This window comes from Struthio camelus, chromosome 1 (genome assembly GCF_040807025.1).
Source record: "Struthio camelus isolate bStrCam1 chromosome 1, bStrCam1.hap1, whole genome shotgun sequence".
Classification (NCBI taxonomy): domain Eukaryota; kingdom Metazoa; phylum Chordata; class Aves; order Struthioniformes; family Struthionidae; genus Struthio; species Struthio camelus.
Window position 1 is genome coordinate 192,322,576 of NC_090942.1, and position 55,416 is coordinate 192,377,991.

Consider the following 55,416-nt stretch of genomic DNA (forward strand, 5'->3'; position numbering starts at 1 on the left):
CCTCTGAACAGTTGTCACTGAGCACCTGAGATGCTGCCAGGGTTATACTCAGATCCTTGTGTTTCTGCAGAGACTGGAGAGCTGAACTGAGGCAACCATGCATCAATGACTATCATTTCTGGGGCCGGAATGGACACTCTTTCCAGCGAGCGAAGCATCTCTGGAGAAAGATGAAAAGTTTCTTCCGGCTCCGTCCTTGGAGGGAAGGGAAAGAGTGTAAGCAGAATGACTCACTTGGGACACAGTCACTAGCCTGGAAGTGCTTGGGCTTCCTTGCATATTCAGCTAGAGCAACTTTCTCCAGTGGTCCCTCCCTGAGGAGCCTGCTCTGTCCCTGAGCAGGGATAAGAAGGCTTTTTGCACTTCAGCAACTCTGCCAAGTGTGCACAAAGGTATAGTTTCTCAAGGGCTTGACAACATTTCCCAACCCATATTCAAAAGCCATTTGCAGACCCCAGTATGCCAGGGTATCCAGTGGCTCTCAGTCCACAGATACCTGGGCTGAAGCAGAGCCCAGTTCTAGGCTTGGTGCATGCACGTGAGAGGAGGAGGTCTGCTCATGAGCAGTGTGGGGCAGCTCAAGCCGGTGAACTCTTTCCCCAGTCGAGGAGGCGGATTTCATCCACCTTTCGAGTCCATTGCTGCTTCCCTTTTGGGAAGCCCAAGCAAACCCAAAGAACCCCCTAAGTGACCATCTGGCAGCTGCACAAGACGCACACCAGTCTGCCCGTGTCCTCGTGGGTGCTATATCCAGCTGAGCTCATCCCCGCAGGGGCACTCATGTCTGAGGTTGGGTAGTAGCTTTGTGGCAAATTTCATGATAACAATTTGGACTTAGGAACCTATATTCTACCCAGGTCTGCTTGTTCTCGAAGTTAAGTGTTGTTACTCTTTCCCAGGCATCGTTAATGGAAACATTATAGTTTTATATTTGTTCCTGCTGTAGTTTAACTAGCGAAGAAAATAGAACGTTATTGCCATTATAGCTGAGTAACTTAGTGAGCAAAAAGAAATTAATAAGATGCCATTTATTCTTCTTGACAGATTTTAGGGAGCACACCAGTAATTAAAGAATAGAACTACCCTTAGCACATTTTCAAAAAATGTTTTCTGTGTGTTTTGGAAGAGTGATTTGTGGAGAGTTTATGTGGTACTGCTTATCAATAAAAGCCTCACACTTCCTCTAAAAAGAAAACCAACCTCAAATAGAAAAAAGGAACACGTTCTTAATGGAGAAATGCAATAACATTGCAAGCTGCAATTGATTTTGAGGTTCTAAGAGAAGCTTGCCCTGGAATATAACCTAAGTGTTATGCACTAGATTTTTTCACATAAAAATGCTAAGTAAAAAGTACCTTTAGGTCATGAATCCAATATATGAGATGCTGAGTACCATCGGTTGCCAGTTATCAAGTCCTGATTACCTCTGAGTTGTGGCACCACTGGCATTTTAGGGGACATAAGTAGAATATACTTCAAGTAATGAGGTTAAATTATCAGGGTTAGACTTCATGCATGTACAGTACCTAAGAATCCAGGTTCAGGGCTGCTTAGTATATTACACGGCAAACCAAAGTCTCCCAAAGCCTAAGTTTCTACTGAGATCCTGAAGCTTAGAGCATTTCTGAGGCCATCCCTGAAAATCCACATTTCTCCTGTCCCAATTTAAGGCTGGTTATGCTTCCCATCTGTCCTGGCAGACAGAAGCATCAGTGTTCCTCTAGGAAAGACCACAGGCAGGTTTGTCCCCCAGGCAGGTGATATTACTGAGGAGGCAGGTGCTTTGAGGTCAAGTGCAGCTGGACTGGTCCGTATGGCTGATAAACACCTTGAGAACACCCTGAGAAAGTAGATATGGTTTTCCCTGGACATACAATTTAGGCTTCCTCTGAGGACTCCTACAGGTTATTATGGACTGGCAGTAAGTCCAGCTCCAGGCTGGGCTTAAGGTTTGCTCCTGCATAGCACAGCTGATTAATGAGATAGGATGTAGGCTGAGCAGTTGTCACTTGGCTTATGCAATATTTTGATGATGTTTGTACTGGACTCTGAAGTGTCCTACTCCTTCTCTCTCTTTACATCCATCATGTTTAACACAGCTCTGATTCACTGTAGTGCTTACCTGGCTATAATGCAAATGCAATTGTATAAATGTTACTGGAGTTACACGGGTGTTGAAGCAACACCAAAGAATGAGGGCCATTACGTTGAAAACTGAAGCATCTTTTGATGCTTTACCTTTCAAACCATCAACAGGATTGTATAACCCGGTTGCCTACATTTGCAAGACCCTTAATTTTGCAACTGAAATCCAGGCCTCTATTCTATGGACACAAGATCACCTTATTTCATGAATAAGTATGGTGTGGAGGGAGGCCGCTCTGCAGCTACCCCCATCACTCTGATGTAGCCTACAACACACTAAACAGCAACACGGAAAGGCTGCAGACATCTCAGAAGAAATAGCACTGGCTGTGGCCTCGTCTTGCTTAAGCACTTTCCATACTACTCTGACTAGTGTCTGGGGATATTCCTTCTTTCAGGATGGAGCTAGTCAGGATGCTTCAGCCATGAAAAACAACAACAACAATCAGGAGAAACCTCAAAGAAATTATCATAAGCAAATCGTGGTGAATAAACTAAAAAAGCTTTTGCTTTACATGGAACATGTAAACCAGATGTTTCCTTGCTGGCTTTTTTCTCCCGTCTCTTCCACAGTCCTGTTGTCAGGCCTAATTCTAAGTGCCTTTGCAAAGGGGTAGAAATTTTCAAGAAACCTTTAGGCCATTGGAGTCATGTACATTTTTCTGTAAGAGCATAAAAGAAAGAGGAATTAACCCCGCTGGTCTGTGCTTCACTACAATGAGGACAAGTCAATCATAGAGGATAGTTCAAATATCTTAGTCCCTGGTGATTTTTCTTGGTAACCACCATTTTATCTCTACGTTAAAGGGCGTTGGGTTCCTTCCCTTGCAGAAAATGTTCATGCAAAAGAAAGTTTGCTCTCTGGTTCAGTGCCTTGGTGTTGCCAGGACACAAGTCTATGCAAACAAGTGTTAAGCTCCTTAAGGCTAAGAAGTAATTATCCAGCTTTGCCTGCTGACTGGTTGACTTGCTGCCGAGGGACTACAGCCAGGCTTGCGACTTCGAAGCGTATTGCCTTACAAGTGACAGAACGTACTGCAGGGATAAGGGAGGGTACAGATTAGCACGGTTCAGTGAACAGAAAAACAAGCAATATAGGGCTACATGGGGTGTGGTCAGAATAGATATTTATTCATCTGGAAGCCATCTGGATTTCTGGGTACAAGCCTCATTTTGCGAAGGCAGGGATGGTACTATTCAAAATTTGAAGGAGTTTCTTCCAGCTCCATTTTACTAAAGCATTTTCTTTGCGCGTTTTTGTCTCCTGCAGGGACTTCATATAGCAAATCATTCTTCAGAAGCTTATTCTTTGCAGGTATTTTGCCTTTTATTCCTTCTTAGTGGAATTTCTGTCTTTTTGATGAGCTATGGCTGCGTGACCACCCAGCCTGGATGAAAGCAATCCATCTTTGAGTTCCCCTATCCATCCTCTGTAAAGAGACATTTAACTTTTTTTTCAGTTATTCCTTCTGGTTCCTTGAATCCAAATGGCTAATCAAACCCAGAAGAGAACTGACACAAACAGTGACAGGAAAGAAAAAAGCTAACTAACACTGACTTGCCTTTGGAGAAAATAAATTAAGGATATAGCTCAATTTCGGTAAGCACAGCTGAAATGAAATATGTTTTAAATTATATTTAAAGCTTCAGTTTGTTCTTTTTTCTTGAGCAATAAGAACGTTGATAGTTTAGGGTTCTATTAAGCAAAGATAATTACGAATCAAATTAAGAACCAAAAAGTACTGTTCAAATTATACGTTAGTCTTCCCAGCACATGTATGCTTTGCCGTCTGCTCTGCAGAAAAACATTTTAGAGACATACAAAAACTACATGAGCAAATAAATATGGATAGAAGTAAGCCTATATAAAGAATATCAGGCTAGAAGTCATTCTTTTCATAATGTAGGATATCAAGAGGAATCTGGCTCGATCCCCAAGAGCAAGAGGCTTCATAGAAGTACATGTGTCTTCACTTTTAAATATTCATTTACGTTCCTTAAATGTTCCTTAAAATGTTATGGAAAGCCATGGCTTCCTTAATGGAGACTGGAGAGTTTATAGTGATGTTAGCTGAGAGAAATTTCAGTTTCTCAATGAGACTGGATCCAGCCCCCATGCAAGCAGGTATCACAGATGGGGACATCTTCCCTACCTTTAGACACCTATAGTGTAAACCTATACAATGACCCACATATCCTTAACGGACAATGGAGAATAATCATTTTTACGGGGTTATTTTAGATGTCTCCTTTAGGACAAGATGAATTAAAACCTGGTCTCTGCCCTTCTGCTGATTATAGAGGGAAGTTAGGGTGGTGACTGGCTGAGAAATCCTTGTCTGTTTTTCCCTCACCGGCTACTACTGCTCAGATTTCATGAGCAAATGGTTGCTTACAAAACGACAACATCATAAACATCTGAACTCCACAGAACCATTGGATGATTTTGTGATGATTACAACTTGATTTTGTCTATTCAGACTTCTGTGTAGAAATACTCTAATACTTTGGTGAACTACATATTATATAGGAAGAGAAATTCACTCTGATGTTTTCAGTGGATTTCCATCAGAGCAAATAGCTTTCTTTCACACTTAACTCTGTTTTACTCTAGTTTGTACAAAAGATTAGAAACATCTGTTCTCTGGCTCCATCAGGAAAAATTGAACACACTATCTGAGCACTTAGGTTTAAAATTAAGTCAATAAACTTTCTGGACATTTTATTTACAACTAAGTTATTAAATGGTTTCTCTTTATGAAAGTACATTAAAGATAATAACTAAAGAAAATACATTATGTATTGGATTACTTGAAACACAAATTACTTTCTGAATCTGCAAACGCGAAGATCTAATTGTTGCTATCTATTCTTAGTACTAACTAGCGCTCTCTTTTTGGATCACGCCCGTAAAAATACTAGCGCTATTTTTCTCTGTTCCTATTTAGTAGGAGTTTCTCACTGCTTACATTTTCCGGAGGATTTTAAACCACCTTTTCTAACCAAAAAAAAGGTCAAAACGATCACTTCATTTATCCACTCCTCTCCCTCTCTCTCCCCCAGCAAATAACTTTTAAACTCAGTGTCCCCTTTCAACCAAATTAAACAGAGGGATAGAGGTTTCCAGAATACTTATGCTCTACATGATTTGTGAAAATTGACAGCTAGGTAGGGGAGAGATGCAGATGAATGTGTCTCCTGAGGGAGAAAACAGACATATTTGTCCCTCCGTCATGATACATTGCCTTTGGCAGCAACCAGCTGCCCCGCCATACACTCTTTTGTGGCTGTTGGGGCAGCTCAGGAGGACATGGGAGAGATTTGGGTTACTGCAGGATAAGAGGGGAGATGAAAGGGGGTTAGGGGACCCAAATGAAAAGTGTGATTTATCTATTAGTTACGTAGCTCATGAAGCAATTTGTTGTCGTTCTTTTTTTTTTTTGCTGGTTCATTTTCCTCTGTTTAAAGACCCTCTTTGAATGACCTGATAAGAGCTTTCTAAACATGTCCAAATATGCACACAAACTGAAAACACACTCCCTTTGACATTGATTCACTGTCTCAGAATAAGCTTTCCAGGGCCTTTTAAAGAAAAGTATATAAAATTCCATGAAAAGTAATCCACAATCTTAGATTTTAGTTTGAATTCCTTGAACCCAGAAGCAGGGCTGCTATTTCTGTGACAAATACACACATTTGGTATGCTCTGCAATTAATCTTATGGTTATTTACACGTAGAAGACTTAAGTGAGATTGATGTATATGCACAAGAGGGAAAAGGAAAGACAAAACAAAAGTAAAAACCATGAAAGAAGGATGTCTGTGAAGATTAGAAACAGCCAAGAATTTTTCATCAAAGTGGCTGTTATCTGAATGTGCCAGTTATTTGAAACTAAAATTCCTTTTGTACGAATGCATTAGTTTCAACCACATTTTTGTACAAGACAGGAAGACTTTCAATTCAAAGCAGAACTGAAAGATCCACCTGTTAATCTTTACGAACCCCCCAAAATTCCGGCATCTAAAGTTATTTGAAGCCCTTCCCTACAAGTGCAGCTGATTTCTGTGGAAACATTACAGCTTTGCACCAAGAGGAATACGCGTCAAGAAAAACCCTGAGATCCTACAGTCTGTCCCAGGCTTGATGTGCCTGGTGTGGAAACCTGTTGCTGTCTGGAGAAGCAGCAGGCACAGACACGCGTCTGCTCACAGGGTAAAAACCTCTCTGCAAATTCAGATATTCGTTGCTGAAACTCTTACAGTGACTCCTGAAAGCCTTGTCACAACTTGTGTGAGCCCTGCTGTGGGAGCTGCAAAGGTGGTAAAGCTGGGATGAGCTATCCACAGCTCCCAGAACAGGCACGCCTGCGTCTTCCTTCTGGGGCTCAGGCACTAAACCGAAAGCACGACTTTTATTTACCTCAGGTACTGAGCTTGTGCTCTTCTGGGATGGCCCATCAACCAGACATTAACTGGAAGCCTGTGGCAGGCCCCTACAAGCAGAGGGTACTCTTGGAAAGGGGAATAGGCCAGCCTGTCTGAGTTTCCAACTCAGATAAAATCTTCATATGCCTAAAGTCAGAGCAAAAGTGGGTGTTCCCATTAACTTGGTGGCTTCTTCTTTCACTTTTCTGCATTTCATTTCTTCATCAAGCTTTGTTCCCAGCTCCCTTTCTGTAACACCTCTGAGCTTCTTGTGTCGCTGTCACGATGCCTCCTTACAGGCCATTTTGTGTGCTGTGATCCAAATCTTGGGTTGCTTCAGTCTTCTGAGCAAAGCTGAGAAAATGTCAGGAAAATTCCTGTCAGGTACAGAGCTCGTTCCCTTTGCTGGGTCAGCTCTCACAATTGTAACTAGTTTCCCTAGAAGGGGGCCTGCTGCAAGCGGACTTTTCTGGGAAGGCATCAGTAATTCAGTCCCAGACTTCACCAGGTTCCTGTGACAAACTCAAAGGTGCTTTATCCTTGAGTAAGTGCCTTGAATACTCTTTACCACACTTTGGAAAAGCCCAAGCCCTGCTTTTTGAGTTTCAAGCATCGATTCTGAGGAAGGTAGCATGAATAAAAAAATGTGAGCCTGGGCATGCAGTTGTAGGAGGTCTCTCTTCGCAAGGTTTCAGAGATTTGTTCTGCCATAACCTCCGGTCTGTGTCTTAGACCTACCACATAAACGATGAGGAAGGTTTTTCTTCTTTTAAGTCCAATAACCATTCGCTGATGCTCAAGGGGCGTTCCAGAGGAGGAGAGAAAAGCCTCCGGAAGGTCTGAGATACTTTCCTAAAGCAGAGAAGAGTAGCTGGTCACAGTGCTGGGTGTGATTACTCCCATATTTTCTCATTTCCTCTAAGGTCTAGTTAAACATTTCCACTCACCGGTTTAACTGCTGATGATAAAAGAGTGTCTTTAACAGTTTTGCCCCCAGCATTTCATATACCTCACAATAAACTAGCCAGTGAAATTTTACCCCTGAAGCTCTTAAGATTTCTTTGGACAATGCTACCAGGCAACCAGCTTCATAAGCTCTGTGTTGCCTGTCTTGGCACTGACAGAATGAAAGGATACGGTTTCAGGAGAACAGGAGGCACAACATCTTAACAACCCTTATTATAATTCTCTATCCAAATAATCTCCTCTGAGGTAATGTGCCTTGTGAGCCTGTCACATAAACTGTTGGGGAGATATTAATCTTTTCCTGAAAAGGCAGATAATGCCCACTGTTGTTTTTTCATTTCTTTCATTTCAGTTGTCACATCCCTTTTTGGGTGAAAGGCACCAGAGGAACCCAAAGACCCCCAGGCTCCCAGTGATCATTTGGCAATCTGCACAAGACAGACAACAGTTTCACAGTGTCTGTATGGGTGCTGGCCAGGAGATAAAAACAAATGAGATTAGAGCCTGCCATGCCTTTTAGCAGGGCACGTATCGGGCTGAGCTCCTTACCTCCCTACAGTGAAGCCCCAGGACTAGCAGCTGCGGTGGAGCTTCAGAGTTCTGCAGATCTTGCTGGAGATGGCATATAAATTCAGTTTGTACGATGAGATGGGAGTATTGCTGAGGTTATCTGCCATTCACATCCTTTCCTCCTGCTACGGTCACCTCTTCTAAGGCCATGCTTGAGGCTTAAGCCAGTGTGTCTTTAGATAGAAGGCACTCTGCTCTTAATACGGAGTTTTGCAACCCCTGTCACAAGTCCTATCTTGCTGCCCAAATGGACTCCCGTTGGAGGAGGCAAGGTTCTGGTAACTTGCTCAAAAATATCAGAGAATCCTCCAAAGAAACCTCAGTCTATAAGCTCAAAGCCACAAAATTATGCCATACCTTCTTCTTAGCCAGGCAGTATTATGGACCATATTACGAAATATTATGGTTCCAGGAATACTGTAATGCTGTTTTTTCACAGTTGTTGTGTCCTAATAAAGATGTTCACAGTTTCTAGTTGCACTTGAAAAGAATTTGGTCTTCTGAGGAACAGTATAGGTGTATGCCCTTCTAAAGACTGAGAGAGTTCATAGTCTATCAGATACTTGTCCTTCTTTGCACTTCCTGTAATGTGACCACACTAAAGTTTTGGCCTCTTTTCCTGAAGAAAAATTATTAACATTCAGCCATGGAAACATCTTTGGCCCATCTTGAGGCAATCGGAAGAGGCAAATAATACTGAAAAAGAATATTTGTTAATCCTCTTCACTTACAAAACTATGAAACATTTCTCTCGAATTCACAATCTGGTATTGCGGTGGACTGAGTTATTTGCTGGATATCATCAGCATAGGCTTTCAATAAAGTGCTGCTAAACTTTGAAGACTAACTGCCTATTATTTCTACTGGTCTTTGTCTGTGAGCACATATTGCGTTTTCAAACACAAAAACTTGTTTTTTTCCATGAATGAAAATGAGCTATTTTTCAGATCATACTTTAGCCATTGCAGTCTTTTATGTTTTGAACCACAAATTATAAGGTAGATAGTTGTGATGGGACTGATGGAGAACCTAACTGGCAGAGATGCAAAGGAGACATTGCTTTGTGTCCCTCTTTCCAAATAGGTTTCTGACCTCAAAACTCAGAACTCATATCCCCTGTATGAGAAAAGGTTAAGGCAAAATTTCTGTTTACCGCCACCAGTAATCACTTCAACAGTGCTAGTGTGATACCAAACCTTGGCAAATGTGGGATTAGAAAATTAGAAAGAGAAAATCAGAAGAAAGAGCTAGGGTAGGTTGGTTTGATTAACTTAGTCTGTTTAAAATAGTGGAAAGATTTTAGAGAAAACTTCCTAATTTAACACCTTCTGTTAGTGCAGGTAGTTTTATTTCAGGAAGTGGCAGAAGTGTGTCCCTCTCCTGCAATGTACAGCCGACGTAGGCTTATTACTGCAAATTAAAGTAGTATCCAGGCCACTTTAAGATGTATTGAGAGTGAACCAAAGAATCAGGAAATCGTTGCTTTCAATTTTGTTGTGAATTCATTCTCTCTTAGGGATGTCAGGTTTGGTAGGCAAGAAGATCTCACCTTAGTTATTCATTTTTTTGTTCATAGCAAAGTGCATCAAATACCTGATACTCCATGAGGTGTCATGCTTTCTGGTCACATAGCCTCCCCCCGCACACCATTTTTGTGATCTTTTATAAACATAAGGCCCCCTGACATCATAAAAGAATTATACAGATTGTTTATGATGGGATTTATGCCCAAGATTTTCAGCCTAGTCGCTTCAATTATAATGAATATGCGCTGAAAACATCCAGGACTGGAATCATCATTGCCCTCTTTATGCTTTACTTGTTCCAATGACAAAAAGTAGTCATTAACTCAGTTTAATGGTCTCATTAGGACTGGTTTCTGATTGCTTTGGATGACTGGAGGCAAGCAAAGCAGCTGGAGTGTATTGTGTATCTGCCCTGCAGCAGTCCACAATCTGCCTCTGTTGTATTCCTTCATCAACATACATCAGGTTTGAACACCCAAAAGTCAACCAGAACTAGCTATAATCACACTATAATCACACTTGCAGGGCACACTATTACTGTAAGCAATTTCACTGATAGGCCCTTTGCCTGCCAGAGATGTATCTATTAAATTGTTTGTGCTAGAATTCAGGAAAAACATGGAGTGTTAGAAAGTGTTATTACATGCCGTTCCCATATGTTTCTCCAAAGAAAGAAGTACTGTAACCTGTGAAAATATAATTAGAAGCAAATGCCGACTAGTTGCAGACAAGACTAGTCAGAGGGGAAGATTTATGTTGGCTATTGCTGAGAACTTTCCTCTGAAAATTTTTGATCGGTCCTAAAACCTAGACTAGATACATTTGCTTTGTGAAGAAAAGTTATTGAACTTGGTGATTGCCAGAAACTCTGAAACCGACGCCTTGTTTGAATTTAGAAATATAGCACATAAGAACACGGAGATGTTTTTTTACTATTGAAGTCTTCCAAATAATCCAAGACAGGTAATGATTTCTTCCTGCAAGACAATGAACCAACGTAAAGAAAATAAGACCATGGCCATAGTAGGCTCCCTGGCTTTCTTGGATCTCAGGCCATGGTGTTTGTGAATGATAAAGCTATTTATGCTGCTCAACAAATGTGCAGGGAGGGAGGAAAAGGCACATTGCCATTGCAGGGGATCAAACAGATGAGCAGCTCTGGCACCAAGGAGAGAAGAGGGAGCTCATTGGTCCCTTCCAGTCAAGGCTGGTCCTGCTAAGAGCAACAAGTCCATGTCCTATGGGCTCTGCACCCACGCTCTACCTTTGCTCTCAGCAGATTGTATAGGCACTGCTGAGCCCTCATTTTCATTTAAGTATAAAGCCCTTAACATACTGACCTTTCAAGCTAAACCTTTTGGGTGGGATCCTTCAGATCAGATGGTCTGTCATGTCCCTGTCACTTTCTGAGCTAGTTGTGATATAGAGCCACGGAGAGGAACAGGTGTTTTGGGGCATGATTCTTTTCATCTTAATGTAGATATCTAAAATAGGTCAAACGCACTGTGCTTAAACATGCCTGTTTCCCTCCATTTACGATAAAGGAAGCATATGATGTAACTAAAACTACACAGATTGCATACAATTCAGCACTAACAGGAATGAAATAGTGTCACCTGCACTACTAAATTATAATGTCTAAATATGACTATAATGGTGTCTTCTGGTTTTGTTTTTGTTGACTGCAAGATATTGCTTAGACCACTTAGAATTAAAAGGCACATTGAACATCTCCTGTTAGATCTTAGCCAATGCTATATAAATTAAATCAGATCATGGGGCTAATAGGATATTCATTCTGAAATGACTGAAAATGAGAGAGCAGTACCCAAACTTAGAACTGCTCTGGAGGAAGAAAGGACTAAGCTGGAGCAAAATGATTTAAGGGTTTGACTCATGACCACAGACTACTCAATAATTAGACTGTGGAGACAAATTTTAACAGACCATGGATGGATGTAGATCTGGGAAAAAAAAAAAAAAAGGAAAAGCAGGCTTCAATGCTTCAATTTTACTAAAGCTGCAGGTGTATAATTAATTCTGCATCAAGCTCCAGATTGCCTATAATTAATTACTTGTCGATTGCAAAAGAGGCATGGTAGTAGTGGCGGAGACTGTTGTTCGGTAATTCCCATTGTGCTCCTTTTAAGTAACTGTGCGTGACACCATGCATGTCGTGTTTGCTTTGTGAAACACGGTGCTGAGTGCTGTGTCAATCTCTGGGTGTTGTCAGGTGTCAGCAGCAGTAACTTGTAACTCTATTCACTTATATGTGAATATTGGAAAGTAGAGCAAAATTACCTTTCCTAAAATATGTTTTATTTCTGTGAAACTTCACAAAAATAACTTGGTAGAAAATGGCTGTTGTTCTAAAATAACGTCAGTAACACAGTGTTTCATACTCTAGCGTGTAAATTGTTACAGCAGCTGACTCCCTCAGCAGAGAGGACTATAGAAAGAACAACGCTGTATGCAATTCATGCCAAAGACTGACTGATACTTACATAATTATATTCTATAAGTAATGCTTCCATATATAATTGTGCCTGTTTGGGATATGCTGTGATGTGGCTTTTCCACCCAGAGCTGCAGGAAAAGGAGAAGGTGAGAAGTGGTACCTCACCAGCAGCTCCGGCCAAATACATTTTGCTAGGGGGGTGCTGAGGCAGGCCCGGCTTTCCCAGGGCTCTGGGGACAACTTGCTTTGAAGCTGCTCTGGCACTGCCTTTTAGAGTTGTACTTTATATCCCCTTCCAGAAACAGATTCAGACACCAGCCTATACTCAAATTAGGGGGTTTGCCTGGAACCTCTTTTTCAGCCACACACAGGTGCAAGAAGTAGAGGGGATGATCTGCCATACGCATGTGCCTTCCTCTCACACAGCCTGAGGGACAAGCAGAATCCACACATGGCACAGAGATTTTTATTTCCCCTAAAAAATCCTGTTCATTTCAGGCATACTTTGATTACCTAATGCTTCTCCTAAATTCGAAAGCAATGTACGCTGTATTAAATAAATAATGTAGAACTTAACTCATAGGTTCATTTGTGATGATGGAGCAGCACATAGGTGTATTTCTGAAGGAGAAAGACGTCTTGTGTCTAACCAAAACTGAAAATGGAAGCTGCAAAGGAAAAAAAAAGAAGGCAAAGCTCTACTACCAACCCTTTATTACCATTTTGGCCAAGAAACTGAGACTAACTTATTTGGGGGTAGCAACAGAGATGTCCTAAATAAGTGAGAGCTATCTGTGCGTCTTGCACAGCAAGCTACACTGAAAGAGCACAAAGACTTCAGGCCCAAGCTCACACAAGTTAGAAGATACCGGAAGAGAATTATACAGAAAACCTGAATTCTTCCCGTTTGTACAGACGCATTATGATACACTCTTTAACTATCAGTTCTGGCTGTTTTTTCTCCAAGGGGTTCCTGCCTTAATCTGTACAAAGATGAAGTGTGCTGATTGTCCAAGAGCAGCTCTTCAGCAGTCTGTTTTATCCTTCCTCAGTCTTCAGCCTTAGGCCTGGATTAGTGGCTCTTAAATTAGGGGAGAGTTGTCCAAGGCTCCCTCTCGAATCGGTGGAGAGATATAAGCACTTCCTGAGGGTTTTTCAGTTCAGTGTAAGATGTGAGTTACTTTCTGAAACTATTTCTCTCTCTCTCTCTCTCTCTCTCTTCTGCAAGAGGGAGCCTAAGGTGAACAGGTCCCTATCTCATGCACTTTCAGTGAGTATTTAAAGTTAGGTGAAATAAATCTGGTCGATCAGCTTTGTTTACTGCACACTCTTCCGCCCCTTTACTCAAAGCAACGATTAATTTCCCTGTGGGATTTGCTGTAATACATATTATTCAATGTCTGAATGCTTCATAAATTATAATATTTTTATAAGACTCCTCTAAACTGAGGGGACAGCACAACTCCCATTTGTCTGTTGAGAGGTGATACACTGAGTAACAAAAAAATCTGCTAATTTTGAGTGTTCATTTTGAGATGCCAAAGACAGTTCTTCTGGTGTACTTTGCTTTATACATGGATAGGTTAAACTGGAAGGCTCTCACTGCCTTCGGCTGTAGCTCTGCGTAGTTACGTTTTCTGCAGATCAGCTCACAGTATTTGGGACAGGGCCTGAAAAATAAACCACACAGGATCGCACTCTCCTGGAAAGGCAGAATCTCCTTCTCCAGAGCAGTATTCAGTCAGCTTGACCACACAGCTATCTTCTTCTTCCCTCATTCACCAACACAGCTTATAATTTCCACTAGTTCAGATCCTCCTGTCCCAGGCCTCCTCTCCTTTTGGTCTCCTCCCCTTCCCCAGCCACCTCAATCTGGCTCTTCATTCCCCTGAAGTCACATCAAGACCTTCCTCCTAGCTACCTCAGCCCAGCAAAAAGGGCTCCTGGGAATAGCTCTTTACAGGACTTTCTATAGGGAAAGATTTCTTGGCACTGAGTAACAGTCTTAAGCTGCTGTTTCAAACTACCTCTGAAAGTTAGCACCTCTAGCTGCATATAGGTCAGCTCCCCAGCACAGTGGTGGGACCCCAGTTCAAATAAATTACTTTCCAAAATAAATTACTTTCCACTTGCAGTAGTTTGTTTTGCAGTGTTTTGGCTTTGCTTGCAGTTTTCTCGCCCAAAGAAAAGCCTGACCTCATTAAGATCTTGGTCCTGTTGGCTTCCTGTCATGCCGTGAGTGCTACCAATTGCACTTACTTCAACGAAAAAGGTGTGCAAACCTTCAAAGTTCAGAGGTAGACTCAAACACGGCTGCCAGCTTCCCTACATTTCAGGTTTTCCATATCAAAATCTTGACTCTTGATCTTGAATGTCTGGAAAATTCAGAGGCCAGAACATCTGGAGTCCACTTCTGAATTTTAATTTAATCCCGTTGCTCTTGAAACGCACTGATTGCCATCTGATTATACTGAGTTTGGACATAGCCCAAAAAACATTGGTTATTTTAGCTAGGAATGACTTGGGTCACTCATGCTAAGACTTTAAGTCTTGAGCTTAGTTAAACAGAAATCAAGAGTTAATGTTTTCAATTGCTAAAAAAAACCAACAAAGAACCACTTCATATTAGCTTACTATGTTTTTTATGCTCACACACTGCTTTGCCTGCCAGAAGAAGAGAAACAACAGATGTAGATATGATGAGTGTGGAGGGTGTTTCCAAAAACATTCCTCAGGCATTGCCTTTTAAAGCCCAAACCGTCTAATTTACATATAGCCTAGAGTGCGTTTTGTTTCTATGTCGCACTGGTCAAGCATCAGTTAACTTTTATCTATGGCTTTATACCATGGCTATACCAAGACCTTGTAAGGTCGCAGTGACCTTAAACATATCTTATCAGAACTGCTGGTACAACAACCACCCAGCCTCTCAAATGCCTTATCACAGCCTCCTTATTGCTCAGTGTGAAACCTTTTGATCGCTCTCTAAATACATCCACACTGAGAAATCAACACATCACAAAACTTCCTTGCCCTTTATCCGTCAGACGCCTTCCTCTGTGCCACAGGCAAATCGTTGATATTTCCCCTACAACTGAAATAAATTCTCAGCCACGTTGGCCTCTCAGCGTGCTTCGTCTGCACTGTTTGCACTACAGAAATGACCCTTCATCTGGTCACGAGTGTGCAGCTCAAAACCACAGCCTTATAAAGTCAGTAATTCTGCAACGACAGGGGCAGATGGATCTTTCATACTTCTGCTCAGCTTCTACCGTATCGCTGGTAAAACTGACTCTGGCATTTATATTAGTTACCTCTAGTTCTTTATATGGCCCTGTTCAAGATTTCTGCCATGAGTTTTGCTGGCTTCCCCCACAAATTTCTCTTTTATTCTCACCTTCCATTTTTGAACTAATTTTGGTGAACAAATAGCCTCAGAGCAACAAGCACGTGCAGACAGGGTTTGAGCTCTGAACTCTTCGCTGTCTAGTCCTAGAGAAACACGCTAGAGAATTTCTACCAAAGGTAGGGAATTTCTTGAGCCAAGCACACAAAAGAAGAATCAGACCAAAAGTCATTTGAACCCTATGGCAGCTAGTCAATCATGGGTGGGAGTTCCTGTCCAGTAGAACATCCCACAGATGTCTCCTCTGCTACCCGGCAACTTTGTTCATTCAAGCTGTGCTGTGGCTTCTGGGCAACCAGGAGAGGCTCCAAATGTCTGATGCACACCAGTGTGGTGACTGTCATGTCAGAATACAAGTATTTACAACATCCACAATGCTTGTGAAACCCAGACTGCAGTAAGGGTACCGTGAATATCATGAACTCATTAAAATGCCAGCAAGACAAGTGCAGTGCTGCTCCTGCAGTGTTTTTCCTAGCTTAGAGAGCAGATATACCATGAATTTGTTTGCAGTATGTACTGTAAGCAGAGATTCGTCTAGTCTGGCCTCCGCAAGAGCAGAACATAGCAGTCTCAGGAAATGTTTCCGATGTCCCTTTGCACTTCCACCTAGGATAAAAAACACGTTGAAGTATTTTATTTTAGTATCACTGAGGCTTGGAAATGTGGAGAACACTTCTCATTGAAATGGGTCCTTATAATTCATAAAAATCCTGTGCATGAGAAATGTCCTTTTCATACTTTATAAATAAAGCTGAGCTGGTTTTTCCGGCTCTCACTTTTCTTTGATGCATGTTTTATTCCTCTTCTAGATGGCGCCAGTGTCACATTACTGAGACAACTTTTTTCGCTCAATGGATGTTTTTTCACAATTTTATTTTAATGGCTTCATGTGTAAACCAGTGAAATAGGAATTTGTCAAGATCCAGCTTTGCATCCCTTTGCTAACTTTTGATAACTGCTGTAGTATTTCCCACAGGTTTTGAGTTTGTTGGTGTGGAATGCTTCCTATAGATATTCTTTTTAAAATATTTCCTTTTACACGTATTTTATGATCTATTGTTGTTATTATCAGGGCACATGCCAGTTTACATGAAAGGTGAAAGAAGGTTAATGACATTATTGTAACTTCTCCGCACTCCTGGGTCACCTGAGCAGCCCCATAGTAACAGATACTCTCTATAGGCAGAGCAGAGCCTGCTTGCACCAAGGCATCCCAGCTCATGTGTAAGGAAAGCATCAGAGACCCTACTTGCTTCACCTGCCTGCAAAAAAGGTTTTGCACTGCCTTTTCGCATGCAACTGATGCAGTCCAATTTGTCTTCTGTACGTCACTGTGGTTCTTTTTAAGCTTTTTTCCGCCCAAAATCATTTAGTTTTTCCTGAAGGACAGATGTCTCTGCTTATGAACTGAAATGAGTTGTCATATATTCAAGAGGTGCGGATGGCTTTTCCTTTCTGATGCATAATGCAAATGGCCAAAAAAAGGAACTATTAGCTCAGAAGAGTTATTTCACTTATAATATTTTTAATTATGTGGGTTATGTTCCTTTATGAAGTATGATCACCTCTATTGGTAGACCAGTAGGTCCACTCAACCTGAATAACAGATTTATGATTATATCATTCTAGTGGCCAAAATCTCTATCTGTTACAAGGTTTTCTACAGCATGCGTAGAAATTAAAATGCCCCTGAGGTAAAACTGGATCTTCCCAGTGGAGTCTTCAGTGGAGTTGGGATTTTCTGTCCTTTCAAGTGGGAATGCTGAAACAAGAAAGACTTTGCAGTGTGCCTGAAGGTTAATCACAGTTTGGATCCGTTTGATTTCCTTCAGGTTCTCTTTCCGCATCAGCAGCCCTGAACTGAAAACTTCTCTCTGTGACTCACTGTTTTGATGCTGAGATTTGTTTCAGCAGAGAGCACCTGCCTAGGTGGCCTGGGAGGACGTGATGTTGCTGCAGTTGGTGTTTGTCATCTGGCCAGATGCTTTCTGCCCAGCCCATGGGTTGCGCAGCACCTTAAACACCTCTGTGCCTTAGCCTTGCTAACACTAAGGGCCTGCTAGTTATAGCCCCACACCATGTTTTTTACTCACAGCTCTAACCTCTCACTGAAGCTGCTGTGGCAGCATTTCTCAAAGCTTCTAAAATAGTATTTTTCCCTTGTTGTTCTCATGCTCGCACCTGCAAGCCCCGATATTGTCTTTATGGCAGGTTCTCGTGGGAAGCAACTACCACTGGTGTGAGACTAACCCCTTCTTTCCTCCCTTTCTTATCTCTTGTTTTGTAGATTTTTAGTTTACATTGGAGAAAAGCAAAATGTAATATTTAATAAAGTAGACAGAAGTCGTATGAATACTCAGTAAATACTACCCAATAATATACACATACAGAAACTTGACAACCAATTAATACGTAACACCTGCACCTGCCTGACATATTTCAGTCATTACTAAGAACTCCATAAATGGGAACAACCAGTAGGATGTTCAAGTGAGTCCCAATGAAAAGTATGTTGTAGTCAGGGAACACTTGGGGGAAAAACAGTTGCCTCTGCCACCTATGGTACTGGAGAGGACACCCAGTTAGAGTTCTTCCTGATCAGTCACTAGAAGAGTTTGTACTTTTCCCGTTTCTGTCTTTTTTTTTTTTCATCTTCTCCCTAAAGTAGCTTTCAGCATTGCAGTCATGTAAGCAATCAGCTATGGACCCTGCAAATAACAGTGCATGTGTGCCTCTGTCAACATCCTTTGTGCAAATGGGGAGAATGAAGTCTTGGACCATCCTGTAGTGACACTGCTGTGTCCCTAAAAAGAGCCCACATGCTTAAATCATATAATGCAAGATGACTTCTGTGAGCTTTTTGAAATAGAATACATGTAGAGAATATATATAGAGAGAAAGAAAAAAAATATATACATATATATATACACATATACATACATATACATACATACATATATATATATATATACACATACATATACATATATATAAAGAAGTTTTGAATTCAAAATGAAAACCTTTTCACTGAACAATTTTATTCCTGAAGCTACTTCAGTAAACAAAAGATACTTTTATAGTGTAGATGCCTGTGAAATATCATATGAACCACTCTACAGGTAAAAGCTCGCTTTCTTCCACTAACAGGAATTGGCAGAGAATTTAGAAAATGATGCACATATAAATGAAGACTCAAGTACATGAAGGACAAGAAGGTGATCAGGACTAGTCAGCATGGATTCACAAAGGGGAAATCATGCTTAACCAACCTGATAGCCTTCTGTGATGGAATGACTGACTGGATAGATGAGAGAAAGGCAATGGATATTGTCTGCCTTGACTTCAGCAAGGCTTTCAGCACTGTCTCCCATCACGTCCTCCTAGGCAAGCTGATGAAGTACAGGCTGGATGAGCAGATAGTGAGGTGCATTGAAAACTGGCTGAATGGCAGGGCTCAGAGGGTTGTTGGAGGCTTGTAGGTAGCAGTGTACGCCAGGGGTCAGTACTGGGTCCAGTCCTTTCCAACTTATTCATTAGTGACCTGGATGATGGGGCAGAGTGCACCTTCAGCAAGTTTGCTAATGGTACTAAACTGGGAGGAGTGGCTGGTACCTCAGAGGGCTGTGCTGCCATTCAGAGGGACCTGAGCAGCCTGGAGAGATGAGCAGAGAGGAACCTCTTGAAATTCGACAAAGGCAAGTGCAGGGTCCTGCACTTGGGGAGGAACAGCCCATGCACCAGGACAGGCTGGGGGTTGACCTGCTGGAAAGCAGCTCTGCGGAGAAGGACCTGGGAGTCCTGGTGGACAACAAATTGACCATGAGCCCTTGTGGCCCAGAAGGCCAATGGTATCCTGGGGTGCATTAAGGAAAGGATTGCCAGCAGGTGGAGGGAGGTGATCCTGCCCCTCTCCTCAGCCCTAGGGAGGCCTCACCTGGAGTACTGTGTCCAGGCCCGTGTTCCATAGTGCAAGAGAGATACAGAGCTGCTGGAGTGAGTCCAGCAAAGGGCTAACAAGATAATGAAGGGACTGGAGCATCTCTCCTATGAGGAAAGGCTAAAAGAGCTGGGACTGTTTAGTGTGGAAAAGAGAAGACTGAAGGGGGACCTTACCAATGCATATACATATCTGAAGGGAGTTGTAAACCGGATGGAGCCAGACTCTTCTCACTGGTGCCCAGCAATAGGACGAGAGGCAACAGGCACAAACTGAAACACAGGAAATTCCACTGAATATAAGGAAAAAATTCTTTACTGTGCGGGTGGTTGAATACTGGGACAGGTTGCCCAGACAGATTGTGTAGTCTCCATCCTTGGAGATACTCAAAAGCTGTCTGAACATGGTGCTGGGCAATGTGCTCTAGGTGCACCTGCTTGAGCAGGGGGGTTGAACTAAACGATCTCTAAAGGTCCCCTCAAACCTCAACCATTCTGTGATTCTGTAAGATCAAAGAATACTCACACCCACAGCTCTCAGAAATCAATAGATTACTGGAAAGGTTAAAAAAAAAAACCCCTTCATCAAATAGCAAATAGTAAAATTATATAACAAATAGGCATCCAAAGAACTCATTAAGAGTGCAAGAACCAGCCTGACAAAGATTCTGCTCTCCCTGTTCACATAAGACCAATTCACTTTAAAGGAACATTAGCATATTTTGGAGAAGTGATTCCAAGTCGCTTTTTTGGTATTTTTAGTATTTTTATAACATGACTGCTCATTTTTCCAAATACAGAAGGGAAAAGTCTGACCTTTTCAAAGGCATACTGAAGCTTCACTACTAACAAGTCTGTCTAATGGAGGCTTTGCCATCCTGTGGCTCACATTATATGAAATCTGTTATGAAAAGCTATTAAAGTCAGCTATGAGAAGGGGGAGCAGGTTTGTGGCCAATGAATTATCCAATCGTATGGGATGCATTTAAGTTTGTGGGCAGTGTGGCTAGGTGTGCAGGCATTCTGGCTGCATTTACACCAGCCTGTTACCAAGCTGCCAGCAAAACCCATAAGACAAATGCTGCAGCCATCCCCACCATCCCAGTCAAGCAGCAAAGCACAAGAACAATGCAAGGGTGCCCCCCGGCAGCACCCGGAGGGATTCATCCCCTCCGGCTAGCCCTGACTGCCAGCCTTCATCACCTCTGGCTGGCCTTGCACCCAGGACCCCACTCTGTACAAAGTCCCAGGTCTCCAGCACGTAGGTCACACCTATACGTATGTGGCCTGCACACCCTCATCCCAGTACCTCCCAATGCTCACACATCCTCGTATAATGTTTGTCCCTTCTTTCACAGCCCAGGTAGGATGCACGGCCCCTCTTCTCACTGATCTCTACCACTCTGTATGTAGAAACTCCTCTCTGAGTTTCTGTTTTGAGTGACTGTTTCGGGATTCTCTCCACTACTGGAGAAGACAGGCTAGCCATCGCGGGATGTGACTAGCACATCTGCATGCCTCTGGCCCTCTGGCTTGCCAGACCCTGCCTCCTATTTCTTCTGACGGAGTCTGTTATGCCTCTGCGTTCATCAGTGCATCAAAGTGATCTCCCAGAGCTGGAAATGTTGGTTGTATCATACAGTGCACCATGACTCACCTGTCTGTCCACATGCACATAAAGTCCCAGTGCTCAGAACACTAGCCATATGCAGCACAGGCGTTGAAGCACAGGAAGCATCTGAGAAAAAGAAAAAAAAAAGAGGAGATGCTGTGTGTAACCACTAGATTTGTGGGAACTCACATGTTCCTGTGTCTTATTGTTCTAGTTTCTGTTCCCTGTCTTCCTTTCTGCTTCCCGGAAGGCTGTTAGGCCAAATCACAGGCTCATGCTAAGGGCTGCAAACTGCAGCTGCTGTGACCTTTCAGATTCATCTTCATCCAAGTTACCACTTGTTTGGGAGGCAGCAAGAGGCCTCTCTGAGAAATGCACATCCTTTGGATCTGCTCTGGGCCATCTTAGAGGGCTCTGCTGGGGCTCAGCCATGGGAGGAGAGCTGCTGTTACCCAAATGGCTAGTGAGCAGGGCTGGAAGCCAGAGATAGGTTACCTAGGGAAGGACCTGAGAGTCCAGCTTCTGCCCTGGTTTTGCTTTCACTTTGCTGTTTTCCCCCTGAAGCATGGGTTGCCCTATGTTGGTCGGTTATTTGGGAGTACGGGCCACTGTCTTGCCGTGCATGTCTACCTGGACACGCAGGGATGCATGCATCCTGCATAGGGGAGCCTCTCTGTGTCATGGGGCCAGGGATACAGTGAGGTCTGGGGGCCCGTGGCCACTGAAACTTCTCTTGATATTATCTATCTGCTGCCAAATGAGCTCTGGTTGCCTTAGGCTGGCTCCCCTTGCATGCCCGGTTTCAGGGGATGCTGGACAGCACGTGTGGCTTCTGTAGGACGGCAGGTGTGGGATTTTCTCACATGAGAGCCTGTGCTTCACCCATAGCCTCCATAAGGAGAGCAGAAGTGTTAAGACTGGCAGTAGAAATGTTTCTTGGCTCTTACCAGAGATAAAATGTGTGTTGCTTGATTACATGTCTCTTGTATCCCAAGGCATCGCATTAGAGCTCCCAAACCCCACCCCGCTCCTTCCTCACACCCAAATATAATTCCCAAAGAAAAGTCCTCCCCTCCATGCGGTTTATAGTGGCCGTGGGTGCTCCTGAGTTGTGTCAATTTTGTCTGAGGCCTGCAAGCTCCCTCTGTACCGGAAAATATTCAGGGCTTAACTCCATGCCGGGGGAAATCCTCAAGATTTGCTGGTGATTTAGCTCTGAATTCACTTTCATGGACAGCCGTTCTTGTTCTCTCTTGCTTGCTCTTTGATTGGAGTAAATCACTTTGGTGATCTTGTACACTAAGGCACAATGTGAGCTGATATGGATGGAGTTTAGCCCTTCCTAGTACTTCCTAAATAAGTTAGAGATTATAATTTTACTCAGAAGCTTATCCAGTCTTTGTCACTGGTGTTAGTAGACATCTATTTTGAGACAACAAGAAAGCACGTAATAGCTGCTAGAATGTAAATCACTTATTGACAATGTCAGGAAAATGAGAGTTCTCAGGACTACCTCAGTAATCCATAATCGTTTAAGTTCAAGTCATCAGAATTAATTAATGCAGGTATGAATTCATCTCTTTTTGGTTTCTAGCTCCTGCAGAGGGAGTTGGAGGGCCTCTCTAGGTATCTAGGTCTCCAGGTATGTTTCTTTTGCTCACTTCATAAAATTGCAGGCAACACTAAAATGTTTGTCCGGAAATGACAACCCCATCTCCAAGTCTGCGCTCAGATCAACATGGAGACTCATTTTTCAGAATTTTGACTTCTGCCTACATGTAGATATTCTTGAACTAGAAATTTGAAATGCGATGAGCACCATATTAGTCTACCGTCCACATTTTTGGCCCTTGAAAATTGAACTGCCACAGCCCAGTTTATTTGAAGTACTCCAGCATGTGTTCAGTTCAGGGGCCTGCAGTGCTTCTGAGCTCCATTCGGACACTGTTAGAAAGTATTGGCTCAAAGACTCTGTCCCTTCTCACAGAGGGCCATCTGTCACCTCTCAGATTCCTTGACATATCATCATTCTCCCACGGTAAAAACAACAAAGCCCATCACTCCTCATTAGCACCTGGCAAGGAGAGAGTGAGCGAACATGTAATGAACAATAGTGACATTGTCCTGCAATCACACTGTGATGGTTTAGGATCTCAAGTGCTGGACATGGTATAGCAATTTACTTTGAATAGAATAGTGCTGCAGGGGGTATTTAAGATGCTGTATAATTAACCCCTAGAATTAATGTCCAGAAACACATACATTTAAAAACAAAATACTACATTTGAGAATCAGTGTCCCCTTTGCCTTAACTAATGCTTCTGTATTGTGCAGTCTTTATCTCCCTACACACTTAAGGGTGGCAGTGCTGTTTGTTACCAGTACAACAGAGCGTGTGAAGGAATCGTTGTAAGTGAAAACTATTCAAAATATTTCCCTAAATAGATATAATTTAGGTATTTCCTGATGTTTTCTCATCCTGTTTTCTATATCTTTGTGAGATGACCTCTTAGTAGATATTCTTTCTAGTGGTAGACTGGAAAAGGCAAGCTCTACAAAGTGCCTCAAACATGACTTTCTTTTGACATATGGTCATGAGACAAAAGTGCAGACTTACTTTGAAATTACTACCAGTATGTTTTATACACTTTCAAACCACGTTGCTCTCACAGGAGAGGCCGTGATGGTCATGTATACCAGAAATGAATGCATATTGATTCACTTTAAAGAACCTCGGTTACTGCACAACTAAGTAGTTTTGCCTTAAAAAGAGAACCTTTCATACTCAGCCATGCTTAGATCAAAGTAATTAAGCCATTTCCTGAACGCTTTTTGTTGCTTCTGCTAATAAGTTGCTAAGGACAACCAGCCTTCAACCAAAAATTGTCCAGATGGATTTCAGGAGGTAAGGATTTGTTTTAGAACAACAAGCCCAGCCCTTCAAGGTCAAATGCACTCTAAAATAACTTGGGCAGGCCCTTGGGCATTTTTAGGAAATTTTGGATACTTTATGTGCCTAAGAAAGAAAGCTGTTTACACCTTGTACGCTTGGCCTTGGTTAGTGAAATGCCACTCCATCACCTGATGGAAGTGCAGTCACAAAGTGAAGATGCAGAAGTATGAGTTCAAACCTTGCTCTGTAGTCAAAATGAAGATTATCTGCTAGGCTATACATGAAGTACCTGTTTTTTTTCAGACCTGAGAGCCAAAGATAGGTGGGTTGTCAGAGTAGCCACCACTTTCCTTTATGCATTTTTCGCTAGTGACACTGGGAAGCCCTACTCACTGCAAATCCATAGGTTGCCCTGGCTCAGGCAAATCGCTCCCAAGCATGATTTGGCAGGTCACCTTGCAGTCATTCTTTAACTGGGCTCCAAGTACTTTCCTTTGCCAATAGACGGGGGGGGTTGAGTTAACATGCAGCCAGTGTATGAGCTAGAATATTGTCTATCAGTACTCTGATACTGTTCTTTTCTCTGCTGCTGTGAAACCAAACACAGTTCATAGTCCTGATGGAGTTCTCCATGTGTTCATTGCACTAAGGGTAGAAGGGAATATGGACTCACTGGCTAATTTATTCATCCCCATTCATGTGAAGTACAATTTAGTAACAAATCCTACAAAAGCAACTCCTTTGTCAGGGTCCCTCTTCTCCCAAGCATCTCAGCGTAGGTTTTCTCTCTTTTACCCTTAGCAGGAAATGTTTCAATTCCCCTTACTGATGAATCATGGAGGACCTGCCTGAGTGGCAGCTGTATTGTAAAATCTCTTTGCAGTCTATTCCTTGGGCCAGATATTTGTACTTAAAATAGCAAGGTTTAGTTCCCAGCAATCAGTGCTTGTTCCTTGGCATTATAGGCAATTGTTGGTATATTTTTAAAAACCATTTCTCTGCTTCAGGAGCCAGACAAAATTATTTTTGTGGCTGAGAGCCCTTTTTCTCAATTCAGATCTGTCTATTTGCTCATACTATCATTTATGATTTACTCAGAAATCTGCTATTTATCAAGCAGATCTTGTCTCAGCTCTTGCCCTGAATTTTTGGAATACCAGAAAGATGAGTATGTTAGAATGGGTTTTAGTCATTCCTATTTCTTCTTCAGCTCATTTTCCAGATCTATTGCAATCCCTATGGCTACAGCTGTGTTAGTAATAAGTGTGCTGAACGATTCTCTAACAGTGAACTGAATGACCCAGGCCTGTACTGCTGAACTTCTACCCCTTTCGTCTCTTTGACCCTCTGCCTCTTCCAAAATACGTAGTGCAAATGGTCCAGTAACTTCTAAATCATGCGTGGAAACTGTGTGGGAGACTATGTGGTGGCCCAGGCCAAAGCCATGCCAGGGATTGTTTCAATCACGTGACACTGAAGGCTACATTAAATATCAACCATATAACACTGGGAATTTTTCCTGTGTCTGGGAACATCTCTAGGCTTGTATTACTTGTACAGTTGTAGCCCGTATTTCTCGAAATAACTGTCATAGACTCTTGCTCTTCCTATGTGTCTCTATTTGTCTAATTTCCCAATAGTTTTTTTTTCCAGTAGATAACATCCAAGATTTTTTTATCCTATAAATACTGCTAGTGTCTCTGCTGCTCATCTCAAATCTTAAACGCACAGAGCCATCAGTATCTGCTATCAGCACCTCCTTGTCCCTTTTCATTCATCTTTGGGAAGACCCCAGGGATCATTCACAGGAGGAACTCTACCCTGGTGACCCTGTTGTCAGTTTTCCCCTTTCTCAGAAGCTGAGAGTATTTCTTCACGCTCTGAGTTCTCCCAGTGTACCCAGTCCTAGCCCGTTGCCATGCGTTACTCCTAGCCAGCTAGGAGCCAACAGTAATGTCCACTGCATGGTGGTGGAATCAACATGAAGGACCGATTTTCTTAACTCTCTAGTGATACTTTGTTAGCTTTTGGCATCCCGCTTTCTCAGGACTTCCATTCTCCTGTTGCGCAACAGCTACCCTTCACTTCTCAGTCTTACTTCCTAGCTGCTATTTTCTTACTCCTGGCTGTCTGACACAGACTTTCTTTGATACCTTTCCCACAGCTAAGTGAAATGTGTTAGCAAAACCATTTTTTCCTTTGTTTCTTTATTTAACAGTTCACCAACAATGATTTACATGCCTTGGATCTTGTCCTGCTAGGGTCAGGATCTTATCAATGCAGTAATCAGATACCCAAACCCAGGACAACCTTCAAAGGGCCTAACTTTTTCTCCTTCTGAGTTAACCTAGGCATCAAAGGCCTCATCCTCTCCCAGGGCTGTTTTGAATGATAGCTCCCAAGTTTTCATCAAGTCCAGCTATACCACCCCGGGCCCTGGAGGTGAAACAAGCATTTGAAATATCTCTCTGTCTCTCTCTCTGTCTCTCTCTCTCTCTTTATTTTTAACATCTGTGTTAATAGCAATCCAGCTCTTTTTATTTCTCTCCTCACTTTATTAATAGATTCCCAAATGTTTTGAGAAATAAACAGATATCACTGCTGTGAGTAAACAGTAATTCTTACAACAGAATTCCTCAGCACTGCCAGTTCAGCTCTTGCCACTGGTCTGTGCACTTTGCTGTTGAGCTTATTCAGGGATTAGTGAAGCCCCTGGAAGAGATCTCTGTCTACCTTCTAAGCCTTTCCGGCTCCGGTCTATGAAACCCTAAGTACACCTGAATTAATAATCTTGTACTGCTCAAAATACATTGAATCTTTTTTCCTGAATTCTCTTGCCTTTTCAGGAGACTCATGAAGACACCTTGCAACCTTACAGAAATCTTTTCTCTTAAAATTTTCTAACAGTTGTCTGCTTTTTTCTACGTAATTTTAACCTCACATAGGAAGGTGTTTCATTTCCAGCACAAACCAGGTATGACCTCTTAGTGCTTCAATAACAGCAGATTCTTCTCTATCAAACATATTCCTTTCAGGTGCAGATTAATCCCCTAGTCTTTAAGTTAAGGAATTAAGTCCATAATTCAGTTCTTAATTAAATCCTTCCGTAGCAACTTAATACTGAAATATTTCTACCTGAAGGTGGAAATCAAAGGAAGTTGAATTTTTTTCCAGGAGTGCCCTGATATTGCTATATTTCCCTTCCTAACCACAAAGGAGTAGCTGCTGCTCTCCCGTATATCTCAGAATTAGGATGCTTGCATAGAAGATAAGTCTCTGGAGCCAGAGGTCCCAGATATAAGGGAGGAAAGCAGTAGCAATGGGCGGTTTGATCATCACCTTTATAAATCACTGAGCTCATAGTGTGATTTACTTGCCATGTGATCCTCAAAATGTGTCTGAACAGGCTTCTAGGAAATGCTGGACAAGAGCTGGTACTTGTAGGAAGCTGAAGACTGGGACCTCTCTGGCTGCACAGCCCAAAATGCTCCTAGTGCCTTGCAGCAGACCAGAAAGAGCCACAGACACAATTCCAATAATTGCTTGACAAAATGGTATAAAAGCGAGGTATAAAGATTTATCAGGAACAGAGGACACTTCTAGAGTAAACAGAGCATATGCCAGAGAAATAGACTTCTTTTGAACCAGAAGATAATTGTGCTGTTGGCATTTTAACTTAAGACTGTGACAGATCAGTATCTAAACTGAGGTGCACATGGTTTTCCTCTAGCATCTGCTAGAGGAAAAGTCATGGGAACTCTGTACCACTAAGTAAAGGACAGGACAGAATATTGCAATATTCAAGCAGGAAATGGGGAAGAACAGTCAAAATAAACAGAATGCCATTCAAACAACAAAGAAAAGAAATCCCAAACCTATGAATCAACATGCATGCTAGAAATCTAGGAAATGAGACAGAGAACTGGTGTGGAAAATTTAAATGAGGATACCAGCATAACAGGCATATCAGAAACCTGATGGTGCCCATGATGATGGAGGACACAAATTATTCTGGAAAGATGGGGACACCTGTGCTGATAGAGGAGCTCTGCTATACGTAAGAGAAAACTTTAATCGTGTTAACTAAATGTCAAAAAAAACCCACGGAATATTTGTGGATTGAAATTCCAGGTCTATGAAGAGACAACATAATATTGACATATAGCTATTATTAGTGTGCTCATATTCATATTCCATTATTTTCTATTATTACTGTATTATATATTTTATTTTTACATTATATTGTATCTATACCATATATATTATTGCATATATATTATTGCATATACTCATGTGTATATATATTACATATAATATGAAATATATTTATTACATTATTTTTACATTATGTTATAGGATCATAGAATCATAAAATACTTGTAGCTGGGAAGCCTCCCTGGAAATTGCCTAGTCCATCCCCCCTCCTTAAAGCAGGGTCAAATAGAGCAGGTTGCCCATGGCCTTATGAAGGAACTGTATTATTATATAGTTACTGTTACCATGGAAGATCCGTTTTGTAGTTGCAACCATGATGTACTTGGATTTAAAACCTTTTCAGGATCAATAGGAGCAAAAAAAAAAACCCAAACAAACAAAAATGTCTTATAGATGTTGAATTTTTGAAAGGAGAACTACACAAAAGTGAGGACACGTATTAAGATGTTTACAGGGGCAGAATTACATCTTTGCACACAACTTGGGGATCACTTAAGGGTATCATAGTGCAGGGAAGAGAAAATGCCTTCCACTAACAAGAAAAGGTTTGAGAGAGCACCAAAGGAAACCAATATAGATAAACATAACTGAAAGGAATGCTATTAAAAACAAGAAGGCATCCTTTAAAAAGCTGCAGTTGTGCCCAAACTGGGCTAATGGAAAGATCTGCAAGCTGTAACTAAGTATAAAAATATAGCAAAGCAGGCCAAAAAAATCTCCTTCTAAAATCCCCCAGTTCCAAAGAATGCTGGAAATTATTTGCAAAAAACATAAAATCTATTAATAAATCCTTTTTCAAACATATCAGGAGCAGGAAGCCTATCAGAGGATTGGTAGGGTGCGTCAGTAATCAAAGTATGAAAGATGCAGAGAAAAGAAAGCCACAGGCAGAAAAAACAAATGTATTTGTACTTGTTTACATCTGCCCCCTGAGGAAGACTTTGAATAACTCTACTTGGAGAGGATTTATCAAAGGACATGTCTTAGTTTGAACTAAAAAATTCATGGAACAAACAGACTGAATTAACATTAACAAGTCCCCATTACTGGATGGTTTTCATCCAAAGAGTGCCAAAGGCGCTCCAGGTGGAAATGGCTGAAATTCTCACTGTGGTGTATAACTTTGCATTTAGAGCTGTCTTATAACGACATAAATTCAAGGTGATTAATGTGAAAAATGAAATCACTAATTAGGAAACCTGACACAGGTACTGAGCAAATTAGTAGAAACTATATTCAAGAAAATTTGAGGATTAGTGGAAATACAGATAAACTAGTCATACTGAGAAGAGCTTTTATATTGGGAAATTGTGTCACAGAAACGTATTGTAGGTCTCTGAGTGAAAAATCATGTAAATGAAGGAGATCTAGCTGACATGGCATACTTGAACATTCAAAAGACATCCAAGAAAGTCCGTCCCCAAAGAGTCTTAAAGAAACTGAGCCACTGTAGGATAACAGGGAAGATTCTTGCATTAATAATCAGGAGACAGAAGATAAAAGCAAGTGGTCAGTTTTCACAGTGAAAAGAGATTACTGGGGTATTTCAAAGGTCTCTGCTACGGCTATATTATTCAACATAATCAATAAATAATCAAGAGAAGAAGGTAAAAGTGAGGTGATAAAACCTGAAGACGATGCTAAGTCTTCAGGGTAGCAAAGAAGTGGGCTGACTGTGAAGAACTGCAAAATACTGTAGGAGGCTGAATGACAGAGCAACTAAATGGCAAAAGAAATCCAGTAGAGACATGTAAAATGATGCACATCAGGAGCTCCCTTGTCCAGCAATTCTACTTTTATAAATAGATAGTGGGCTCTGAGTTCACTGCTATCTCTCAGAAATGAAAGGCAGCATGAAAACTGCAGCTCAGAGTTCAAAAGCAGACAACAATAAGCAAATATTACTATGTCACTCTTAAATCCATAATGCGCTGGTGTTTTTAATGTTCTGTGCAGTACTGAGCTCCCCGAATCAGGGTGTATTTAAAAGAACTGGATAAGGTTTAAAATCAAAAAATGACCAAGAGGTGCAATCCAGCCTCCACACAAAGGATGAGTGCATAGCTGGGACTCTTCATCTGTCAAAAGAGATGACACAGAGGGATGTGACAGAGGTCTACAAAACCATGAGTGGCCTGGAAAGGGTGAATGCACAGCAACAGTACTTACATCCAGTTTGGAAATAAAAGGAAAGCTTTCAAATATTGTAACACTGGAAAGTTGTATCCTGTCTTCCAAATGCCCCATTTCTTCCTGTACAGGATCAAGGCTCCAGCAAACAAAGTGAGTGCCAGCCGGATTCAGGATAAACAAAAGGAAATGTTTTCCATGAAAAGGATAATAGACCTGCAGAATTCCTTGCCAAAGGATGCTGAGAAAACAAAAAGTTTATGTAGGTTCAAAGGCAGATAGGATAAGCCCTTGGGAGAGCTGCTGATGTTGCTAAATAGACCATACCAAGCTTGGAAATCTATCTGATAAAAATAGTTGCAAGGTGGGACAATATGAGGGGGAAGTACCATCTATATTTGCTTTGTTCTTGCACTTGTCTGCGCAGCCCCTGTTGGAGGTAGGACGCTGGCCTGGATAAATCCTTGTCCCAAATCAGCCATTCTTCACTTTGCATGCAAGAGGAACCAATTATTCCTGCTCCTTGTCAAGACAAGAAGTAGAGAGAACAAAAAAAAAAAATAGTAGGCAGCAGGTTCAAAACAGATTAGGGGATGTGATTTTTCACACGTGTAGTTCTAATGTACATGTGTAGACCTAATTCTACAGCAAATATTTTCTGTAATGTGCAGTTCACCGATGGAAACTTTGTGCTAGATGTGGTGGTTGCCAAAAGTTGAGAAACTGGTGGGTTCAAAAGCAGCTGGACAAATTCATGGAAGAGAAACCCATCAAAGGTTACTAAATCTCAGGACAATTCTCCTGCAGCAAATCCTTCAGCATGAATTATTGATGCTTCTGGGAAGCATCACTACATACTTGACTTTTTATTGAACTGCTCCACAGATGTCCCTGGTTGGCCATTGTCATAGACAGAGTACCAGACAAAGCAAGCATTTTGACTGATTCTGTATGGCCTTTCTTGGCTTCCTATTTTCTCTTGGAAAGTAAGACATGTATGTTTCTATGACTGTGTCCTGCAAACATTGCATATTGTATCTCAAATAAACAGTTAAAATTTAAATGGTATCTTTACAGACCCAAATTGTGGCTGTGGCTAAGATTTCTTATGCTGAAGCAAAGGAAACTCTAATTAAATATTGCATTACCTTTATTACAATTTGCCATATCAAACAGAAAAGAGCCTCTATCACCCGTTTGCAAACTCTTGACATGGTAAAATTGTGCTTTCAGGTTTTGGCTAATTTTAGCACTGTGGTCTCGCAATTCTAATTCTGATTCTAATATGTTTCAGCAGTACAAGTGATAGATCTGTGCACCAAATAGATGAAAAACGAAAAATAGAAAACATCCCTAAAGTGGGAGTATACAGCTCCAACAGCTAATTTGCTTACCCTTGCAGATGTTTTCAGGATTGTCTGTCAAAGGGAAACAGAATTTTCGCTGGATGTAGCTGGAGGATATTGTACATAATGCTGCTGAGCCCTACTGAAGTCTTTAAGCTTTGCAGAGATGCAAGCAGAGAATACTTAGACCTGAGAAGTTTGCTTGACATAAGAGGCTGGTTTTGCTACACTGATATGTAGAAACCGTTCTATTACCTGCAGAAGTTATAGTGACCATGTTTAATTATTAAAAAGAAAAGTAAAGACGTGATACTTCTGTCAAATTAGAATATTTGAGTTATTGGCTAAGAATGCCTTTGATTTCTAGTGGAATGAAAGGTTTAAATTATAATATAATGATGCTAATGCGATATAACTGCTGGCAGAAATTTGACAGAAGTAATTTAGGTAACCCATAGGAATTAAACCTACCATCTTGCTGAATTGTACCTACTATCTTGCTTAAGAGGTGCCTGGGAGATTAGTGTGCAAAGAAAACAAATGAAGTGAAAAAAGCATATTAAAGGTGTTGTTCTTTGGAGCTTTGCATGGAGTGATGTTTTTTGGAGACCGCATCATGTAGTTCTGTCAAATCATGTTAAGATCCAAAAGGTAGATAGGTGCCTTGATTTTAAAGAAGATTTTCTCTCTTACTTCACCCTTATATAAACCTATTTCTTTCTATAATAACTTTAGTCTCACAAAATAACCTGACAAAATTAATGAGCATCTCAGTCTAATCTGCCGGTCCGCCACCCCACTCATGTCCTGTGCATGAATACCAGAGCCTTTAGCAAAGAAGAAAAGTCACATTTATCAGTGGTCCTCCCTTTGAGAAATGCAAAAGCATCAGTCTGCCCATAGGAGACATCATCGAACTGGCTGGAGTTCCCTTGCACTGGTGAGCACCTTCCTTCCCCCAGCGCCATGCCAGCTGCACCACATGTATGGCATGTCTGTGTCTCCGGGGCTGGCAAACGGCACTTAATTGTCTTTACACGCTGTCCTGATCTTTCTACATGTGCTTATGGGTTTGCTGGGTTTCTCTCCACATCTGCTTGGCACTCTAGTGCACATGAGCTGCACCGTTAAAGATCTGCCTTCCCGTCGCACTGAAAGTGGGGTCCCTGTAGAGATGCTTATTTCCTCCCCCTTTCGTTATTACCACTTTTTCAATAGAATGGCCCCCAGAAGGTCCGGGAAGCAGAGACCGCTGTCGCATTGGCACCTTCCTGCAGAGGAAAATGGTGTCCCTCTGCTGAAACACATGTCCTTATAAAGCAGCAGGGACCGGGCTCATTGCTAGCAATTGGCTCACTCAAACCACACGAGGTAGAATGGAATAAAATGCATCAAGGAATAAAACTGGCCAAACCACATTTTTGTCTGTTTCCAAAGGAGTAAAAAAGGAGAGAAGAGGCAGAATTTTTCTGGAGAAGGAAGTCTCGTTTTTTTTCCCCCTCTTGTCTTGGTTCTCTACCATAAGCAGTATTTACTGCTTAAGCTGAATGAATTTTCGATTCATGCATGTGATGCTCTGAGAGTAGGGAAACTGGTCTTAATACAACTGAGATTCTCTCAGCAGAGATGTTTGTCTGATGCATAAGAGGGTCTTGTTGTGGGAAAGTGGGAGATGTGTGTGGAAAAAGCTCTGAGATTTCATCTGAATTGGGAATCTGCTGACAGGCTGCTGTGTGCTCTGCTTATTGTCTAGCAGCCAGGCGATGTGTTGCTAAAACCAGTCTCGCATGTGTAAAGCAAGAGCAGGGAGATCTGTGCTGTTGCTCTAACAAAACACACCCTTAACCTGGCAATAAAAGTCTTTCAAGGGATTTCAATATCAATGTTGTTGTGAGCAGAACACTGCACAGCTCCATGGAAAATGAGCATCCACCCAAACACATACTGAAGATGACAGCGATAGGACAGACTACATGGACCCTTCCCACGGAAGCCACTTCAGCTGTGTGGGAATCGGGGTTTTTATGGTGACCCAACACAGATTCAAACTGTGATGGAGCCATCTGGGTGGGTGCTTTGGTTTCTGTTCCCACTTTGGGGTGGCTTCTAAATTTAAAGTCCCTTGAACGCAAGCCCATACCTCCACAGCCCTGTGCTGCGCGCCTGCTGCTAGACATCCACATTGGCCCTGTGGCTGTAGGGCCAGGAGACCATACTATCTGCGCTTGGGTAGAGGGGATGAGATGTCCCCTCCTTTCTCCAAATTCACTAATTTTATAAACCTTACCGACACTTACCTTAGACTCCTGGCATCCCTCATGGCCTGGGAATTTGGCAGATGTGTTGGTTACTTGTCCTAATATCAGCTACGCCAAAGCTTTGCCTGTGCCTGGTGCTGTGAAGAACTAAGCAGAGCTATTCGTGGCAGAGACGGTGAGTGCCACTGCAGCTAACTAGAGGTAGGAAAAGTGTATTTTCATTGTGTCATTCTTTTTAATGAGAAATAAAATAAGAGCTGATGCAGGGGATCCTGAGCAAGAGAAAGCTTTGTTATGTGCAAAAACTTCTCTCCTTTTCCCCTGGTCTATTATGTGAAGAATGAGTCATGTTTTTGACGGTAGCGGATGAGAAAAGTTGTGGCTGAGGGGCTGAGAGTACAAAGCGAGGCAGATGGATGGGTGTTGGAACATGCTGAACAAACAGCTTACTTCATTTTGTTTATTCTCTTCTAAAGCACTCAATCTCTGGGTGTTGGGAATGTTACATAAAACTAAAACCATTGTGCTAATTCTTCTCTGGTGGCATGCTCCGGATTTCAAGAGAATTACAGCTTTGTCTAGTAAAAACAACAACAAAGTGGAAGAAACAGCTCTGCCAAACAAAACTGAATTAAATCATGTATTTGCCTTTATTTTCTTTCTGCAGAAAAAGACCAATTAGCCTTTGCCCAGCTTGTCCTCCCTGCACTAAGGACTCTGAAAGCAAAACATGAGGGAGTTCAACCAAGATGGACTGAGCTACCTCCCTGTTTGGCTGCAAATCCCCATGCAAGCCTGACGGACGGTTGCTGCTTTGTGTAGCCAGCCCGTGTCAGGCTGCTCAGACCTTTCCACGCTTGTCCAAAGTGCTGGTTGTGTCAGTGGACAGGGTCACCTAGAGACAACCCTCTTTAAAGATGGGTCTCAAGGAGACCCCGTGCTCAGTGCCCAGGCATGTGTGGGGTGGCAGAGTTCCTTGGTCTTCTGCAAAGAAACCCAAGGAGTTCAGAGGAAAAAGTCTAAGGTTAAGGCCAAAGCTCAGCACCCACAGCTTCCTGGAGCACATTACGGTGGGATGTGTAGACCCCACCTTGGTGCCGAATGATCCTCGTCTTGACGGTGGAGGAAGCCGGTGCCTGCTGAATTTTCCCAACAACTGTTTCCCTTTCCCACCGCTGTCTCCAGCTCTGCTCAGCCAGTCTGGTTTACCGTATGCCACTAAAAAGGATGTAAATAAGTGAAGTCATTTCACAAAACCATGTGATCTGGGACAAAGATTAAGTTATATTAACTCCCTTTTTTATTGAGCCGGGGGGGAACTGGTTGCAAGCTAGTTATAAAAAAAGGATAATCCAAGCAATTTTCAAGGCTGGAAATTTCATTTATAAATCGGCATTTTTCACAACATATTTATAACTGATCCTAGACACTTGGATCTTTTCCTAAAATTCTAAGTAAAAAATGGGGACAGAAGGTGATTTATTATCTTCTTCAACATCACACATACAGGCTATCTTTATGCAGTATTTTAAAGCACATTTTTAAAAGTATCAAACAGCGTACAATAGCCTAAAATATTTCCCAAAGCCTGTAGAACAGAAAATGCTGCTCCTGAGATCTGACCCCATGTGAGCTTATCTAAAGAAACATCGTTAAAATCCAGACTGAGGACAAAAGCTTGAACTTACTTTTTCTGTAAGCTCCAGACAGTTTCAGAAAGAAGAGCCTCCTGCATGCTCTGGGGAGATAAACCTCTGACAAATGAAAGCGGTCAGCCTTGGACAGAGATAACGGTGACTCGTGTCCCATGCAGTTCCTCCCACGGCTCTCCAAATTCTGGCCAACACAATTTAGTCTTGAGATTTACATTCAAGATTTTCATCAAGCATGTGTAAGCACATACACATTTATATTGTAATTACAGAAGTGCACAAATGGGCTATCTATAAATGCATGCATCCGAATGTATTCATGCTTGCGCATGCGTATATATGCAGCATGCATTTGCACATGTAACCACATGTACATACACAAACATCCCCGCACATATACGGAGAGAGCATGAAATAGCACTGGAAATGCAATGGATGAGAAAGCAAAGGGACTGCAGTGAAAAAAGAGAGAATGGCGTATAGGAACTGGAGCTGGGGATCAGAGGTACAGCAAGGCATGCTGTAGTCTGTGATAGTCAGTGCTTTTGCTAAGTATTAGCAATGACTACATGGATATGAAAGTGGATTTGGCGATAGTTGGAGTTTGTGTGGAGAGACTTGCAGGCTATGTTTTAATAGTGCTGTTTAGCCATTGAATACAAGATGCAGAGCGCTTGAACCTGATCATTTGAATTTTGCAATATTGTTGGTGGTTTTTATCCAGCTGTTGGGTTACGGCTATTATAGAAGAGTCAGCAAAAAGGGAAGAGAGGAAGCTTGCTTTGCTTCTGGTTTCTAGATGTGTATAAAGAGAGAGACCAGCAGAATAGCACGGGACATGCAGAACATTTAAAGTGGGGTAAACACAGATCAAAAGACGGGTTTGGGGGTAGGTAACTTACAGTAAAATGCCATACACATGCCAACATGTATGTGTGATAAGTCTACAGGTGGTCATATCTTAAGAGAGGGGTAACTAAATCACTGCCAAATCCTTCACATTCTGCACTTGCATACTCCCATCAATGTGCGACTCTGTCATGTCTAACACATAAAATGGAAAACAGAAATAACAGAGGTTGCAATTGCAGTTTGTGCAATTAGTTGAAATGCATAACACAAGCAAAAGGTCCCTGTGACACCCACATGGTGCTGGATAGAGAGATGGATAGAGAAGTAGAGAGGTTTCGAAAGACAGGCTATGCAGAGAAGACAGAATATTAGTAAATATTCCTGGCACACTGACAACCTTGCATGTGTTAAAACTGAAATGCTTTTGGCTAGTTCCTAAAAAAAAAAAACACCACTGTTCTTTTTTTTCCAGTCACAGTTTCTGGGGCTGTTTTCTTTAGGTTTTAATCCAAAAAAAGGCTCTATTCTTTCCAATAACTTCAATGGGCTTTAGATGAAGGCCTTAGAAAGTGTTTGGCTTTCTGTCCTGCTCGAGTTCACTCTTTTCACAGTTGAGGACTGGATCGATTAAACTCTAGGAAGTGCATTAATGCTGCCAGCTGCCATTGGCTCCACGGCTTTTGAAGACAATCAATTTTTCCCAAGGCACACACCACCTTTAGAGGGGCAGTGAAAGAACTTCTCCAGTTTTAGTACTTTATACTTTTAAAAAGGCAGTTTATTTTACATGTAGACAATACTAGATGTCTTTTTCCATTCCAGATATATGCTAACATTCTTCTGCCTTCATTAGTATATTAATGAGGAACAGCAAACTGTTAAGAAAAGACTACAAGCAATTAAAAAAGATGTCATTATTGATGTTGCAAAAGGAACAGCTTGAAAACCTTCTGTGCTTTTCCTTTCGAATAATGCCTGTTAAGATTACCCCTCCTTCTTTACCCCCTTCCTCGTGCAGTAGTCACCTTGATCTTCCCAGCTATCCAGCCTTATGGCTGACAGCAAATGAGCTACTAACATTTGATGCTATTTTTTTTTCTCGACTGCACAGAAAATGAATGTAAGCTTTGTAATTTTAGTCTCTGGAAATAGATATGTGTTACTAGGCTAAGCTGCTGTGTTGAAGACGTGAGGCATTAAAATCTTCAGTGAAGGTAATCCTTTCTGTTTGTTTGATATATCCCTTTCTGCCAAAAAATCTATTGGCATGTGAAGGTGAAACTCCGACACTAGACGTTCACGCCTGCAGACAGCAAAACATTGCCTGAGCAACTGGAAAAATATATGGACTCCTTCTTCTGCACTGTGTGAGTCACTGGATGCCTCACAGGAGATCCCTTGGTGCTGGGGATTGCCAGGTCTCCCGTGCACGGCCCCGAGGTTTGCTCCGGGCGGCAGCGGGGCTGCCCGACTGAACGAGCTGGCGTGCGACTGCCTGCTACGCCCTGCGAGCAGCGCGATGTGCTTTTACAGGTCTGTTTGGATGGGCCTGTGCGTCAGACACCCAGCCTTGCCCAGGCGGGTTTCAGATCCCCGTGGCCAAAAAAGGCAGCTCCCTGCTTCCTGTGTTGCAGTGTGAAGCGGAGGACAGCCTGCCCCGCGTGACTGCAACCACGGATGGATGCACCAGGCAACGTGCTTGTCCTCAAACAGCAGCTGCCTTCACTTTAGGGGGCAAAACCTGGCGTTTCTCTCTAGCCAGTGAGAAGAGTGAATTGGCAAATCATCCCATGGGCCCCAGGCACTGCTTTGGCAATGAGATACCTGCTCTGCTGCTGCCCAGAGCAGCAACAGCAGCTCTATGGGGGCCAGAAAGTCACTGCACGGAGACGTTTGAAACAGCCTTATGGCAGGAGGAAGCCCAGCAGCAGGTCTGATAGGATGTGGCCTGCAGAGGTGCCTGGGAGGGGAAAACCACTTTGGGGTAAAAAATGCCTAAACTGCCCCTTTGGAGAATTAATTCCCCAATCACCTCAACTTCAGTACAGCTACAGGGGGAGGCCTGGCCCTACAGGGCACGTAGCAGCGTGATGTGCAGCACCACGATGCCTCAAAGTTTGGGATGTCCATGCTGCCGAGCTAGGTGCCCCCCACAGTGAGCGCAGGAGATGGGCTCCTCCGCTGGCGCTCCCATCGGGGAGCGCTCAGGCCACAAGGATGCTTGAACTTGCTGATAGAAATAATTCAGATTTGTGCCTTTTCTTGGCCTGGAATGCTTCGCTCAGGTCCAAAGTTCAGCTGCTTCACGCGACGGGGATTCAAAGCCTGCAACGGTGGCTTTGCTTGCGGGCTGGCGGGAGCTGAGCCCTCGTCCTTGGGCAGCGCCCCGGCACTGTGCCGGGGCAGAGGTGGGCAAGCAAAGGAGGGCAAAGGAAAGGATGAGTCACCCCCTCTTGCTTTTCTCTCTTGCAGCTGGGCTGCCATGGAGCCAGAAGTGCAAAAGGGAACAGAAACAGAGGCAGGAGTGAGCACAACTGCAGCTTAGCCTAGTGGTTTGCACTCTCAGCTCCACTGCTTCTGCTTCTTGGACCATCTCTGCATTTAATGGGACTTAAAATGCAGAGAAAATCTAGGCTGGTAACTGTTGAATGTGTTTTGTGCACAGTGTCTTGCGATGAGAATCCTTTATTCTTCATGATATTGAGATGGCTTCTGCAGAATTACTGAAGTTTGTATGAACAAAAAACGTGCTAAACTCCTCTCGGAAGCTGAGTCATTCAACGACAGTTTCTAAAAAATCCCAGACAGTCACTCCAGCTCCAGCTTATCAGGTGCAGGGTGAGTTGGCATCTGACCCCATTTATTGAAACAATCTGGAAAGGAAATACAGCATTACTTTGGTAAGGAGAAGAAATAGTACTCTCCAGAAAGCAGGCCTTTTAAGAAGGTGGATGTAACAAATTATCCGGGCAAGCGTGTCACGTGATGAAAGAGGCATTCTCAAAACGCATTCAGGAAAACAAAATGTGATCAATGCCTAACTCTTCCACATGTTTTGGTGTCTGTGAACAACCTGCTTATCAGTCCCAGTGCAATTATCGCAGCGTGCCATGTGATGCAGATGTCATCAGGCTGCTATTGCAATGCCAACATTAGTCATCACAGCATCTCTGCCTGTTGCAGATAAAAGGCAGTCTGAATTACTGGGGCATCTTCCAAATGGCTCCAGCGGGCACAGTTCTCCTCTGGCCGGGGCCGTGCTGCACGTCACAGCTTCTTCCTAAAGGTCTCTGCCCCAAAATCTGCCTGCCAAGCAGCTTGTGGGGTCATTTCCTATCCTGCTGCAGTTCAAATGAGCTACGTTAGCGAAGACCCCCTATTTCAGGTATCTAAGGTACCCTGCTTCACTGACCAAAGCGTGGCCGGGGACATGCACTTGTGCGGCTCTGCCAGCAACGCTTGACAGATGGGGAGACAGCTGTGAGAGTAACCATACCAGCCAGCATCACCACAACTGGGAAGGGACACAAACCTACGGCCTTACATGCCGCATGAGTTTGCAATGTCTGTGCTAGGCACCCGTGGAGCGGTCTCAAGAGGACCCCTAATTCACTGTCACTCTGCACCTCGCAAATTCATTTAAAAGGGATTGCTAGCATTTTAAACGGACTTTGCACTGTCAAGGCAAACGTGGGCAAATGTTCACAGCTTGCTCCAGAGACTGAAGGTCCTCGCCTCACCCTTAGCTAAGCTGGAGCAGTCCTGCACATGATTCCCTATGTCCTTTTTCAGCTTCATGAAGTAAAAAATGCTGAGCTGTGTTTGCAAGCCCCCCTCTATGCAGAGATTTGTGAAGTCTGGTGACACAGGTCTTTGCAGACACTGCACATCACCCACTCAGCCCCCCTGCCATGTGGAGCACGCCCAGAGGGCAATTTTTACCTGGTCTAAAGGTCCTTTATACAGCTAGAGAGAAGGGATCTTGCTATAAATGAGAATCAGACACAGGTGGCAATGTAGGGTAGGCTGCAAGCGGGATTACCAGGAGAGCTTGGGAGCATAGACGACTACAAATGTAGGTGCTCAGAAGGTTTTAGGAGGAGACTCTCCATTCACCGAGCAATGGTAACGACCCTGCGTGGATGCCTAGCCTGCGGCAGCTAGGAAATAAAACATAGCAGCCGAGAGACACTTGAATACATCTGATCTGCCGGTGTGCGCTGACACCACAGAGGAGGAATAACCAACCTGTTACACCTACAGCGCGCACAGATACCTACTGCTCAATTGCAGTGGGCTAGGAGCACCCATTTAACGCCGATCCACTGATGAGTGGTAAAATGTTAAGGGGCGGTAAGGCATTTGCTGCAGACACGTGTCCATGACCTAACAGTACTGTGTATTCAGGTCCTATGAAAATTCAAGGAAAACTAGTCCTTCGGTTCTGTAAATTCACCCTGGAAGTGTGGGCTGAGTCACATTACCCATCAGCTCCTGGCTGCCTGCTTATGATGATGTTTTTGATGTGCTTTCTGCAGTAAAAAGCCTGACTAATAACCGCTGGCATGTGTCGTCTTAATAATTCCAAGAACTACGTCCCTAATGATCCGTGTTAAGCTTTATAGCATGATTTCCAAAAACATCCATCAACTGTGAGTATCGGAAGCAAATAAACAGAAGTGAGAGCCCAAATATAGAAATCCAAAAGGCGTCCAAGATCACTGCTTAGCTGCAGGGCCTCTTTCATTGGATGAAAAGTATAAAACATTGCCATGTGATTACTAGTACCACTCCTTGAGCTGAAAACATTTCTCACTTAAGAAAATATAAGATCTGTTAATAAGGATTTACTTCCCCTTCCTACTGCTCATCACCCCTCTGTGGCTTCTGCATAAATAGCACTCGTGTTTTTTTGATTCAAGTTTCTGTGTTTTTCCTTTGCACTAACAAAGCTGCAAGTTGTGAACAACAAAAAGCAGAAGAAGGAAATACCGAAGACACCAGAAGGCAGAAAAGCTGAGGTAGGACAAGATTTGTCTGCTTTTTCTTTTTCTGATGTAGATAAAAAATGGTTGTAATAATTAAAATGCAACTTACTTGCGTTTCTTGTTACTTGCTGTAAGCTTTGTTTTTGCTAGCAACTATAATCACTGACTAACGTTCTTTATGCTAAAGCCAGGCTTGAAAATTTTATTTGGAAGAAAAAAGTGTGACTTGATGTAAGTAGGAGTTTTACCAGACAGAAGATAGCAATCAAGTGGTGGATCTGAGTGAGTCCTGTTTTTTTAGCTAGACCAATATGACAAACTTTGTTCATGGCAAACTTTTAAAACAAAAAAGTGTTAAAGGTCAAGATCTCGATTTTTTTTTTATTATCATCCATGTAGAAAAGTTAATAAAACGCCATACGTTTCAGTGAATTGAATTTAGTGTTAATTTCAGACATCACATTTTGTTATATTTATTTTTGGTAATGCTGCTCCTGAAACATAAAATGTGTGCTAGAAAGAAAGCAAATGGGAACTTTAAAAAAAATTAGAGCTTCTCTTTTTTTCTCATAGTGCGGCAACAAATGCAAGTAATCTGACATGAATGCTCCCATGTAGCAAAGATATCATAACAACCTTCCTCTTCAGATAACAAACACGGGACTCTGGTGTCTGAAGTATTCCTCAGACAAAGGCATATTGTGATAGACGTGCAGAGCATCTCTTTTTCTTGCTACCCAGAAGTTTATCTTTATCTTTATCACTAAAGATATTGTCTTATCTGTATCTTATCTGTATAAAGATATTATCGTTATCTGTATCTTTATCACTAAACACAGAACCATATTTTGCATGAATAGATTTCTCTATTTGACTTTGCATATGTGCAACACCGTATTTAAATTAGGTTCTTCGGTAGTTCCTCGCTTCCTGGTGAGCGCGACGTTTCAGAAGGGCAGATATCAGAACCTTCACTTGAAAGTTTCCAGCAGTCTGGACATGAAGAATTTCATCCTCACACCTTTAGCAGCAGCACCCCTCCAACAAACCTCCCCAAAGGGAGGGATTCCTCCTGTTCCAGCCTGGCGCAGAAATCTTTCCCGCTGTCGGCTGAGTTACGGGCTGACTTGGCTGTTCTTGATTTAGCCCTCTACCAGAACTGGGAAAGCCCAGGGCTACTGACTGTTACGGTTTTCCCAGTAATAATTTTTTGACCTACAGAGTCATACAGGGTTTTTAGGATCACTGTTGGTACTGGTTTCACTTCACAAGCAGAAAGTAGGAGCAACACAGAGAAATCAATTGAGTTGATTTGTTGAGTTGAGTTGACCAACTTTTGTTGAGTTGATCAACTGAGTTGGTGGTGTTGCATAAATTGGGAGCAGAGTACAACTGTAAGAAATGAGCTGGTGGCTCAGACCAACCACCGTCTAGCCCAATATTCCGTCTCTGATGGTGGTGACAGGCAATGCTGTTTAGAGAGACCATGAGAGCTGGATCACCTTCTGCAGTGCATTGCCATTGTATTCCCCCAGCACCCCTAACTGTTGTTTAGGGGTGCTAGAGGGTATATCCCTGCCTAGTCCTTTATTTCCCATTTATTGTCCTTGAATTTGTCCAACCCTGTTTTGGACCAGCTGATACCAGCTGTACTCACTGGTTGAAAACAGGCTCCCATCAAGTCTGTTGAGTGTCCCTAGTGCTGCAGGACCCATGAGCAACAGTTTGCATTCACACCATCTGACACTTCGACACGTCTGTAAGCCGTGATCGCATTCTTCTTCAGCCTTGTCCTGCCACACTGAAGGGTCCCAGCCTCTTAGCCCCTGCTCTGTCTCTTGATCATTTCACTCACCTCTCTTTGACCCTCCTCTAACTCCGTTATGTCCCTCTTGGGTGCAGAGACTAGAACTTCACACGGTGTTCACGGCAGGGATGCATGGAGGTTTTATACAAAGATGCACCCTGCTTTTTTCTGCATAGCCTTCTTGATGATGCCCCTCATTTTGTTGGCTTTTTCGGATGTTGCTCCAGTCAAGGCAGAAATGACTTCAGTAGCCTGTCAACAATGACTCCATCACCAATGCCAAACACATGCTCTTTCCTGAATGAAACAGCTAGTTTCAAGTTCTGTATCACATAGGCATGGTTTAGATTATTTTTCCGAAGCTGCATCACCTTACATGAAACTACACTAAAGATCATCTGCCACCTTTTCAGCATAGTGTTGAAAAGCTCAGGGTCATCTGCCAGCCTGGAGATTTCTCTGCACACACCCTTCTCCAGGTCATTGACAAAGATACTGAACAAACCTGGACCAAGCACAAAGCCCTAGAGACCACGCTGCTGATTCATTAAGCCCTACACTTTTTCTTCCTACGCTTTAACCAGCTTTCAGTCCATAAAAGAAACTGTCTTCTAGATCTCTGGCAACTTAGTTCATTAGAAAACTTTTGGTGCAGAACTTTATCAAAGGCTTTTAGAAAATTCAACTATATAAATACATATATATAGATATATACATATATGTATTTATATATATATTTGTATGCATATATATATACACACATATATGTGTATGTGTGTGTGTGCATATACGTATTTATATAAAATGGCTGCTGGGCCCCCTTCATCCATCATCCTTATCACCCTTCAGCAGCTTCGTGAGGTGGGATTTCCTTTTTCAGGAGACATACTGGCTCTTTCTCAGCAGGCTACTGTTTCGACGTGCTCAGAGATGTTCTTTGTTAGAGATCCCCACATCTTACCAGGGTAGGAGGCAGTAGCAGTGGCTGGTAGGTCCCAGCACCGAGACAACCAACTCACAGCTTTTGAGCTCCCCTCTCGAGCCTATCTTGTAGACAAAAGAGCTACACTGGTAACACTCGAAGTCCTTTGGCACAGTGTCTGATTGTAATGGTGGGTTACGGGCCTTGGCCAGCGGTTTCACATTTGAGATCCTTCAGAACACTTCTATGAATGCCATCTGGTCCTGATTATTTATTGGCCTCTAACTTATCGAGTCAGTTTACTATTTCCTTCCTGTATACATATATCAAGTGGAGCTGGCTTGCTGCTACAAAGAATGTATCTGGCATGAAAATACCCCAGCATCTTCAGTGACAAGAACTGAATTCCCTGAGCTTCTCCACTATGGCCTTGTTATCCCTAAGAGATCCTTTGCCATCAAGCAACCCTGCCAGTTCCCTAGCTGTCTTTCACCCTTTGATGTATTTACAAAACTTACTACTCTCAGCTTGAGCATCATTTACCAGACGCTTTCAAAAATTTTTTTTAATGCTCTGCAATTCCTCCCTATATTTGAGCTGCCATGGTATGGATTCTCCTATTCTCCTCAATTGGAGAAACCTCCCAATTGGCAAATGATGAGCTTTACCCTATAAAAGCCTTGCTATTGATACATGTAGGGCTCAATATTTAGTGAAACACTTATTTCTTTTGGAATGATGTCACACCTTATATGTGGGCTTCTGGCATAGGTTCTGTTGAATTTGCTGCCTGTTTTTTTTAAACAGCCCCCAAAACTCTGTAGGCTTCTTGCTTCTGGGACTGCTCATCCCTCTCAGAGAAGTGCTGAACCTAGCTGTCCCATGGTTGTTATTACAAGGCACCCTCCATTCAAAACTGCTTGATCTGGGTCCTCTGCAGCACTAAATGCCAAATGCAGAATAGCATCCTGTGTTGTGGGTTGCAGGACTAATTATCATAAGAATCTGTCATTTGCTGCATGCAAGTGTTTTCTCTGCATCTCCTCCTAACACAGCATCGTGTCTGTATGAAGGCATCTAAAATCTCCTGCTATTACTGCCTGCTTTCAGCTTCTCTAATCTCACTTAATGTTTCCTGATCACTGTCATCATCTTGATAAGGAGTATGGTGGTGCAAGCCTAGTACTATATTTTTGTTATTAGAGTGTAGGATACATTGTTCTTCTCTCTGAACATAATATTTTTATGCTGTTACATTCTGTGTAGTCCTTCATGCACAGTGCCATTCCTCCACCTGAACAGCCTACACTATCATTACCATAAAACTGGTAGCCTGGCAACATGGGATCCCATTGATTATCCTCTTTCCAGCAGGTCTCTGAGATGCCCATTATACCAGGGTTGTTGTCTCATGCCAAGGAGACAACACTCCCCCTTATTTTTAGGCTTTGAGCACAGATGCAGAATTATGAGAAAGTTTTGCTTTTGTTCAGTCGTTCAGTACGGCATGCACCAGCCAGCTGGCTTTGCAGGTGGTTTGATTCGCCTTCCCTGGCAGCTGAACTTCTACCTGTAGCCTGAGCTTATAATCTGCCAGGTTGAGGAGAGTTATATTAGTTTAGCACCTCCTTCAGCTAAGACTTACTTATACTCTATGGTTACTAACCTGGTTAGCTAGGTGTGAGCTGTACCTCAGGGTGTACACTGCAGAAAACTCCAGCACCTGTAAATTGCCCTATTCGTATTAATCCTTCAGCCGCTGCCTTTTATCTACTGCTGGGTGTGGGCACGTTCTTCATCAAGCTCCAAAAATACCACCTTCCTGAGCTTGTCTGCTCTCTCCTTACACACCCTGGGAGGTAAGTAAGGCTGCCCTTTACCCAGCAGACCCTCTGAGCAGGCTGCACAGACTCCCAAAAGCACACCCAAAGCTTTGGGCCGCCAACCAGGGGACAATCACTGCTCTCTCAGGCCAAGCACTCAGCAAGCTCGCCTGCCCCCGGGAGCCTCCACCGCTCTTCCTCCTGCCCCTCCTGAGCCAAACTGCTGTGCAAGCTGTCCCACTCCCTCAGCAAGGACACATACATGCTCTTTCAAGTTGCCTGTACAGATAGGACTCATTATTAAATGGATTGCCCACGGTTACTCCAGCGTGCTCTGGCGGTTTGCGGTGCCAGCCGCGTTCCCAGCCATCTGACGTGGCAGTGAAATGACTCAAGTTGAAGCCGGGTCGAGCCATAGGGCTGAGAGGTGTTATGTGATCTCTATACTCCCTCATCTTCAATGCTGAAGTCCCTGGCCTCATTGGGCTCTGTGACACTCTCCTCGTGCCCCTCTGGGTTCAAGATATCTGCCTTCCAGGGAGCCCTCCATGTCATCTGTGCTATCAGCTCTCCACCTGGCTTGTGTACCCATGCATTTGCTAAGTCTCCTTTTCCCTTGAAAAAACTCCTCCTGGAGCGTTTCCTTCAGAGAAGTCTTTCAGTACCACTTAAGAGAGATTCCCATTTCAGATTGCTCTTTTTGCTCCCTCTCGTCTCTCAGAGGGGTGTTAGTTCTTACTGCCAATCTCCCTTTTCACCCTGTAGATTTAATCTTCCACCTGAAACCCATTCTGTTCTTTCCCTACCCAGAGACAGGCTGGACACTCTTATTGAAAACAAGGTTTGTTTCCTTTCCTTAGGTATGTAATACTTTCTGTTTATCTCGGAGCCATCTCCTGACCTTAGCTAGTTGGTGAACAGCTCCGGGCTTCAAGGAGGAGGAAAATTCTCCCCCTTTACTTTGTGGCTGCTTGAGATATTCCTGTCTGTAATGTATTTCTCACTTGACCTTACTTTCTACTTCAATCTATACGGAAAAACACAAATAGTACAAGCATGTACGTATAATTGCACAGGTCATTACTGGCCCTTGATTGAGGGCAGGCACGAGGATGATTACAGCTTTCAGGTGACTGATTCCCAGCCTCTTTCTCTTAGACATCCCATAACAGCTTAAAAGCTTTGCTTGGATAGTCTGGAGAGTCTGAGTACCAGCTCTCTCACCACATCCAAGGATGCTGCATTTCCTCAATGCAGTGTAATTTCCTGGTTTCCTAAAGGTCTTTAGCTGGCATGAGAGATAAGGAACACAAAATAGCTTTAACGGTTGTTGTTAGCTGCATTACGCCTTCTAAAGAGCTTGACCAAAGCAACTTAGCTTCTGTGTCTATGGTACCTGTTAGCACTCTCCCCAGGAAGCTGAAGCTGAAGAGGGTTTTAATAAACTAAATTTTAATTGCTCCAATCCTATCCTTCAGCAGATAGTGTCAGGCTGTAAGACCTCACTGGTGGTGCTGAGCAGAGCTTCAAATTTGCACATGCTCCAAGTTCTTCATCTTTGTTTGACTCCTTTCTCTCATAGGTTTGAGAGAGAGTCGTGTTTGGTGGCTCACTCAAAAGAAACACTTCAACAGGCAGCTGATTTCTTCACTAATAATTTTTTGTTGTGTTTTGAAGTTTCTTAAGGCAAGTATGCATGGACCACAGCAAAACACAATCAAAAGGGCTCTTCTCTTTGCAGTATCTTGGGCTATGATGTGTCCCTGAAAAATGGGAAGAGCAGCTTTACTCAGAAGAAAAGCTGATTCCTGAGTCCCTGTGGAAAACTTCCGTGTTAGCCAGTTGCTTTGTGTGGAAAACCAAAACCATGCAAAACTCCTCAGATTGGAAAAGGATTTGTTGTTAGGATATGTACCTGGTCTCTCTCCTCCGCAGGGGCAAAGGATCTTAAAAGAGCAGGAATTTCCCTTAGGAGTACTTTATTTATTGAGGCTGAGGCGTTGTTGAGCACCGATATCCAGGTTGTCCAGTTCCAATCTTCAGCACCCATAAGCTTAATAGATATTATTATATTTGTTTTCCGGAGGGATGATTTCAGGCACTGCAGGGACGTACGTCTGTGTGACTGAAAGTCCACACTTCCCCGTCTACCGCGCTCCCATCTCACGATGGGGGGGTAAGTCCTGCTCCTGGGAAACCCAGCCCAGAGGGATTGCTCTTCCCACGCTCCTTCTCACAGTGGGGCCACTCCAGTTGCTGGACAAAAGGCCACTGCTGGGACACATCTGGTTGCAATATTCAGGGATCCAGATGGACTCTGAGACACAGCCCTGCAGATAACATGGGCACACCTGAACGTAGCGTGGGCTCCCACAGCACAGGGAGAGGCTTGAGTTCACAAATTAGCTTCTTTTTACAACCACGCTGGGAACACCAGTGTTGCCAGCACCGCAGTTGGTACAGAGGAGCCCAGGGGACCCAAATCTAGAGCCCCCTAGTAAGACTCCACCTGCACAAATAAATGCATTTCAAATTCATTTAAAATTGTTAAGGCAATGAGGTTCAGAACAAGAGATACACAAAGTCACATACCTTTGGCCGGTTATCACTATCACTGGGGCAAATGACAAGCTGCTTTTTCACACACATAAAATTTTCTTACTGCTCTATTTTCTAGGCTAAAATTTTCCATGCCGCATTCCTGGAATATGCTGGCAGATGTGGAGAGGGGATTGCTTTCCCACTACTAAACAAGCAACAGTTCTGAAACCTTCCTCTTAAAGTACCAGTAGTTGCAGGTGAGCTGAGAAGAGAAATCTGGAATTTTGCAAGGAAATTGACTCTAATGAGAAAAAATATATTATTCTTAGTGTTTCAGTGATCAGTGTTTTTGGTTTGATTGAGCTATGGTCTCATGGGAGGAGAAAATATCGCTCTGCGTGAGCCCATTTTCTCAGAGACCCTTTTCAATTGGGCTGCTAACACGGGCCACGGTGTGCGTAGATGGCCATCTGATTTAGAGCAATTGAGAATAAAAAAAGTTATAAAAGCAGGAAATGAGGCAAGGGTTCCACAGAAAGAGACAGAAAACTATCAGAAAATAAAAGGAAAGAAGAAATGCTGTGTAAGGAGAAGGGAATTTAAAAAAGGAGCCATGTATAACTAGCACAGTATTTATACAGCGTTTAAGGTAAAAATGTCCTTAATTTATGCTTATGAAAGTACATCAGAATGCTTTCAGTATTGTCAGGAGAGTTCAACAACATCCTGTCAACAACGGAAAGCACCAGAAGAATTTCACTAGTCCCAATAGGCAAAAGCAATTCTTTCGGCTTTTCATCCTAATTTGAAACACAAACTTACTAGCAGATGGTGCCTAATTTTCTGACCAGCTTTTGATATTTCCAGGGCCGGTAACTACTGACTCAGAATCTCTCTGTTACAAAATGACTGACAATAAGTTGGCTTATTTTGCACAGAGATGCTCACAAAACTGCCATTAAAACACATGTGTAAGATTCAGCTTCAAAGGACAGCACTTACCTAGTTTGAGACACCTACCAGCTGCTCTAGCAGCCAAACCATTTAGAGCTTCCTCGGCGTTCTACATTTTGAAAGTGTCATGCACACATTTTGAGATGTGTGTTTATTGGGACATCACAAGTGATTACTCGTTTAACCAGCCTTTATTTTCCACTGCTCTCTGCCGCTTGTCACTTTTGCACTCGGTGAAGTAGTCAAGGTGGTGAATTTCCTGCATGGGCTGTAATCCAACACTCACAATTACTTCTTTTTACTTTATCAGAAAGACCGAGGGCCCTACTCTAGACTATGAATATTTCCAAGATGGTGTTAAATGACAGCTTCACTAACAGCTCATCCAACTGCACGATTGATGGCTTCAAGCAAGCTGTTTATCCTGCCACGTATCTCATTATCTTTTCCCTGGGAGTTGTTGGAAACAGCTTCTCCATATATGTCTTCTTCCAGCCTTCCCAGAGAAAGACTTCAGTAAACATCTACATGCAGAACTTGGCCATTTCAGATCTCATGTTTGTGAGTACTTTGCCCTTTCGGGCCACCTATTTTCTGTTAGGATCGCGCTGGATATTTGGTGAAATCCTTTGCAGGATCATGACTTACAGCTTGTACGTTAACATGTACTGCAGCATTTATTTTCTCACCGTGCTGAGCGTGGTTCGTTTTATAGCCATCGTCTACCCGTTCAAGCACTGGAAAGTAACTAACGCTAGGTATGGCAGGATAACATGCACAGTGATATGGGTCTTTGTGCTGACAGCCTCCAGCCCGCTGTTAAGCAAAGAAATTGCTGGGTACAGCCACTCAGCCAAGTGCTTGGACCTCCACCCAGACAGCACACTCAGGCTCTTCCTGATGAACAATGTCGTCCTTGTGGTGGGCTTCATCCTGCCGTTCTGCACAATTATCATCTGCTACGTCTTTGCCATCAGAGTGCTGCTCAAGACCGGGACTCCTCATCAAAAAAAGACGGTCTGTCACAAGAAGGCACTGTCGACCATCATCATCACTCTGATCCTGTTCCTCCTGTGCTTCCTACCATATCACATACTGCGAACTGTGCACCTGAGGCACAGTGAGTGCCACCAGGACAACCTGCCTTTGCACAAAGCGGTGGTGATCACTCTCTGCCTCGCCGCCATGAACAGTTGTCTCGATCCTGTGCTCTATTACTTTGCTGCTGAAAATTTCAAAGCACGAATCAGAAGTTTATACCGCAGGTAGCTGATTCAGAATTGCAAAATTACATATATGCATTCCTGATAGGACATCTAGACTGTGTCCAAACAATTAAAGACAAGAGGCCTCGTGGTGCTAGCCAGCCTGTAGCCACATAGCTCAATGCTAGGCTCAGATGGAGAAAAAGCATCTTGGAGAGAGCTTGTTGGAGATGTCCAAAACCAAGACAGGAGCTCACTAACATTAAGCAGTGTGGATGATCAGAGGTCAGGTGCCTGGGCAAAGTCCCTGGTCCTCTTTTATTTAGCATTGTAGATATGCCTCCACTGTTCACCCTTGCCAAGGCAAGGGACTGAAAGAGCGGTGTTCTTTTCTCAGTGTTGTCACTAATTTGCCTTGTTACCAGAGTATTTCATTTCACCTGTGATTTGAAGGGAAACTGTTCACCTAACTATCATAGTGTCCTTGAGCTCCATTTCCCTGCATGTGTAGAAGTGCACATTTCGGATGCGCTGATACCCAACAGCTTCACGGTGCCTTGTCAGTTCTCTGTGCAAACATTGTCCAAAGGTTTGCCTATAACAGAAATATAAAGCATTACTGATATTTTCTGCTGAGGCTGACTTACAAAGCAGGCAGAGAGCCAAACAGGACCTGGCACTGGCTCAAGCTATTCAGAAAGTATTAGCACTTCTAGGTTTTACACTCCCAGGTATTTCGTTTAATATTTCACTGACTATCAAGCCAAACAATGATTTCAAGCAAACAATTTCAGTATTGCAATGATATAAGTAATGTGACCATTGAAAGCAAGGGTAGGATGCTGGCTCGCATGCGCGGAGCTGACCCTGCCTCGCTTTGGGTGCTCTCTGATCCCTTTAAGACCATTGCAAAACTTATTTTCCTGCTCAGTGTTGCCTATGCTTTCCTGAAATCTGTGCAGTTGAGGTTAGGCAGCTCAGTCCATATGCAGGGATGCACAGCCAGATTTTAAAAATATTTAGGCTCAGACAGGTAGCTAGTAGGACATTTGGCAGTGCAGCCTTAGGGGGTGGTTTCCAGTCTGACAACAAACTGCTGGCAAAAGAGGTGTCCCTAATCCCTCACCTCCTGCCTGCTCCAAGCAGAAAACTGTTCCCTTTTTCAGAAGATTAAACTACCAGTTGCTCTGCACTGCCTGACATCGAGCAGGACCAATGCAGCAGGAAAACCACGTAGCCAGGAGCAGGAGGAAAGATGGGTGGCAGAGAAGAAGGAGGAGCACTGTTTTAGAAAGTAGTGGGGAGCTCCACATACACAGGCTTTGGAAATTTGGAAAATCTTTGGAAAAATCTGCATTTTTAAGCCCCTGAATATTTTCTAAAATGCACGTCCAACAAATCAGGCCACTTGCAATTGTGTGCACTCTGGGTCCAAATTCAGTTTGACCTTTTTTTTTTTAAGTCACCTCCTTTTCTAAATAAAACCATGCCTGGATTTTTTAGCTTGGAAGATTTGTCACATTTGTGAGGAAAATGTCCTGTCTCATAGAAAGATTTGATACAACACTGAAAGATTTCCCTCCCCGTGGAAATCCTCCTGAAGAAGGTTTCTCTCAGTGAAGATACTTTCTCAGTGCTCTGAACTTTTTTTCTGAACTCTATAAGGTGAGGTTTACTATTCTCAAACCAAAATAACTGCAAGCAGCTAATTTCAGCTCTGTATGAAATACAAGGAAAACGAATCATTGCTGGCCAGATGGAAAAGTACTCAACGTATCAATGGGAAAGTCTCATTTTTCTTGGCTACCTAAGGGTTAGCTTCAGTTGAAGAGTCAATCTGTTTCACTCATTTTATGCTTTGATATAAGCACAGATTGTATAATAAGTCTTCACTAATGTTTATTTTCCAAATCATTGTTTCAGGAATTTGATAGGCTTATTTTATGTGTCCAGAAGCAGACCTGAGGCCTCATCTGCTGATGCCATGTTAGCTCATGGAGTGCTTGGTCCCATGCTATTGAAAAAAAGATAATATTACCATTAGTTTGCCACAGGAATGGGATCAGGATGGTATCTGGTGCAGAGAGGTAGTGCACAAATGACTGGAAGGAAGGGAGCAAGCTCTTTTTCCATGGTTTTCTCCTATCAGGAGTAATCCTGAACAGGGACGAGTGACAACCTTGGAGCCTTTGACAAGATACTATACACTTTACTATCAGGAAATGATAAAAATAAGAGGTGGTTATCCACAGTTTAATTGCACTAGAATGTATTCATTTCTGTGTCCATCCAAATGCACCCTCTTATCAGAGAGTTTGGCATCTAAAGGACAAATATATCCCACGTATAAGGTCACACCTTTTGTATAGACCACGCCACAACTTTGTTAGCAATCGAATTAACTGTCAAGAACATGTTCCGATAAACTAGATTTGCTAGTTCTTGAAGTTATATTTTTATTGATTGCACAACTAACAAGGAATCTCCTTGGAGAGCAGGCAAAGAAGGGCCAAGACAGAGCTGCTGCATTTCCCTAAGTGGACTAGCCTTTCACTTGAGAGCAATGTCTTGGAGGGAGAAACAGCATCCTGCTGTCTTCCTGACTTTATCAGGAAAATAGTAGAGAACATCAAAAATTGGGGTGCAGATAAAATAATTTTTTTCTTTAGTTGCCAAAGGATTTTAAACCACCCTTATTAGGGATCCTCATATCCAGCTATAACAGCGTTTGAGTAACATGCCACACTTGTATTTACTGCCATTCCTCCATTTGGTATCTCTGTACGTCTCCACTCACTGACTGAACAAAATGTTCTCTACTGTGGCATATCATAGTAAAAAGTGTAGTAAAAAAAGACACCATATTTATCCCCCAAAATAACTCCTGACAGTTAAATTACTGGCAATGCCTCCAGGTCCCTCAAGGGACCACCTACCCTTAAAAACTATTTTGATATGTTTCTCAATTTTCCAGGAGAAAGAATCTAAGAACAGCGCTGCACCTACAAAGTTAAAGCAACAGGAAACTTTTCAGCTGAAAGCTGCACCAGAAACAAAGACAGATTTTTGACTGCCTCCCGAACCATTTGACCTGCGGCACAAGGAAAGGCTGCTCTTCACACTTGCTGCGCAGCCCTGGCTCAGGGCCACGTGTGCCTGACACTGCAGCATGGCAGCCAGCTGGGGACCAACACATGCCTGGGGAACGTGGACCCATCACCGCCTCCCACTTCACCTCTTCTCCAGGCGTGACCCTGGGCCCTCCCGCAGGACAGAATTGCTGCTCGCTGTTTTATAAAAGAGCCTTTCATATACATAAAAAAAGAAAGCGTTACAGATCAGAAGACCAAAAAAAAAAAGTTGAGGATAAATGTTACTCTGCAACTAGTCAGCGGCAAAGAAAAGTCTTTCACAGAAGACTGATGCAGATGGGAAGAGAATCACTGAACAAGATGGTTTTCTCTGATATGGACTAAAGAATTTTATTGTAACTACTAGAGTATGTATAACATATTGATAATATATGCAGTATGTGTATCTTTTCTAATATTGTTTTATATATATATTTACGTGTAATGTACTATTATATTATAAGCAATGTGTTTTCCCGGGTAACTTTCATGTTCATGATGTAACCTCTGCCTTCCTCCTCACACATCCTGTTACCATGGCTTTTATTTTGCTTAAGCTCCTAAAGGTGTCTGGGGAAATGTTTCATTACTCAGTGCTTCCTTCTGAGATGCATGTTCCTCTGTGCTGCAACAGCAGGTTGTGCTGCCAGCAAAGCAGACACCGAACTTTTCCCCGTGCCTTAGGGCTGCTGCTTGTCTTGCTCCTTTGGGATGGACAAGTTAGAAATGACCTTCTGCCCCTCCAGCTGATGAGCATGGAAATAAGATCTGTCCAGAATAATAAAATGTAGTCAAAGTCAGGAGAAGTCAGATGCTATTTCAACAGTGACTCCATCCATGGACTAATGCTTTGATTTCCTGTGTGGTATGAGTGAGATTAAATGAGAGTCTCTTTGAAAGACAGGGGAAATGAAGAGCCAGTGTAGACTCCAGCAGAGAGTCCCCTCTTGCCCAAGGTGCTTCAGCTTTCCATCCTGGGCTAACTGTGACGCGCCACGCGATACCGCTGTCCCCACGCAGATGCGCAGTCCAGGCCCCCACACAGTGTGCCATGTCTATACAGGAATCTTACTGGACATCTGCAAAGAAAGCAGTATATTTAATTGCATGCAGCTGATGTTACGTAGGTGCATCTGTTCGTCCACGAGTCAAAAGTTTAAGGAAGCCAAAGAAATTACACGGTTTCCTTTGTCCCAAAGTCCCTTTTTGCCTTTCAGGAAAACTGGTCTGATTTCTACCACCACTTCCCCTCTCTTTGATTTTACAGCTGAATGAATAAAGCTGACTAATGCTGGAGCCAAAATCTGGTCATCAAGTCACATTCCTGCTCACGTGAACAAAATGTGAGCCTTTATTTCTGAAGCTGAGAAATAAAGCTGTGGACCTTGATCCACAACCTGCATCACCATAAGTAGGGCTTGAATGCTTGGAGTGGTAGTTGGCAGACAAATACTTAATCACATTTGCTGTCCTCATTTCCCAACGTTAAGCAAGTTAATTGTTTGCCAGTAATATGTATTCCTCTAAGCAACTGTGTAGATGCAGCTGGAGAAGATTCGCTCAGCAATGCGCTGTGTTTCCTAACATACAAAATGTTGATAAAGAAAATCCTTGAAGAGAAGCACTCTGCACAGATGTTTCTTAAATTTTTG

General features: G+C 42.8%; 1 protein-coding gene and 2 long non-coding RNA genes across 5 annotated transcripts; 1 reads left to right on the top strand and 2 right to left on the bottom strand.

Annotated features, from left to right (window-relative positions):
- Positions 1 to 12,739: 12,739 nt before the first annotated feature.
- On the bottom strand, positions 12,740 to 21,175 carry LOC138065826 (uncharacterized). Its single transcript, XR_011138892.1, has 4 exons — positions 21,093 to 21,175; positions 19,613 to 19,708; positions 15,993 to 16,105; positions 12,740 to 13,760 (listed from the first exon to the last, which is right to left on the bottom strand). It is a non-coding gene; the product is annotated as an uncharacterized lncRNA (long non-coding RNA).
- A 13,342-nt stretch (positions 21,176 to 34,517) lies between these two features.
- LOC138065827 (uncharacterized) lies at positions 34,518 to 35,710 on the bottom strand. The gene is made up of 3 exons (XR_011138893.1): positions 35,578 to 35,710; positions 34,980 to 35,107; positions 34,518 to 34,873 (listed from the first exon to the last, which is right to left on the bottom strand). It is a non-coding gene; the product is annotated as an uncharacterized lncRNA (long non-coding RNA).
- A 5,228-nt stretch (positions 35,711 to 40,938) lies between these two features.
- On the top strand, positions 40,939 to 54,227 carry CYSLTR2 (cysteinyl leukotriene receptor 2). Of its 3 annotated transcripts, XM_068929836.1 has the most exons (5): positions 40,939 to 41,045; positions 41,346 to 41,414; positions 48,611 to 48,731; positions 49,739 to 50,693; positions 53,608 to 54,227. In XM_068929836.1, exons 4-5 carry the CDS (start codon positions 49,765 to 49,767, stop codon positions 53,645 to 53,647), a joined length of 969 nt encoding a protein of 322 aa, XP_068785937.1. In that variant the 5' UTR covers positions 40,939 to 41,045; positions 41,346 to 41,414; positions 48,611 to 48,731; positions 49,739 to 49,764; the 3' UTR covers positions 53,648 to 54,227. The 3 variants fall into 3 exon arrangements, with proteins under 3 accessions (XP_068785937.1, XP_009676906.2, XP_009676905.2); XM_009678610.2 differs by lacking the exon at positions 40,939 to 41,045 and having other exon boundaries at positions 41,162 to 41,414; XM_009678611.2 differs by lacking the exons at positions 40,939 to 41,045; positions 48,611 to 48,731 and having other exon boundaries at positions 41,161 to 41,414.
- Positions 54,228 to 55,416: the final 1,189 nt, after the last annotated feature.

Bases quoted from the DNA above. Each gene is read 5' to 3' on its own strand.
- CYSLTR2 (XM_068929836.1), top strand. From the start codon at position 49,765: ATGAATATTTCCAAGATGGTGTTAAATGACAGCTTCACTAACAGCTCA. The intron at 50,694-53,607 runs GTAGCTGATTCA...TCAATTTTCCAG, and splicing joins ATCAGAAGTTTATACCGCAG to GAGAAAGAATCTAAGAACAG.